Genomic DNA, 72089 nt, shown 5'->3' with positions numbered 1-72089 from the left:
TATATGCATACATGTGCACTTCTACATAAACCCTCATCCATTCAAACCGGCACAATTATTAGTTCTAGAGAGAGAAAATTAACATGATGTGCCTCTGTTTGGGAAATTCTCTTACTACCCTAGAACAAAAACTGGCTAAAAGATAGGTCAATCTTTCTTTGCAATGTTTAATAAGTTGTATACCCGGGTGAATCTATCCTTGCTAATATGGGATTGGAAACTACAATATGGGGTGAACCAAGATTTCTTCAAATTATCATCTCAAAAGTCGGAGGACAAGGTCGATGATGAAGAAAAGGAGGTGACGACTATGGATCCTTGTCACGGTGGAGGACACATCGGTCGTAAAGGTGTCTGCATAAGGTCTAAGACTAGCATGGGCTCCTAAGCGTCATCAGGAGGCTGGCTAGAGCCATGGCATCATCCATGGGTTGTAGCAACCTGCCTGCTTCTACTAGCAATGATGATGTGTCCTCCTCATCCTTAGATGACTCCTCATCCTAAGTAATCCCTGTTTATTCAGTTTGCCATCTAGCTAGTATTGTCCACGCACGAATCCATCACTACTAGAAAAACAATTTGTAGGGGCGTCCGATTTTTTTAGGGCGGCATGAAAGGTGACCTGCTCATACAAAATGAGAGGGGTTACTATAGCATCAGACCCACCCCTGGAAATGAGTGACAAAAAGGCCACGAAGGTCTTCTTCCTCCTCCCAACAGCACACAGTTGGTCGGGGGAGGTGCTGCCTGAAAATTGAAAAATAGAAAAAGGGGGGAAGGTTTTCAACTTGATTTCCTTATGAGGTCTTCACCTACTGATCTAGAGATCCCTGCCCTCCTTTATATACTTCAGGGGTAAGATTACTAGTCGGTTACAAGGAGGAGTTCTAGCAGGATTACATGGTATGAGGTTTTAGTAGGATTATAGAGGAATCCTAGTAGGAATCCGTCTTCTTCCTTCCTTGCAGGTACTGGGGATCTATCCCCGACATACATGAGATGGTAAGGACTAAGGAGGCTACGCGCGAGTTTGAATTCTACGGACTGCGCATGAGCATATTTCGTATATTATACGTTCGAATCACCGTGGATGTGCCCTTCACGTATTGAATTTAAAAAAATTGAGGGCATTGGATTATGTGTTGGCTTTGGATTATGTGTTGTCTTGATGGTGCGGTGGTCGCTTGGGTGGAAATTTTTTTTTACCATTGTCACATTTTTTTACACATTTTTTCAAAAAGTTACCATCATCGGTTCGTGGCTCAAGCCAGCGGTGATAAACCCACATCACCGCCGGTTCATGGTCTGACGGTGACTTAAATCCAACAGTGCCCCAAACCATTGGTGATGTAGGGTTTGGAGCCGGCAGTTATAACCCTCTGTGTGGCATTGGTATCCAATTCTACTCTAGGATATTTAAACATTTAGGACATGTGCGGTCATGCCAAGCAAATTTTAAAATGAGGATCTTGTATGTCAATCCTTTAAGGGTGAATGGAAAACTAATCTACTGATTCACTTCATTTGTATCATATATGGTTTCAACGTTATAATGTTATGCACTAGAGGCATGCAACATCTGATAATTTCCTCATGAGGGATCTTTTTAGTCAGTAAATCAAAGTTTTAGGAGGCAAATAAAAAAATAGTTTTTAAAGCACGCTCAATTTTTGTCATGTATTGAAATCCAACATATTCATGCCAAATAAGATATAAACATGATACATCTCTTTTATTCCATCGAGAAAAGGGGGAGTTTGCTAAATGTGTCACTATATCATTTGCAGTTCTACAGTAGACAAAATTATTAATATTCACTTCATCGTGTTGTAGATGTATCAAAAGTTATGTGATCTGTGCTACTACATGTCTTTATCGCTATGCACTATCTAACCAAAACGTTCCACTCGCATGTTTGCTCATATATTAGAATTTGTAAGTTAGCATATATACATGCTTCGATATTAGTGTCACTTGTTTTAAATGACATTAATTTGCATGTTGATGTTATTCTTGAGAAAGGAACAAAATGTAAAGTGAATCTATGAAAACAAATCAAAGTAGTTACATTGTTCAATGTATTACTACAAGATTAATTTCAGCCATGATGGTGTTTATAATAGGAAAAGAGTAGTACTTGATCTATCGTACTAAACTATCCAATCACATCATAATCTCATATTAAATGAAGCATTACAGAGGTCGATCTTTCTTCAGGTGGAATATTTCTGTTAAAAAATAATTCTTTTGAACCTATAAATCGTAGCAATAGCTAGGTTTGTGAAAACCATGATGTCTTGTTGGTATTAGTAAAAGCTCAGACTACAGCTTGAACAGCTACAAATTTAGAGGGAATCATGTTGCATATGGTGCCGACTACCAAGTGACAAACAATAAAGGTAACCATAATTGCAATTGGTAAAACAAAAAAAATGCTAGAGGCAAGGTGTGTACTCGATTGCCCATGAACAGTGGGATAATTTTATCTCATGAGCTAGCTATACTGCCTTTTCTTTCTACCTGGTAGGAATCTCTAACTTAGCTGGAATCCATGAATGACATGAAGTCAATTAGAAAAAAAATTGCAGAATTCGAGCTAGTTGGATACATCTTCTAATCCACACGGTGGCTGCAGTATTTATCTGCATGCTTCAGACACAGTGGTGATCTTATTATAATCAATCATTCTGTCTCTGGAATCATTCAACGAGATCTACGGCTTGTACAGGCACTGGCAAGGTTGTCTGAAGAATAGAACTAAAGTTCTGATCGATCTGCTGCTTATGCAGGCAAAGCTCCTTTGAAGGAACTCTGTCGGTCTACTTCAAGTCTCACGAATCCCTACATGTATAGGGGCAATGAAGCTGCCGCAGATTGATGAAAGCCGCAAGTAGTCGACAATGCTGTCAAGCTTGTAGACATGTTTTTTCCTCTACTGCAATCTGCATGATCAAGCTATGTATGCAGCAGAAAGCTATAGAATGCAGCTCTGTGCGTGCACGATTCACATCATATTTAGTGCTGATAGTTAGGCCACGGTTATCTAGCATGTTATTTTCAATTGTTTCTGTGTAGATTGTTCAACTGAAATTTATTTAATGTGATTAATAATTTTCATGTTAGCAGTTACATCTTAACAGCACTAAAGATTATATGAAGTTGCTCATTAAACCAGTGTACATCATGATTCTTAATTAGAATTAAGCCATCATGGAATTATCTTGGTGATCATGATATATCCCTGAATTCTCCGTAGCTGACTCATAGCTGCAAGAAAAAAGGAATACATCACTTAATGGATTGTGCTAACTAGAGATGTTTTCGTAAAGCATATATATGTTGATGGATAAACGCTAACTGACATGATATAGATACATATCAGTTAGAATGGGAAAGGACTAGCTAGTGTTGATAGGTTATGGTGTTCAAGGTGGCATAACAATAAAAATAGAATTCTGAGTATCATGGTTGCATACAATGAGTATTTGATAAGAAAATGTACAATCTAGGCCTGGTGATCTGTTACTAGGCTATGTTGGAAATCATGATCACCTATTTAGTGGACATCAACATTATTTGATCCTTCTTTCAGGTGAGTAATGTCTAGAGATTATTATCTATATATGAAATGGTATGAATAAGGGATAGTTCTAGACATCCAAAGTGTGCGTTCGGTACGCGTGCCATTCCGTCATTTTCTAGTTATTGGCGACATAATTATACCACTCGCTTTATTCGCGTGTTTGACGTGTCAAAATATTCGAGAGGTGCTTTATGATCCTTATTTACGGAAAAGTGCGCGTGCACAAAACCCACTACCCTAGTTGCGAGATTGCGCTCTTATAGTCATGTGATGTCAATCCATCTTTCTCCTATATATATCATAACTCTCTTAGTACATATTCATACTTTCAAGCTACAACGGTACTTGCAACATGTAAGGGCTCACAATCTTCTTCCCTTGTCCCATATCGTGCTATTGTCATAAGCTCTTCTTCTGTCTAAGCTCTCGCCTGTTATAACATGTTTTAGATAATTTATTTGGAATGATTTTCAGGTGGACTTTGCCAACATAAAATTTATCCATATATCTTAGTTTGGTCAAAAGCATTCAGCTATGAATCAGTTATCAATTCTTGTATTAGTAAATAAAAATATATTTCATGGGAGCAGTGAGCAGAAGGAATTAGGGATAAATCAGTATGCACATGTGCGTTAGGCTCTGAGTATGTTAACGTTGATAGGCTAGCTATTTCAGAATGTGTAAAAATGAGTTAATACTGTTTTACCAAAGGCCATAACGATGATCAATTATCATCTGCCACAGTATTCAGAGTGTGCAGACACAATCATTTGTTCAATTATATATGTAATTCCTGCTTTTTTATAACTGGTATACAAATTAAATAACCCAACTTGACTGGCAATAATTTAATTAAAGTGTACCAACATACTTAAATTTTCCCCTTTATGACTCACAAAAAAAATCATCTTTAGGTTTTTTATTTGTCAGTTGCAATATTATGATGTTCGATTTTCTCTGGAGAAGCCTTGATAACATCATTTCCTTACTTATATTTGTTGATTAACACGTATCAATGCATTGCACTATTGGATCCAATATTTCAATAGAAATGCAAATGCTCATAATCATCTACCGTCTAGTTTTGTTCTCTGTCCGCTATTCTTTGTAGCACGGTTTACTTTGTATATTAGGAAGACAGTTTATCTTAAAAGTACTTATTCCCTTGACTTCAAGTCTTCAACAACATGCGATTAGATTGTTCTTATGAAATTTACGTATATGTGTATTCAGTGAAAGAAATGACGAAGGGACACGACATTCTTATAGCCGCACTAGGCATGGTGGTTCTGCTCTCCTTCAATGCTGTGGAGGGTGCAGCATACATGAGCCATGCAGCACTTTCTGGCAAAGGTCTAAAAGAAGAACGCAAGCTAGCCACTAGCGGAGTGAGTCCAACAGCTAGCAGTTTGTCAGGACTGGCATCTGGCAACACTAATGGTGTTTACAGCAACACTGAAAGCACGAACACTGATATGGCTGGCACTGGTGCAGCTTATACCCCGACCACCGCCTCTACTACAGATTCCCACCATGACCTCTCAGTGGATCAGTACCGAAGAATCATCCACAACAATCAGATCAAACCGTGATGAAGGACACATTAGCAAATAACTAGAATTGTCTATGAAGGAACCAACTATATTGCAACTTTAATCGTAAGTTGAACTTGTGTGGGGGTGTGCAAATAAACTCTTTTCTTTTGTGGAAAGGTGCGTAACAAAACATATAATACAAGATGTCTACTGTATGTGTGACAGTATTTTCCTTGTACTATACATCCATCTCAAGCATTGGATTCCCAAGGTTTTCCTCATGCTTCTTGTAACATCCCAAAATTAAATAAAATATAAAGTGTTGACTGGGTAAGTGAGCCAAAAATTTGACTTTTAAAACTGCAGTCCGGATAGATGATCGGAGACCGTGGATGCATAGAGCTCGTCAAAATGAATCCATTTGACTACTCACATGCCCTATTTGGATATTAGAAAGGCCCATGGTGAGCCCATCAAATTTGGACCGTGTGATATCTTGTAGGATGTCCCGTTCGGCATCAGGCTCGGCCAATCCTTCCGCCGTCGCCACTTCCAATTCTCGCAACCGGTCGTCCCCTTCCCAGCGCCGCCTCTGCTCCTGGGCTGCAGCTGCTGTCGCTAGGCTGCCTCAATCAGGGATCTACTACCGGCAACAACAGCTGTTCTCAGGTGCCCTTTATTCCTCTTCCTTGTCCTGCACGGGGCTACCTTCGTGTGTTTTGCTGAGCTGCGGGGTGTGGCTGCTTGTAGGCACGGAGCCAAGGAATTAGGGAAGAGGGTTGTGCTGCTGCTGGATGTGGCCTGCTGTTGTAAACTTCCAGGAACGTAGAGGCAGCAAAGAGGAGCGGGAGAGAATTGAAGGGGGAGAAGAGGAGGTCAGAATTTCTCTAATCTCATCCGAGCCCTTCGCTAATTAGTGAGACTATGCTGAGATCCTGACCTCCAATCAGAACCTAGGAGCAGGGAATTTTGTTGGAGATTCAATTTAGCCCGAAGTTCAATTTTAGTTATGTTAGATGAATTAAGCTGATTTCTTCGATGAATTTCTGGAATTAATTGGTGAGGAACCTCAACCTAGTCCAATAACAAAAGTTGTAGTTTTTGTTGTTATCTTTCCAATGGCGCTGGTTTCACTCGAATCTGATTAGCGGTCTACGAGTTATGCGCAAAACCGTGCTGCTGTCTCAGCTGTGATGTTTCGCACAGAAATCTGTTCAGGGGTTTTCGACGTAGGGTCAGAAATCGTCTTGGTCACCCATACGAAAGTTGTTGGAAATTTTGTGTAGATATCCAAGATGTATTTACTTGCTGCATTTGGTTAAGACGATCAAAAGTTATGATCAGATGTATTTACTTGCTGCATTTGGTTAAGACGATCAAAAGTTATGATCAAAACAGTGAGCGACGCAGTAATTTAGTCGAAATTTAATATTTAAGAAGTGGCGATTTAGAGTTTGGGCAAGTGATTTCTTCGATTAAATAGACTTGCGATCACTAGTTCCTAAGTGCGATTTTGCTCCACAGGTTTGGAGAGTTCTAGAGCTAAGCGAGAGGCGTCAAGTTTCGTTAAGGTTAAGACAAGTGCATGACGAACCTTTGTCTTGCTTGTCGACTATTTTCCTGAGCTATTGTTCTTTGATCCAGTGTCTATGAAATTCATGTTCATGATTTTATCTGTTTCATGATTCAAATTTCAAGTTGTCCATTTATATTCAGTTCATGTTCCGATGGATCTGGATGTGTAATTTGGTTCTTATATTCATGTTCCTGTGAGTAAGTGCTGGCCTCACTTGCTCGGCTTTACCAGTAAATGTTAAAGATGTTTCAGGTTGTGTTCGTTTCAAACGGAAACTACTTTTCATGCTTATTCACCCGTTCGCTATTTCTGGATTAATTTATGTTCTTTGCAGTTCTAATTGTACTTGCTAAGTATTTTAATCACCCTTGTGTTTATTTGGTTTTTAGTACCAAGTGACCGCGAGCATGCATGGGAGTGGGAGTAGCATTCATCCAGAGCACACACCTTTTATTCGTGCTTAATTAATTCTATTCACTTATTAGCACTATATAACTAGTTAAATTGGATTCCTTTATCGTTGGTTGATGGTTAGTCGTCCTAGGGCTGATCTCGTCTTTTGATTTGAGGCTGATCTCATCTTTTGATTTGATTTTAGGGAAGGGTTGTGATGCTTACTTATTGCTTATAGCTGTCAATGTGGTTTACCTGTGGCTGGCTTGTTTCGGATGCCCAATTTACGGTGGAAACTCTCTCAAAATTTTCAATAAATTCTATACTTGTATTTTTTTTATGTTTTTTGGGTAGCCTTCAGGTTTTGGAAAAAATCCGGGATGTTACACTTGTAACATGTATATTGGACTAGAACGAATAAACAAACAGGTGTTTATGCTCTACAATAACGGTGAATATATATGTTTTACGTGACATTATTTTGATAAGCCGATCTGATACATTAAGGATTTCTGTAAACTACGTGTATATTGCAATATTTGTATTTCGTGCATCTTTGCACATTCATTATTCATACTACACCATGTCCCATGAGACAATAAGTTGCTGTCTCTTGGTTTAGCTTCGCCACCATCTTACTCTCCCATGGATAGGTTTTCCTGAATGGCACTGTTTTCTTGTGTTGGCTTTTATTTTTCGATTGTTCAGGTTGAATTGCATGCAAAAGTTAGAAAATGAACATGATCAATTAGCGACATTAGATCCCGTATGATGCAAAAGACCAAGAGAGTACTGTTTTTACGGGTGTTATCCACTTTTCCAGTAAAATTTAGTGCATACAGAGGAAGCACATATTTAATTTAGGGTTTGCAAAAGTACTCCGGGTACTTTCTAGGAGGTAAAGGTTCAAAGAAACCACATCCGTCGATTTTTAGAATAGCTAAAACAGTTAAGAAATTAAAATAATTAGGAAAAGACGAAAAGAAAATCCCAGTAATAATCACGCTTAACTTCAGCACTCGTTCCTTACCTTTTTCTCCTCATGCACGGAATGAGGAGGACACCTCACACAAATCCAATGCAGGTCATGAAATTTTCGATCTCCATTAGGCTAAATAGATCTAATTGTCATGTTAAAAAAACCATTACACACGTGTTCACACCATCACTTGCAGCGAGTAATCAAACACCATTGGGATCCATCATGTGCATTAAAAAAACATATTACAACAAATAAACATTGACGTCACAACTAAACTTCCTAAAATGAAAAACATATATAGGACGTGATATATGATAAAAAGTCATCTAGATCAACGATCCACAATCATTTCAGAGTGCCGTAGCAAAATCACACTTAATTTTGCTTCCGCACGCTCTTGTTCGACTCATAATCTACGTACCACCAAATGCAGTTTTAGTTATACAATGTTATGTTACTGCAGTAGATTTATGTATCTTGCATATGTGGGTTCGTATTCGTGATAGCACTACAAGAAATCTTTCAGTCTATGACAAACCAAAAAGTGTTATAAACGTATTTTTTCATCATAAACCGTGATTTATGACGCTCGAGTGATGAAAACCCTCCGTCATTAATCGAGCATCATAAACCGCAACTACTGACGTTCCTTATTTCGGTGTGTCATTGGATCTATGACGCCTATGAAACCATCAACAAAAATGTCATAAATTGGCTCCTACTATTTCGCCACGACAGACAGAACCTGATGTGCCATCCGATGTGGCATGACAATTGTGACAAAATATTTGGTCATAAAATAAATTTGGCGTTGGGTCGAATCCAAATTTATCCCCACAGACCAATGTTGTTCCAATAGCTCAAAATTGATTCCGGTAGCCCATTTGTTGTTAGATCAAGCCCAAAAGTTATGCATATTGTTTGCGGCCCTTTTAGTTCCAAAATTATGAATGAAATACACTTTTGGCCCAATTATATGCGGGCTAAGCCCACTTAAGGCAGACATAAATTTAACTAACTGGCCTAAAAAATAATTGATTTTATTGGAATTCTGATCCGGTTGGCAAAATAATAAACACAACACATATTTATGTATACAAGAAAACAAATTGTTGTTCCCTATAGAAACAAGCACTACTATATTGTTCATCACAGATCATAAACTATTACAAGATAACTATCTCACAAAGAACAAAGATAAACAAAGCTGCATCCAGGTTATAAGCTCAAGAGACAAAGTAGAACATTGGTCTTAAGAGGTTAGGAATTTACGAAGGAGTGCTTCAGTATCTTGTGCTACCTACTCCAAGTTCTCAATCTCGGCTGACTACAATTTGAGAGTTGATTCTGATTCTTCATCTTCTTTAAGGTACATAACTCTTACTGGTGAGAAACAAACCATTGTCGACGTTATACCCCATCCTGTTTGTTGGCGTCAACTTGCTCCTCATCAATATTGCCGCATAAGGATTTGGTAGGGCTTCTTCAGTACTCCGCTGCCACATCATGTTCTTGTTTTGCAGGAAGCACCATTGATTTGAGAACTTCCAGCTAGCAATAGTGGATCTGAAGTCAGATTGTGATCTTGTAATTGATTTAACCTAAGGAAAGAAGGAGCGTCAATAATCATCATGTGTTTAGTTTGTAACCCTGGAGTTGGACTGAACAGGATACAGCCAAACTTCAGTTGATGCATTTGTTTAAGTATAAATTAAGAGCGGACAAATAAACAAGCACAAGAACATGTGGCAAAGGTTGAGATCATTCGCAAACTGAAATAATTTCATCTACTAAGTTCTACAAACCAAATAAATAATTTGACTTGGCACAAAAATAATTATTGAAAAATATGAAAGATAAACAGATCTGGTGGAGCTATAATTTTTCACCAACTCTACCAATAGGGTACAACAGATCCACATTTCCCAATCTAACTACTATAGTGAAAGCCAAAGAGCATGGGGAGGCAATCTGAAAATTTTATCTATTAAGTTCTACAAACCACATAAATAATTTGACTTGGCATAAAAATAATTTGACTCTCACAATAGTGTATGGCAGATCCACATTTCCCAAACCATCTACAATACTGAAAGCCAAAGGGCATGGGAAGCAATCTAATAATCGAATTTAGTAGTATGGGGAGGAGATCGTTGGCCTAATAAACATGGAGAGGAGGTGGTGCCAATGCCACCTCGATGGAGAAGCCTTGGCATGCACCGCTTCATCGATCTTCTTCGCACATACTCGAGCACGGCAACCACTGGTTGTAGCCTCTGGGAAGCCGATGGAGCGATGGCCTCCAACCATCTTGCAGCTTGAAGCCTGTCATCGAGGAAGCCTGTCGCTCATCACCGAGGTAGCCCGCCAAAAGTCGCTTAGGTAGCCTGTTGCCTGTCTAGCTTGACGATGCTGCCAAGACTGCGCTTGATGCTGCTGCCACAGATCTACTAGGGCTATTCAGTGGGAAGAGGAGAGGGGGCTGATTTTGGAATTACCAGGAGGGATGTGGGAGGCTTGGTGTCGGCTAGGCACCCCTGGGCTTGCCAGAAGACTTACGGACCCACTCAAAGGGGACGTAACCGAAAGCTACTCGGATATGAAGACTACTTTGCAGGGCGCGTAGGCTTCATGGTTTCCCCGAAGATTAGTCGGGTACGAAGAGGGTTACTCTACGGAGTTAGAGTAGGACTCTGTAAACGTGTTTAACTAGGACTCCACCTTGTAACCCTGCTCTCCCGACTATATAAGGGTGGGCAGGGATCCCCTCCAAACGACGAAGAACAAGTTCAATACAACCAACACATAGGACGTAGTGTATTACGCGATCTAGTGGCCCGAACCTATCTAAATCGTGCTCCTTGCGTCACCATCAACTCCTTGATTCTTGACAACACCCACCGCACAAAAGACCACCTAGGATACCCCTTAGGCAGGTTGCCAGTCTAAAACACAGATAGCTGGCGCGCCAAGTAGGGGGAGTCACTGAGTTTCTCCACGCGAGTTCGATGGCACCAGTCACCATCAAGCCCATTTTCTCATTTGAGGTGGGTGCAACCTTCGTCTTCGGCTCCTGGCTTTGCATCGCTGATGACGCTGGATCCTTTGAACGCTACATCATCAGTGACTAGGAAAAGAAACGCCTCGATGAGAATTTTCTTCAAGAAACAAAGAATCCCACCAAGAAAATCCAAAATTTCAACGTCTACCACAATGAGATCAACTACAATTTGGACTCGACCTTGACTCGGACTAGTCCGCATAGGTTGACGCCCAAGTTACCCCATAGGTCGACTTCAAGTCAAAGTTCATTCCCGCACGGACTCCGCAACGCAGTCGTAGTCCACCAAGGTTTTCTTACTCGAATCCAATCCCAACTCGAGTCAGTCAAGGACTGCGACTACGATTAGGACTACGTCCAAGAGGTTCCTTTATCAGGCCCAGCTCAAGGCTTGGTAATTACTTCAACTCCATGGGAAGATTCGTTTATTGGCCTGGTATGAAGCCATCTCTCTTGGCTCAAGATTACGAGTCACACCTTGTCGCTCACATAGACAACCTCCCGTATCAAGAGGGCACTCTGCTCACTTCAACCTACAAGGAATGAAGCACCATAGAGATTGCAATGTCAAGCTCTGGAAGCTACTACCCGGATAGGGAAATCTTTGTCATCACATCACAAAACAATGATGCGGGTGCTAGTTTCCAGAGAACTCCTCAACGGGTTACACAACCCGATGATATTTCAGAAGACGAGTCATCGGCTAACACCCCACAAGATGAAACCTCTGAACAAACAAATCAAAGAAGAGCACGCAATGCTGTTCGAGTGGATCGTCACCGACTACTAGCTACAAACATCCCTATTGTGAACCTTGAACGAGCATTCGATGCAGTGCAAGCTTGAGAGCACAACACTCCACTCGCAGCAATTGCCTTAATCAATCTCATATCAACTCTCATACCTCATGACAGAGACAATGAGTTAACAGCACGACTCACATAGTGGGGCAACGGGTTAATTGCACAACTCGCAGAGCAAGCTTACAAACTACTCGACAAAGAATCTCCAATCCCATCTATTCCTCACAACTCGACCCATCAAGACAGCAACAGAGACATCGCGGTCCATGGTGGCCATCGTGAGGCTCAAAGAAAAAGCAACGAAGTAGTCAACCAGCCAAGGCAACATAGCCAGAGGCAAAATAGAGATGAACGAGAGGCCCCAAGATGAAATAGGGACGCTAGAGATGCCAGCTGCACCAATTCCACAAAAAGCCCTCGCCATCACAGAACAGATCGCGAAGCATCAATTTTCAGTGATCTAAGAGAAGTAATCAATAGCAACCGTCACCGTGAACGCGAACTCGAAGTCGATAACTATAACCATTTCCCTACCTTCACCACACGGGTAATGAGGACTAGACTACCCGAGAAATTCAAGCCAACAGGGATCACCAAGTACGATGGCAAGCAAGACCTAGTTCAATGGCTACGGTACTACTCACTAGCAATTCAAGCAGCTGGAGGCAACGAAGATATAGAGGTCATTCACTTCCCCATATACATGGAACCTGCGCCATTAACTCTTGGGAAGATTTGACAAAAGCTTTTACCAACAAGTACGCGGGCTCCATGTCTCGCCCAGGCAATAAAATTGATCTAAGCTAAGTTAAACAGAAAGATGGCGAGACACTCTGTGACTATCTATGCTGTTTCTTCGAAAAGAAGGCTACAATAGTTGACATCTTAGAAACAGATGTCATCGAGTGCTTTCAAAATGGCCTCTATGATCGTCGAACATACCAAGACTTTGGCAGACGTCGTCCAGCCACCGTCAAAGATCTCAAAATCATGGTACAACAATGGGCAAACGAAGAAGATAAAGAACGTGAGAGATTCGGGTCCCATTGAAACCGCGGTCATGACAACAATAACAATAGTCATGAACAAGACAAAAACCGAAACACTGATACTCGAAACAACTACTCGGGTAATCTGAACCGCAAGCGCAAACCCAACAACACTGTCGCTACTATGACCAACTCAGGGAAGGAAGGGTCACGCAAACACGATGACGGGCCCACCTTCACCGAGTTACTCAAGAAACAATGCTCATGACATCCAAACAGCAAACACTCGGTGATAGATTGCTACAACATGCGTCGAGTAATGCAAGAACTACCTGCACCACCTCCTCCCAAAGACTTTGGTCAGAAGAAAAACAAGGGTAAAGGAAAATCAATAAGGATGATGAAGGCGAAGGAGAATTCCAGACCGCCTCTAAAATAGTTAACGTCATTTTTGGCAGAATCCCGAGTACCGCGTCCAAGCAGTCCAACAAACTAGTACTCAGAGAGATTATGGCCATTGAGCCAGCAGCTCCCACGCCACTAAAATGGTCTGAGGTACCCATAACTTTCAGCAGAAAGGATCAATGGAACGGGGGAGGAACTTGAGCAGGAGCAGGAAATTTAAAATTTCAGATCCCGCCTTTGTGTTCGGTAGCGGGAGACGGAACTTTTTGAAAACAGCCATGAGACATGGGTTATGGCACGTTGGACCACTTGGGACTCGGACCCAAATGTCAGTGACCTTTCGTAGATGAGCGGTTCCAGAAGGGAGTTTGGGACAGTCCGTGGCATCATGGCATTGATGAGCACTCCACAGGTTATCCTCCAGTGCTAGGTGAAGTCCTCACTCATGACATTTTCAAGCAATCACAAAGGAAAGCTCATGGCCTAGCAATAGATGATGGGAAGAAAAGTATTGCATTCAAGGCTCAATCATCAATAGAGAACATTAATGATGAAAATGGTAATGATGATGACTCTGATGAAGAAATGGCTCTTTTTGTTAGAAGGCTCAAAAGAATCATGAAGAACAAGAATTATGATAAGAAGGGCCAATCATCAAAGAAGAATCCATTTGAAGATAAGAAGTGTTTTGAGTGTGATGAAATTGGTCATATTGCGATGAATTGCCCAAACAAGAAGAAGAAGAACAAGAAAGGTGATGACAATAAAAAGAGGAAATTTTACAAGAAGAGTAATGGTCAAGCCTACTATGTTGAATGGGATTCCGATGCTTGCTCCAACTCGGATGATGATGATGAGAAGCCTTCAAAGGGAATTGCCGGCATCGCCATCAAGGAAGCACCATGACTCTTCTCTACGCCCTTTTGTCTTATGGCAAAAGGTGACACAAAGGTACCACAAGATGATGAATTTGATAAATAACTTACTTATGATGATCTTGTGAGAATGCTCAATGATACCGATGACTATATGTGCAAAGAAAAAGAAAGGTTGAGGGACTTGAAGATGAAATACCAATCTCCTCAAGTTTCCTATTAGAGGCTAAAGACCTCTCATGAGAATCTAAAAGAAACTCATGAGAAGGTTGAGGAAGCTTAGAACTCTTCTCTTGCACATAAGGTCAAAGGTGAAGTGAGCATGGGTGTTGGATGTGATATTCTAAATGATGAATCTTGTGCACCTAATTCATCTAACCCAGGTTGTAGCTCAAGTGATATATCTTGCATGAGTGGTGGCTTTTCTTTTGATTCTTCTCTCATCATGGAAAATGAAATGTTTAAAAAGGAAGTGAATTTTTTTGTTAAGGATTTGAAAAGGTGCTATGATAGTATAGCTCAATTCAAACACATTTGGACAAGCCAAAAGTTCACTTTGAACAATTAAGGTCTTGGCTATGTTCCTAAGAAAGGGAAGAAAGCTTTTGTCTCTAAGAAGACCATCTTTGTAAAGAGTGAGGGCAAATATTGTGAAAAATTCAAGAGTGTTGGTCATATTGAGAAATATTGTAAGAAGAAGAAGGCCATATCCTCTGACTCTAGATATGTTCTTAAGAAAAATGCTAATAGTAGTATTTGTGCAAAATATGTTGGGTTGCCTACATTTGGTGCTAAAAAGAATGCCATTTGGGTGCCAAAGGTCTTGGTCACTAACATCCAGGGACCCAAACAAGTTTGGGTACCTAAAAGAGCTTAATCTTCTTTTGTAGGTGGACTACAAGGCTCGAGGAAGACATTGGGTAGTTGATAGTGGTTGCTGTCAACGTATGACTGGTGAAGCAAAAATGTTTTCTTCTCTTGATGATTAAGCATCCGGTTATGACAACATTACTTTTGGTAATAATGGCAAGGGTGAAGTGAAAGGATTGGGTAAAATTTCTATCTCAAATGATCACACTCTCACAAATGTGCTAATTTCTATCTCAAATGATCACTTAGTCACAAATGTTCTATTGGTTAGTTCCCTCAAGTTCAATTTATTGTCGATTGCTCAACTTTGTGATCTTGGCTATAAGTGCATTTTTACTAGTGATAAATTTGAAGTTACTAGTATATATGGAAATAATTGCATTTTTCAAGGGTTTTAGGCATGAGAGTTTATATCTTGTGGATTTTTCATCTAGCCATGCCAAGTTGACAACTTGCTTATTCTCTAAATCATCCATGGGTTGGTTATGGCATAGAAGACTTGCTCATGTTGGAATGAAACAACTCAATCGATTATTGAAACATGATCTAGTTGTTGCCTTGAAAGATGTGAAATTTGAGAAAGACAAATTATGTAGTGCTTGTCAAGCTGGAAAAAAGTTGCAAATTCTCATTCATCAAAAAGTGTTATGTCAACCACAACACCTTTGGAATTATTGCACATGGATTTATTTGGTCCAACTACGTATAGAAGTATTGGTGGACATTGCTATTATCTTGTCATTGTGGATAATTATTCAAGACACACCTGCATATTTTTTCTCATGATAAGGCTGATACTTGTGATATATTCAAGAAATTTGTGACAAGGGCTAAAAATGAGTTTGATTTTAAATTGAATAAAGTTATAAGTGACAATGGTAATGAGTTCAATAACACTAGAGTTGAGGAATTTTGTAATGAGAACGGCATCAAGCATGAATTCTCAAGTAACTATACATTGGAGCAAAATGGTCTATTTGAGAGTTAGAATAGGACTTTGACATGGAAAGGTCAATTCTTTTGGAATATAATGTCTCGGATTCTTTTTAGGCTGAAGCAATCAACATCGCTTGTCATGCATCAAATAGGCTATATTATCATAGATTCTTCAACAAGACACCTTATGAGATTCTTATTGGAAGAAAGCCAAATATCTCATTTTTTGGATTTTTGGTTGCAAATGCTATATTCTAAGAAAGGGTACTCGGCTGTCCAAGTTTCAAAGCAAGTGTGATGAAGGATTTCTTCTTGGATATTCATCTTGTAGCAAGGCTTATAGAGTGTACAACAAGTCAAAAGGGTTTGTTGAGGAAGCCTATGATGTTGAATTTGAAGAAACTAATGGCTCTCAAGAAGAGAAAGAAAACTTAAATGATGTAAGAAATGAAGGTTTGAGCAAGGCTATCAAGACTATGTCTATTGGGGATATCAAACCAAGAGAAGAAGATAAGGATGATGGTCCATCTATTTCGATTAGAGTAAACCCATCTACTTCTACCACAAATGATCAAGACCAACAAGTTGGTGAAGTAAGCAATGATGATACTTCTTAAGAAAATGTTCAATTGGTTGGTTGGTGAATACTTCTACTACTCAACCATCTACATCAACTCAAGAGCCGGTTGTTCAACCAAGAATTCATCATAGTATTGCAAAGGATCAACGCATTGATCAAATTATGGGTGACATTAGTAAGGATGCTCAAACTTGATCTCGTGTTGTTTCTTTTTGTCAACACTATTTTTTTGTATCCTCTCTAAGCCTAACCGTGTAGATGAAGCACTTCAAGATCCGGATTGAGTGAATGCTATGCATGAAGAATTAAATAATTTCACCCGGAATCAAGTTTGGGAATTAGTTGAGAGGCCCAAGAATTACAATGTTATTGGTATAAAATGCGTCTTCCAAAATAAGCAAAATAAATATGGTATTGTTGTGAGAAACAAAGCAAGATTGGTTGCACAAGGCTACACTCAAGTTGAAGGTTTGGATTTCAGTGAAGCTTTTGCTCCTGTTGCTAGATTAGAAGCTATAAGAATTTTGTTAGCTTATGAATGCTCACATAATATAAAAGTTTATCAAATGGATGTGAAAAGTACCTTCTTGAATGGTAGAATTAGTGAACTAGTGTATGTTGAACAACCTCCCGGTTTTGAGGATCCTAAGAAGCCAAATCATGTGTATAAGCTCTCTAAAGCTCTCTATGGTTTAAAGCAAGCTCATCATGCTTGATATGAGAGGCTTAGAGACTTTCTCATTTCTAAGGGCTTCAAAATTGGAAAAGTTGACACTACATTGTTCACTACGAAAATGGGCAAAGATATCTTTGTTTGTCAAATTTATGTTGATGATATCATTTTTGGATCTACTAATGAAAGTTTTTGTGAGGAATTTGGTGAGATGATGTCTAAGGAATTTGAAATGTCTATGATTGATGAATTGAGTTTATTTCTTGGTCTTCAAATCAAGCAATTGAGGGAAGGCACATTCATTTGCCAATCTAAATATGTGAAGGATTTATTGAAGAAATTTGGTATCGAAGATGCAAAGCCAATCCAGACACTAATGGCAACAAATGGACCTCTTGATCTTGATATGGGAGGTAAACCGGTAGATTTAAAGCTTTATAGATCCATGATTGGTAGTTTGCTTTATCTTACCGCATCTAGGCCCGATATCATGTTTAGTGTGTGCATGTGTGCAAGGTTTCAAGCTACACCCAAAGAATGCCATTTGACTACCGTTAAGCATGAGTGTGCATGTGAGATATTTGAAGTTTTCTCAAAATATTGATCTTTGGTATCCAAAGGGTGCTCACTTTGAATTAATTGGTTATACGGACTTTGGTTATGCCAGTTGCAAGGTTGATAGGAAGAGCACTTCCGATGGTTGTCAACTTCTTGGAAAGTCACTTGTTTCATGGTCTTCAAAGAAACAAAATTTAGTGGTTCTTTCCACTGTTGAAGCGGAATATATCTCGACGGGTAGTTGTTGTGCTCAATTATTATGGATGAAGCAAACTCTTCTTCATTTGGTGTGGATTTTAAGGAAATACCTCTCTTATGTGATAATGAAAGTGCCGTGAAGATTGATAACAATCCGGTTCAACATTCTAGAACTAAGCATATTGATATTCAACATCATTTTCTTAGAGATCATGTGAGCAAGGGAGATATCAAGATCGATAGAATTAGTACAAATGATCATTGGTGGACATATTCACCAAGCCTTTGGATGAGCAACAGTTTTGCAAGTTGAGGAGTGAGCTTAATGTCATTGACTTCTCGAATGTGGCTTGAAACTTAGTACATGTGTTTGCTTGTGTATATTGCATTCATGAGCATACCTTACTAGTATTTTAGGTTCATTTTTCAGCTATTTTTGATTCTATCCTTTGTCATGCAAAATTTCAATGAATTTTGGTTCAAGACACTCCTACTATAGTTTTGATTGATTTATTGATGCTACTGGAAGTGTAGAGAACAACCATGAGCAATGATCCCAAGTTGAATCTCAAAAATCATCTCAAAGTAACAGTTCTCGGGTCATGCTAGATAGTCAAAGGTAGACCGTCTGCAGTAATTTTTTTGAACACATGACTGTTCTGGATAGAATTTGGGCAGAAATCGTTTGGGAGAAACTTTGTTAAGTGGATCATCTGCAAGTGATAATGTAAAAGTGGACAGAAACATTTCGTGATTGGTGGTTGCCGAAACTCTAATGAAGGACCATCCGCCCCTGAGAGGCAGACCGTCCGCGCTTGTTGGTCAAGCATGGGCCCAGGCCAGCTGACCTTTATTTGTTGCCTCACCCATCCCTTTCCTCTCCACTTGACCAAAAGAGCTCTCAACTCTCTCTATCATCAGCTCAACCATGAAAAGCACCTCCTCTTGGGGGAGAGATTTGGCGTGTTCCCCGGACTCTCCGCATGCTTCTCTATCATGTCCTCTTGGTATTTCATTGAATACCCTCCCTATTTTGTTGGATTTCAAGCAAGAACATGGCTAGGGTTTGATGATGTGATCTAAGATTCATCCATGAATTTATGAAATTGGTTGGTGGAATGGATTACTAGTGTTGAGGAGATGATATATTCAAAATTTGGTTGATCAATTTGGTCTAAAACCCAAGATTCATGGGCTTAATTTTGGGAAGCTACTATTGTTGTTCGCGGCCGCACAGTAAGTGACAGATCATCTGCCCCTCCCTAGCGGATGGTCCACCGGTCATTGGCACCTACAGCCTTGACACTAGCACTTGGAGGTTCACTTATCTATTTGATTCAATCATTGCTTATACACGTGACATGTTTATGACAGGGATGCACTTTGCCGGGTTGTCAAGACTTTTACTCGCAAGCCTAAAGTGGGAAGTTCATCTAAGGGCAAGAAAGGATGATGATGACCCAAATGATGCAGATTACAATCCTAATCCAAATAAATTGGAGGCTAAATCTTCAGTGGTAGGTGATGATAGTGATGAGGAGATGGAAGAAAGTAATGCAGATGATGACGAAATTGATATTGTGAATTACACTGCTCTTAGAAGAAATTGGACAGTTGATGCATATTCAAGAGAAAGAAGTCCCTATGTGTGGCACTACAAGAAACCTGTTAATCTATGATGAATTTTCTGTGACGATTTCAGAGAACGTCACTAACTGTACACAATCTGTGATGATTTTCAATTTCCTGTCATGAATCTGTCATAGTGGATATGAGGCCCGTAATACAGTAATGTTTTTTCAATTTCGTCACGAAGCGGCCCAAAATCTGTGACGTAATAATAAATTCGTCACGAAGTGGTCCAAAATCAGTAACATTATAATAAATTCGTCGTGATTATCAATTCAATTTAGAATTGTCATGACACTAATTTTTGGAAAAAAAATGAGGGTAACCGGAAAAAGAAAAGGAAATAAGTGTCGTAGAATGGATTAGAACCTAAGATCTCATGTGAGAGGCACACATGTTCACCGTTAAGCTACATGTGATGTTATGACTGTTTCTGGTTTGTTAAGAAGTGCTTGTATTTGAGTCCACGTCATCTAACAGCTCTTGGGCCGCTCGGCCACGTCGGGCCACTGCTGCTCTTGGGCCTGCTGCTGTGCTGCTGCTCGGCTTGGGCCGCTGCTACTCTTGGGCCACATCGGCCACTTTAATTTAAATCCAAAAAAAAAGGTGCGGACGCTCCGCCACGTCGGGCCACGACGGCTGCTGCTGCTCATGGGCCACGTCGGCCACTATATTGTTTAAAAACCAAAAAAAAGGTGCGGACCAAAGAGGCTTAAACCTGCGACCTCATGGAAGTGGACAGCTGGCCTAACCACTGAGCTACTTGTTCTCTTGTGTTCAATAGATGAAATTCACTTATATATACTATTTGTCTCATTGGTTAAACTACACACGACTTGGAAAATCGATTGGATCGAGATCTGATATCTACCGACCGTCTCCACCTGCTGCTGCGCCGCCGTGGACTCCGTCCCCATCATCCCGCCATTGCCATCGTCCACCATCCACCAGCAGGGTCGCCACCGTCCACTCCGTCCCCTTCCCGCCGCCCACCATTGGCACGCCATCCGCGGCACCAGTCCCCGCCATTGCTGCCGCCTCATTCCACATGGCCGCTGCCCGCCATTGCCGTCATAGCATGAATGGCCTCGGGAGCACGACAGCGACGGCATCATAGGCTTGCGACCCTGCTGGTTCGAGGCATCCCTTTCCCCCACCTCAACAACGGCCTTGACAAAGGTATCTGTAATTTTTTTGTAAGCTGTGTTGAGTGTTGCTTTTGAATTGGTGTAGATCGACTTGTTCATTTTGGTTGTTGTGCTATGGTTGAACAGATGGATCGATCTTGGGTGCATAAAAAATTATTTTACCCTAACTACATTGCTGGTGTGAAAGAATTTATGAGCTTCATTCATGGAAAATTCAGTGACAATGTTGAAATTCTATGCCCATGTGGTAGATACCTTAATCAAAAATACCTATGTCAGGCTGGAGTGAAGAAGCACATATTGATGAATGGAATGGACAGTACTTATACTCGATGGATTCATCATGGAGAGAACTTGAATGTAGATGTTATTGATGATCCTATTCATGTGCATGATGTAGATGATTGTTCTGTACATGATGTAGAACTGACAGAGGATGACAACTATGGTGTTGATCCTTTAGAAGCGGTTTTAGGAGGCCTACACACTGCAGAAGAACAAACAAGACATGATGGAGAAATTTAGGAAGGTAATGCAGAACCTCAGGAACAAGATTCATTTTTTAAAATGGCCATGAGAGAGGCAAAGCGTCAACTTTATCCTGGTTTTACCAAATTTTCAAGGTTCTCTTTTGTGGTAAGGCTGCTTCATATGAAGTCATTATATAGGATAAGCAATTCTGCTTTTTCTGCAGTAATGAAGCTATTGGCTGAGGCATTCCCGGAATGCAATACACTCCCAAAATCATATAATGATGCAAAGAGTCTTCTAAAAGAATTAGGTCTCGGATATGAATCAATACATGTGTGCTACAATAATTGTGTGCTATTCAGAAAGAAATATGCCAAGTATGACAATTGCCCTGTTTGTGGTCTCTCAAGATGGAAAGACCCAGAAAGGAAGAAGATACCACAGAAAGTGTTGCGGCATTTTCCATTGGCACCTAGGTTAAAAAGGATGTTTGCAACCAAAGAAGCATCAGAAGAAGCACAATGGCACAAGTTAAAAAGGCAGCCTAGTGAGAAGGAAATGAGCCACCCAGTTGACGGCGAGGCATGGCAACATTTCGACCGAGTATATCCAGATTTTGTGAAAGATGCAAGAAACCTTAGACTTGGACTTGCTACTGATGGGTTCAATCCTTTTTCAGAACAGAACTCAAGATACAACATGTGGCCTGTACTTGTTGTGCCATACAACCTTCCACCCTGGGCATGCATGCAGGAGTCAAACTTCATGATGGCTTTGCTTATTCCAGGACCTAAATCACCTGGGAAGGACTTTGATGTATTTTTAGAGCCTCTTATAGAAGATTTACTTGAGCTTTGGAAGGGTGTGCGTACTTATGATGCTAATACTCATCAAACATTTAGCCTTCATGCTGCAGTTCTATGGTGCATCCATGACTACCCAGCTTTGAGTACTCTTTCAGGGCGTACCACAAAAGGCTATTTTGCATGTACTCATTGTGACAACCACCCTCTTTCATACAGACTAAGGAGCAAAATTGGGTATATTGGGCATTTTCGATTCCTTCAAAAGGACATCGTTTGCGGAGAAACAATGAGTTTGCTAGACTTCATGAAAGCAATGACCAACCAAGTCAATTCTCTATAGAAGAGTTTCTGGCTGAATTGGAGAAAGTTAAAGATGTTAGACCTGGGAAGCAACAAGAATGTGGGAAGAGGCAGTGTTCTGACATGGAAGGGGGTCATGTGTGGCGAATTTGGAGCCGGATGGTTAGTTTATGGAAGTTACCATATTGGAAAAATTTGAAGTTGAGACATAATCTTGATGTTATGCATATTGAGAAAAACATATGTGAGGCCCTCATTGGGACAATTCTGAACATAGCTGGGAAGACAAAGGATACAGCTAAAGCCAGACTTGATCTGAAAGATTTGGGAATTAGAGAGGAGCTGCAATTTAGAGAGGATGGTGAGATGCCTCGTGCTCGATATACCTTGTCCACAAAACAAAAGGAGGCCTTTTGTAAATTTTTACATGAGGTGAAGTTTCCAGATGGATTTGCTTCCAATATCTCAAGATGTGTAAATGCTAATGGAACCAAGGTACAAGGGTTAAAAACACATGATTTTCACATTCTTTTGCAAAGAATCTTACCTGCTGCCATGAGAGGATTTTCGGACAAGGACATTTATGAAGCAATAGCGGAGTTAGGGAAGTTTTTAGGGAATTATGCAGCAGAACACTTAACAAGGATGTATTGGCTGAAATGAAGAAAGAGATCCCTATTATTTTGGTGAAGCTTGAGAAAATTTTTCCCCCTGCTTTCTTTGATGTCATGATGCACCTTGCTGTCCATTTACCTGATGAGGCATTACTCCGAGGTCCTGTGCAATATGGTTGGATGTACCCAATTGAAAGGCGGTTGTACACTTTGAAGCGCTATGTGAGGAATAGGGCATGGCCAGAAGGCTCAATTGCCGAGGCATATATTGCTGATGAATGCCTGACATTTTGCTCTAAATACATGGATGATGTTGAAACAAGATTTAATCGGGAACCAAGGAATTTAGGTTTTTCTGATGAAGAGGCATACAGTGTTGATGTTTTTGGGCATGGAGTTCGTTTTACTTCCGCATCTGAACTGAAATATGATGAAAATAACTTTGATCAAATGGTGTGGTATGTGCTTAACAACTGTAGTCAAGTTGAGAAATATGTTAAGTAAGTTGTAATTATTGTCTTATTTTTTTTGCCACCTTTGTGTTGCACATATGGTAACTTCTATTTTTTTTCAGAATGTTTAGAGATGAATTAGAGAGGGAAGGAGTGCCTAACATTGAAAGAATAATTCAACTAAGATTTCAAGCTTGGTTAGGAATCATGTTAGTTTACATCCACATATTTCTCGCTTTTTTTCCTGAAATTCTAATGTGTATGTGTTGCATGTGCCAGATCATTAGGTGGCGGGATACTCATGAAGAAGAGGTGGATGACGATATCTTTTCCTTGGCATGTGGTCCTGATTTCAGAGTCAAGAAATACACCTCATGCATAGTGAATGGTGTGAGGTTTAACACTGTTGATCGTGACAAGAATAAGAAAACACAGAACAGTGGAGTAATGACAGAAGGTACACATAATGGTCAGTTCATTCTTTTTTTTGGAACCTTGAGAGAGATAATTCAGTTAGAATATCATTCTGATGAGAGGACAGTAGTTTTGTTTAAATGTGATTGGTTTAAACTTGATGGGAAGAGGACTGAACTTCAATATGATGGCTTCTTTAAAAGCATCAATGTTGGAAGTCTATGGTATAAGGATGATTCTTTAATCTTGGCCACTCAAGCTAGGAAGGTCTTCTATTTGGCAGACACCAAGTTGGGTAAAAATTGGCAAGTTGTGCAGACATATGACCATAGGCATCTTTACAATGTAAGGGAAACCGAGTCCGCACAATATAATGTTGCTGCATATCAAGAGGACGAATGCTGTGATGAGGATGGAAGGAGAGAATCAGTGATAGACATGTCATATGATATTCCTTTGAATAGAAATGATGAACAAGGCCCTATCTTTGAAGCTGCTGAAATTGCTCGGTTGGTTCAAGAAAGCCACAAAGAAGGGCATCACACTGATGGTGAAGAGGAAGAAGATGACACACTTTTCGAGTATTGTAGCGATGATGAAGGAGGTGCTACAATTGATGTTGATAGTGATGACGAATAACTGCTACCAAAGGGTTGTGCTAGGTTTTTAAATTGACAGTGGTGAGGATTCTTGTCACTTTTTTGCAAGCTTCTGTTCATCTCCATAACTAATTCTATTCTATTGAGTATTTGTTAGTGTTGCACATAACTTTATGCAACACTTCTAAAGAAGCAATGCTGTCCTTAACTTACTGTTTCCGATGAATGTGTATTTTAGATAAGCAGTTAGTCCAAGACAATTATTTTCTTATATTTCTGGATAAATTGGGCATTTTCTGCACTTGATCATTTGTTATTGTTTGACAATTATTTTATATTTCTGGATTATTCTCACTGAATGTCCTTTTGTGTTGTCATTTCTCAGCTCACAGGTTTTATTATTGTTGCCGTGATGTTCATGTCAAAGCTGAGAGATCTGAGAAGCTAGCAAACAATATAGAATCATCGCATCCAGCAATTAGTGTGGCAAAATGGAGAATGACCTAGATACAAAGTTGGAGAAGTTGGAGTATGGTCCAAACATCAATGAGAATAATCAAGAAAGGTAATGATCCTCTGGTTTTATTTAATGTCGATGAAAAGTTACTTGATGTCCTGTATCTCATTCTGATTAATGTCGTCAAATGGCTAGTAGTTCAACAATGTTTATTTTTTTAGGATCTTGAGTGTATCTTTGCCAACAAGTTCCTTTACTGATCATGATTACATCATTGATGTAATGGACACAATAATAATTTGTTACTACCAGCTGTGGAGACGGAATGCGTTTCATAATTTATTATTTTTGCCATGAGTGTGCTTTTCAGAAAAGTGTTTAAATTTTAAGAGAACTATGCAGCTACCCAAACAATCCTCTCTCACTGAATGTCCTTTTGTTTCTCACCTCCTCAACTCACAAGTTTGGTTATTGTTTAAATTTTGCTGGTTGATCACTGACTTGTTTGCATCCTACAGAATGTGGAGCCGTGGAGGATTGGAGGTGAAGCTCTGCGATGCCTTGTCTGCATTGTGCGTCGATGCCGGTAGGGTTAGCAATTTAGGGAGGCGTCATGACGTGGGGCTCAATATTTTTGTTACGGCCAAGTGGTCAAGCTACCTTGATGCGAAAAATGTGTTCAGATTCTGGAGGCTAAATATTTTTATTTTATGCTCATGTCTGGGGCTGATTTGCATGTTCTGACAACAATTTCTTATAATGCTGTGATGATGTTTACTAAAAGCAGTATGTTTTCAACATGTTCTTGCTGAATTCATGAACTTCAGAATCAGCGGATGTTGACAACAATTTCATACGTACTAAAGTCTGAAAGCAGTATGTTTACTAACTTGGCCCAAATGGACTCGTTATTAGTGAAAACTAAATTTTAGATCCCTAACAAATGAATACACGTGATTAGCTCAATGGTTGTGCTCTTTGTTGGGACAGGGCAGGCCACAGTTCGGCTCCGCGATGGAGCAAAAAGATGCAGACCGCAGGGATCGAACCCGCGACCTCAGTCAAGGAAGAGTGCAGGAAGTACCACTGGACCACTACTACACTTGCGTTGAAATGAAGATGGTCTATTTTATATACAAAATTTCTAGTGGACATCTCGCGACCATGTGGCGGCACCGGGTTGGTTGAGTTGCTTCAACCTGGACTATGTGGCGCGCTGAGGTTGCTCCCCGCAGTAGGTTTTTCTTTTTAATCTATACTTAGAACTTGTAACTAGTATTTCTCGGTCATAGTAACTTCAAATTTGTTGGTTTTTTTTTCTAAATTTTTGTAAAATCATGAAATTTCATGTAGTTTCATTTGTTTGCATACTACATTACGAAATTGATATTTTATGTATCGTTTTTATATAGCTCCTTTTCTTCCACCAAATAAAGTAGATAAAACATGTTTTTTGCATAACAATTGGTAACATAACTTAATATTTACTAATTTCATGGTAAATATAATGTTCTATCCAATTTTGACGTGAATACAAGTTCGAACATGTAAAGTGCTACTTAAATCTTAAAGTTTAACTTGAGTTACTATGAACTATGTGAGAGATGTCTCCGTTTGTGAACAATGTTTGCTCCAACTTTGTCAAAATAGTTAATTTTTTACAAGCTTAATTATAAACCAAAAATATGATGCCACATCAATTTGTAGAATTTTTAGAACAAATTTAGATATTATTGTAATTATTACATGCTAACTTGGAGATAAAATTTTGAATTGTCTCTAGAAGACAACATAATTTTTCTCCATCTCCAATACATGGTCTGTAATGGAATTTATGAACCTAAAAAAATTGTTTGTGCAATTTTTGAAATCTTATTGGAGGGACATAGTTCAACTTATAATTACTTTCAATAAAAACATTGAAAGTCAATTAATTGATAGAAAATACCAAATCTACTTAGAAATTATTGAACTCCTACATGATAACTTTATATGTTGCCTACTACATGAGAAAAATGTATTCATCGTATTTAATATAGTTTATGTATAAGTTGGTTCACAAAAGTACCTTTTTTGAATTTTAAAAAAATTGCTTCACATAAGGCGCTGGGCTGAATTCAGTTGGCCACCCCGCCTCCTTCTTCGGCCCAATGGCGCCAGCCCAAATTTTTTCGCAGAGCCAATTAACGCTAGTACCCTCCTCCTCCAAAAATCCCACCACATTTTTTAGGGTATCTCGGTAATCTCCTCCTCCTACCACCCGCGCCCTAAATCTAATCCCACACCTCCACCCACCAGGCTACCACCAGACCTCTCCCAATTTCTCTCTCCCACCGCCGACCGCATCTCCTCGGCCGCCGCCGCCGCGCCCCCATCTCCTCCTCTGCCGACCGCCGACCGCCTCGCCCCATCTCCTCCATTCACCTCCATGGGCGCGGCGGACACGACTCCTAGCTAAACCCTAGCCAAACCCTAGCTGCCACCACATCCGCCACTACGCCGTTGCAAGCCAAGCCCTAGCCGCCACCCAACCATGCCGATGAAGGGTCAGCCCAAGAAAACAAAAGGACTTGGGATGCCAGGTATATGTGCTCATGTCCACATTGGTTGCTTAGTAGTGCTATCTGTGACATGGTGCGGGCATTCCTAATTCTTCTTTCTGCAGTACAACTAGTAATCTCTGAATGCTCATGTCCAAGTTTAAGTTATGGTTATCTATTATTCTGTTAAGAACCTTACTGCACGTGTTTGTTAGTCGCTTCTTGTGTGTAGTAAATGGCTGAAGATTATCCTTAAGTGAGTTGTTCTTATGTGGATAGGCTCTTGTTATAGCACTTAATCTAGTTGGAATTTGGCAGCATTAGCTTTCCCTTTTTCTCTAAGAGTGTTTGCTCAGCAAGTTTTGTTTGTACTGATATTTTAGTGTCAATGCTTATTGTTTCTACTGATCATTTTTAATCTCTTGTTACATTACATATTCCTAGCACCACTCCATCCATATGAAGAGTTGCGCTTCCGACAATGCATGAGGAACAGTGAAAGGCTAGAGCAACTTGGTCTTCTTCCTTACAATCCCATTCATGTAAGCAAAACAACAAATTCTCAAGACAAGAACAAGACAAAATGGAGAAATAGAGAAGATTCTGGATCTGACTATGAACAAGATTTGTTTGATGATGACATTGCTAAGGTGATAATTCTTCCATCTTGTCAGGGCTTATATTGCTATCTTTTTGGTAATGCAATATAATTATCTAGAAATTCTATTCACTAATCTAGGCTTCCATTTCTACCAGGGATCAGATGCACCACCTACTAGAGTCACGTTTCGCTCTCGTAAGAGAGTTTATGCATCAGTTGCCCCAACTACTACAAAGCCAAAGTCAAATAGACGCATTTCCCAGCCTGATGCAAGTCTTGCACCAAGTGACATCCATGTGCCACCTCCACAGGCTAGTCTTGCACCAAGTGACAACCATGTGCCACCTCCATCACACCCTGATGTGAGCCAAGCTGTTGAACCAGCTGCTGCCATTCTGCAAGTTGATGCTCAAGGTTAGTTCTACTACCATGTTTTTCATCCTATTACCTTTGATTTCCTGTTGAATGCACTCTTACTTCCTGCTATTTTTTAGATGATGGAGCTGATGCCATTCTGCAAGCTGATGCTCAAGGCTAGTTCTACTACCATGTTTTTTCATCCTATTACCTTCGATTTTCTGATGAATGCACTCTTACTTCCTACTATTTTTTAGATGATGGAGCTGATGTCATTCTGCCAGGTGATGGTCACAACAATTTGCCCAATGAAGGTGAGCCTTTCTAACTATCATTCAAATGCCTTTGATTGCATGGTGAATGTGTTCTTACTGCCTACCATTTTTAGATGGTTTTGACTTGTATGATGACAACAACACCATGGCTGACACAACTGATGTCATTGCCCAACCTATTGCTGGCAACCCAAGGACCAATGAAGGTGTTTGTTTGTCTACCATGGTTTGCCATATTCGATATTGCATTACAACTTTGGTTGGTGTATGCTAATTGCATTTTCAATGGCCATTTACAACCAGGACAATAGGAGCGAAGGAAGCGAGGAGTTAATATGGGACATGGTCTCCATAGGATGAACCGATCTCATCGGGGCAAGCTGCCAATTGTCATACCTGAAGGAAATATCAGGCCCCTGGTACCTCTTATTGCTGCAAAGTTTGCAAGTGAATGCAACATTGCAGTCAGGAACCATGTGCCTGTGCTCACGCACTGGAAGGAGTACAAGAGACGCTCTGCAGTGATTGATACTTTTTTGGGAATACTTCGTGTAAGTAAATTCTCCAAGGCCTTTCCCCATCTTCCTGTTTTGAACCATGCATGCATACTACCCTGCTACCTAGTACATGAAAATATGCATTATTATAAGCATAAACAGATGTTGTATAGTAATTTTATTGCCATTTACAGATTTGATTTGCTCCTTACATGGTTTGATCCTATACGATCTGGTCATAAATGTCTTGAAAGCTATTCATTTTATCAGATATTAGATTTCTTATATATGTTCTTCTATCTGAATAGGCAAAGTTCAACATTGACACAAATGATGATGTGGTTAAACACGGTTGCCTTGAAATGATGAAGTCTGCAGTTCGCCAACAACGACACAAGCTGAAGCAACAATATTTTGATCCTTTTCCACTGCATTTGGTTCCAAAGACTTCTCCTGTGAAATCAACAAGTAATGAAGAATGGATTGAGGCATGTCAGAAGAACAAAGACAACCGAGGCAACGTTTCCTTACATCAAACAACTGGCTCCCGTAGCTACCCGGTTTTTGTAGAAAATATGGTAAGTTTGCCATGTCGATGTTCTATCATATTTATTAGATATGTACAGTTGTACTCTCCCTCTCTCTTTTGTACTTCTAGCCTATACAGCTTCCTGTTGTACTATCAGCCTATTGGCATCTATACATGAAAGGTCACCCCCCTCCTCTCAGGGTGTGGTGTATTGCCTAAACATTCAATAATGTTAACTGCATATCCATTCTGTCATGCTGCTCTATCATATTTTAGCAAATGATGTTCTTGCTGCAGTTTATTAGTACTTGTTGTAGATCATTAGTTCTTGCTGCATATTATTAGTTCTTGGTAGTAACTGCATAGATCAGTTTGTATAACTGCATATTATTAGTTCTTGCTGTAGATCATTAGTTCTTGCTACAGATTATTTTCCATAATGATATGCGTACATTCTTGCTTGATGTGGCAAGACCATTCACTTATTTTACTAGAAACTGGGCTTGTGAAACATCAGTGTGTCTAAACAAGTTCTTGAACCATTGACTAGTATATAATTGACTTGATTGCTTTGTGGTTATACAAAATGGAGTAAACTAGTCTTACTTGTCTGGTAGCAGCATCTCTTAGTGTGCTGCTATGTAGTTCTAGGTTGGCACAAGGAGGTACATGTGACATCGACTAATTGCACTTAACACATACCCTGCATCTAATCTCCATTAAGAACTGACCCCATACTGCTTGCCTTGTGGGCAGAATAATTTCCACTGCTGAAATCCAATAAATTCCATTGCTGCATATGCATAGTATTAACTCTTGTACTAACCTGTTTGAGGCACATGGGCGTGTGGCCACATGGGCGGATGTTGAGACACGGTGAGTTTTCTTGCTGATTTGATATGGTGACTGCATGGTGAATCTACATCAGGATTGTTCATTTGGTTACCTTCCGTGAGTTGTGGAATTTCTACTAATTGTGTTAAGTTTAGTTCCGTAGCAGTAAGCTCTCCTGTTCTATTTATATCATTGCATGCAAGCTACCAAATTATCTCTGCTAATGATGTTAAATTCAGTTCAGTAGCAGTAAGTACTGATTTTGAAGAATAGATGGCTATCTCAACTTTGGCTATTCATGTTGATGCTATGCTTCTGTACTACCTTTTGTTTTGTGCTCATATTTGATATAGGTATATTCCTATGTTCATCATGGATTTGAGTTGATGCTGGCAGATGTCTTGAACAACTACATTTGTTTGCCATATGCATTATTCATGTTTTACATTGCTGTAGTGCATTATTCATTATACACATCCTGAAGCACATACACTAAATTTTTCAGGGAGATGAGTACGAGGATAAGGAACCTGATGCGTTCGATTTGTTCAAAGCGTGCCACTTCAGCAAGAAAAGGAAAGGCTTTATGCCTTCTGTGCAATCGGTTATTGTAAGTCTGCTCTCTAATGGTGCCATATTTATTTGGATATTTTAAACTGCCCCATGATCCTGAATCATGTTAGCTGCTTGCTTGCTAGACTGAAATGGAAAACCAACTGGCTGCACAACCTAAAGAAGGTGAAGAACCCAAATCTGCGGCTCAAGTTGTAGCTGGTGTGCTTGAGCAGAACAACAAAAAGAGTGTGTTCCTTCGCAATGTGGGAATGCAGATTAAGCGACCAAGGTTGAGTGCACAACTGGAAATGAAGAAGAGGGAAAATGCTGAACTTCAATCAATTGTCAGCAACCAGCACGCACAAATGGAAGAATTGTCAAAGCAACTGCATGAAACTGAGCAGACAAGGATAAGGGACAAAGAGGAGATGAGCAAGAAGCAAGCTGAGTTGGAGGCCAAGCTTCAGCTTATTCTGGGTCAAAATCGACCAAGCTAACTGTTGGTGCTATTGATTTTTGGTTTTTGGTAGCTGCTGTTTATTCTAACCGTTTATGCAAACTGTATGCTGAGTTGTATGCTGTTTTTGGTACCTTCTGTTCATGATAACTGTTTCAGGAAGCAAACTGTATGCTACCTGTTATATTTTGGTTGATGGGTTGATATAATTTGCTATGTATTATGGGCTGAAATGATCATTGTGATATATGGGCTTAGATTGAATTTGTGGGCTAAAAAATGGCCCAATTGAGTGGCCCAGTTCTAAAATGGGCCGTGAATGCCACGTCAGCGTCCACGTCATCTGCCACGTTAGCGTCCACGTCATCTGCCACGTCACTATGAATGCCACATCATCATCCACGTCACATGTCCACATCAACGTCCACGTCATTGCCCACATCATCATCCACATCATCGTCCACATCACACGTCCACGTCACTAGTCACAGCCACGTTGGCTGCCACATGGCAACAATCTGTGACATTCATTTTTTGTCACAAAACATTGGGCCTGGGCTGGGCTACACGGGCCTGAGGGTGGTTTGTGATAGTTTAAAATCGTTATAGATTGTGCTAATCTGTGACGAAAATGAAGGGAGCGAAAAAAACGTCACCTGCGTTAATCTGTGATGCTCAATACATGATGTTATAAAAAATCGTCATAGATGCTGCTTTATGACGATTTTTCAGCAATCTGTGACAGATTTGGTTCGTCATATATTAACAGATTTCTTGTAGTGTGGGGACCTCCCTCCGGGAGTCCCATTGATCACCTATATTAGTCCCTGGATCAATAGGCTAATACAGTTATCATCATAGTTCAGTATTTTAAGCAATAAAAGGTGTATATTTTAATAAAAGAAAGGTTTTTACCTTAGCGCAGCGAAGTGGTGCCCATCCACTAACAAGATGGTCTGAACACCCGGAGATCTATACCTGCATGATGAAAGCAAGGCTGAGTACACTTATGGTTGGTTCTCAGCAAATCCCAAAAATTACTAGGTAATTATATGCACTTTGGGAGGTGGACAAGGAGTAAGGTTGAGGGGTAGAACCTATGCCTAAAGCATCCTACATATGCAAAGTGGATTACAAAATGTAAGTTTTGCAAAGACTCTCTAAAAAGGTTATAATTATGTTATTAAATGAATGTTGTTGTCCTTACCTCCCCTACCAGTCCCAAGGTATTAACTATGGAATCCAGTCCACGACCTTCGTCCGTCATTTCCAAAACACTAATTCCCATCCAAAGAGTTTCAGAGGTAATCATGCGGGCTTTAACTTAGTGAGCTCGTGACCGTGAGTCTTGGCTATTCGAATACATCATACTCTGCGCAGAGGTGTACACTTTCCCCAGACGTCCGATCGGCCCATACCCTCACAAAAAGGCAGTACTAACCTACGAGATCCATGCCCACCCGTGTCCATCTCTGGACAGCATTCCTTAGGTCCATCCACGGATAACACTAGGGTCTAAACAAGGGCCACTATCATCTGCTTCGTGGATCTCATCCCGGGAACATGCGAATAAAATAAATCAAAACAGGCCTCTGGCCCTAAGGGTCTCTGACCCTCTCTCAATCAACCTGTGCTGACTGAACCTAGTAGTCTGCGAAGGTCCTGCTCCAATATATCCATTGCCTACTTTTGCCCATTGGGATGGATGACTAGATTCAGCTAGCAGGGTTTGAACCAAGGCGTCACATAAACAGGCACTCCCGAAGGCTGTACCTTTTTGACACGCATGGTTGTATGGTTCACAAAAAATACTCACCCAATGAGCCAGTCCTTATATGATCGAAGTAAGCTTTGGGATGGAGTATCCTCCACTAAGGCTGTCCCCTTACTCCCAAGTCCAAAACACTCCCTAGGGGTTGTCATTACTATTATTTCATCTTTTAATTCACACTTTCCCAATGAGAAAACCCTTCCTAAGCATCTTGTTTAATGAGGATCCAACAGGTGTTACATTCCCCTTTATGGGAAGTGACTCGACTGTCCTAACATTTCTAATATGGGATGGCTTATGGAAATGTTGTTTCCTAGGGTTATATGGCATGTAGCATTTCAATAGCAAAAAGGGTTAATGTAGAAAGAACGTATTTTTAAAGAAATATTTTTGAAGAAGAAAACAATGCAATCCGTATTAGGTTGGAAATATTATTGACTCTTGCACTCAATAGGATAAACATGAGCTAAGAGTCGGGATTTGCCTTTATTGAAAATCCTTATTGCCTCCTAGGGTGAAAAGGTCCTTGTCTTTGAGTCTTCTAGATCCTAATCTTTTGGAGTAGAGCCTGGTTGTCTACTGGCTAGCAAAAGTGCATAAAATAACAATCAATAAAACAATACACAATCAATTCCTAAGGAATTGGAAAAGGAAATGACGAGGGGCATTTTGGGAATTACCTTGTATTTGGAGGTGAATTCGAGGATATTCGATGGATAGTTCATTAATTATTTAGAAAAAAAATTCTAAATAATCAATGAAATAGATGGGTGGATTTTAAGGATAATCCTAGGAAAATAATGAAAAATTTCCTAGGAGTTTATGGGCAGCACAACAGCTAGGATTGGATGATAATCGAGGTTTTGATCGGGCGGCATAACGGCTAGATGGGGCTATGGATTAAGGCTATGCTTGGGTATTATAACGGTTGGGTTCGCACGACTAGATAGACGGCATTATGGTTAGGTTGGGTCAAGATGTGAGGTTTTAGTTGGGTAGCATCCCGACTAGGTTTCGGAATAGATCCTAGATGTGATTTCGGTGCTGGGTGGTGCAAGTGGATTTCAAGGTTAGGGAATTTGCACGACAAGCTCGACTTGGACCCCGCAGGTGGAGCTGGTCAAGTTTTCTTGTAAGAATACAACTTGAGAGCTTGTACAACGAACGATCTGTCTTAGTACGGCGATAGACGTTGCCGGCAAGATCAAGCAGGTGCGTGGCAGCTGTAGGGGTTGGCGGCAACGATAGGGTAGCGAGGAATAGCCAGCTGGGTGCTGTTATCAATGCAGGTAGTAGTGGCTAGAGGTCGCACAACGCACTCAGCTTTGACCCAAGGCCTTCAGCCTTACGGCGGGTAGAGGTGGGAGTAGGTGGACCAGGTCGGGCGTACATAGGCCGCAAGTGGGGGAGAGGTGGGGTGCGTTCCGGGTCGAGATGAAAGGAGGGCTGAATACGAGGTTGGCGGCCTGGTTAGGGAATAGGGGCTTTGGTTATTTATTTGAAGGACTTTTGAAGGGATTTGTATTCAAATTTGAAATGGTTTTACAATTTAAAAAGAAAAGAAGGTGTGGTCTTGGATGGGATATAAAAATTAGGCTTTTGGAAGGATCCTTCATTTAGGAATGCTTGGCTAAGATGAGGTGGAAATTTTATAGGGCTTTGGATGTAATTAATATTCAGATAGATTTTGAATATTAATCCTAGGATTTAGAAGAAGAAGAATTTGGAAATTCTATCTTCAGGATTTAGAAGGGATGTTATAAGGGAAGCAATCAAGTGCAACACATAAGTGGTTTTAAAGGCATAGTTTAATTTGCAAAATAGGTTTTGAATATTTCAACGAAAAGAGTTTAGTTTGTATTTAAGGAAAAAATTTAAAAAGTATGTATTTTTAAATTCCCAAAAAGTGGGATGTTACACTATGCATATGATCTTGCTCATGACACACAAAATCTCTTCTTCCACACTCAGGTACAAGAAGATGCCTTCTTTGGTCACTTTCTTAGTAAGACAATTCGTAAGCATCAAACCATAGACTTTCAGTACTTGCTTGGGCAACGTGTCATGTGTGGCTTAGTTCGAAAATTTGAGTCTATGGGTCTTCGTCTATTTCTTGAGCATAGATGTGATTGGAATGATACAATTATTAGAAAATTATATGCCACTGTTGAATTTAAAATGGAAGAAGAAATTATTGAATGGATGACTGGGAAACGCAAGTATAGTGCTACTTTTGCTGAATTTGATGCTGCAAATGAGTTAAATTATGCATTTCTTTCTGATGGACAAAGTTACAATATAGTGACTGCGGACATTTTGAGTGGTGATGAAAGGGTAAATTTTATGAGCCTGCTAGACTTTGTATAAGGCGTGTTTTTGGAAAAACAACTGAAGTTAGGCATTATCCTGCGGTCATTAACAAAATTGCTAGAGCTACTATTATGCGTAAGAATGGAAACAAAGACATGGTCAGATTCAAGTATTGTAACTTTATTAATCATGTCATGTTTGGTCATAAAGTCAATGTGGTGGCACTCATGATAGATCAAATGGCAGACAAGAAAGTTGACATTGAGACAAACATTCCTTTTGCACCCTACGTTATGTCACTAATTCTTGAGAAGACAAGATTCTGAGGTGCATGTCATAGCAACCATATTCCTTTCCGTCCATTCAAGAATGATACTATTTTTCTTGAGAGTGTATTGACTCTTTTTCTTGAGGGAGATGATGAGGAGGAAGGTGAGGGTGATGATCATGGTAATGGAGGTGAAAATGCAGGTGATGGTGATGCTTAGGCTATGCCTCATCCACCACCACTGATGCAACCACAGTGGCTACCTCCACCTGGTTTCTTTGATCCCTACTTTGCCACTATGCAGCAGTCTATGAATGAAAATTTTCAGAATTTTGGATAGCATATGGCCACTTGTTTTCAGACTATGCAGCAGAACTTTTAGGGACAACTAGATGCTGATTTTCAAGCTTTTAGGTAGCACATCCACTCCACTATTTATGAGCCTATAATGGAAAGATTGAAAAGTGTGCAAGAAGGTCTTCGCACTGACATAGAGGCTTTGGATACTTGATTCAATGACTTAACCACTTCTGAGTAGCACCAACAGCTTGTGAATAGGCAGTAGAGGCTTGAGAATGATTTTAGAGCTTTCTCCTCCATTTTCTCGAGCTTCACTTATCACTTCTACTCAGTTTATCCAGCTCTTGTGCCTCCTCCTCAATTCTATCCACATCAGCCATATTATACTCCTCCACCGCCACCTCAAGATGACTAGTTTTCCTTCTTTTGGTACTTGATGCCAAAGGGGGAGAAATGTATGGAGGAGTGATTAATGAGATGATTCACCTTTGCTGGGGGACCTCATGATACTTGTTTGTTGCATCATGTTGAACTTTGCATTTGTGTTAGACCTTTGCATTTTGTGGCTAGCATATGCATGAACTTTGGTTGCAATAATTATGCACTCACTTGCGTGGCTTTGCTTGGTACTAGAACTTGTTATTGTAATATGTGGTGAACTGTGTTTATGTTCTTATCTCTTTTATCTTCGTTGCTTGTTCTAGTGCTTGTGGAAATTTGAGGCTTATCATTCATGGTTATTGTTGTTGAATATTCTTGGATATATCTACTCTTGTTGCCTCTGTTTCCATTTTGTAGGGGAGACTCGGCCGAAATTTCCATATCCATGCATATGTGAGAAAAAGGAATTCAAAATTTATATGCACATATGCAGGGGGAGTTTTCTCTACACTTTGAATTTTGATGCCATCTATCCATTTTTATCTCTGAATTTATTGAAATGGGTAAGTGACATCAAGATTCACTCTCAAGTCTACCTTGTGTAAAGTTGGCTTGAAGCTCTTTTATATCACTCCTTTGGATGGTTGTCATCAATTACCAAAAAGGGGGAGATTGAAAGCATCTAGACCCCTAATTCGTGTTTTGGTAATTAATGAAAATGGTTGTGGACTAAAAGTTTCATCAGAGATATGAGTATAGGTTAGTCCCAGAGATGAAATGAGCTTCAAAGGATGCTATGGTGATAGCTTGGGTGAATTCGCTCAAGGCAAAGGTATATGATAGGGCTTTTCTATTTTACCAGTCAAGAGGTGTTTAGTGGATGATAATTGATCGGGTTAATAGGCTAGATAGCTGTACTATTAAGAATGGTCAAGTTCATTTGCTTGACGGTTTTATAGTGCCACTTTGCTCAAACAATTGCATCGCATGCATATAGGTCTATCTTGTTTGAAAAGTGGGAAAAATGATGGTAAAAATGTATTTTTAAAATGGCAAACATGGTGTGTATGGTGGACGATCTCCCTTGTAAAGGTGGACTGTTATTTTGACTTAACCATTTCTGAGTTGGTGTTGATGTGCTGAAACACTAAAGGGTGGACAGCCCGACCTTGAGTGGGTGGACGTTCCGCCTTCTGATTTGGTTTTTAGATAGAACAAAGTCTTGTTCTGTTGGGACGCGAAGTTATAGAGGTGGATGGTCCGACCTTGGTTGGCGGACCGTCCGCCACTTGATCAAAATTTTGGACAGAACCATTCTTGGATTTGTGTTGGTCTTGAATGTAAATGGCGGACGGTTTGACCCTCTGGGGCGGACGGTCTGCCAGCTAACTTCGAGAAATGGACAGAACAAGTTGTGTTCTATTGAGCCACAAAGTTTAAAGGGTGGACGGTCCGCTAGCTATTACAAAAAGTTTGACAGAACTAGTTTGGCGAACGGGTGAAACTGAATGGCGGCTGGTCCTCCAAGTTTTGGCAAATGGTCCACCTCACTAACTTTGAAACTCAGCTTGTTCTAGACAGGTCTAGCAGTACTCTGCATGTTTGGGAATTTGAACCACGGACAGTCCATGCCTGTAAGGGCGCATGGTCTACTTGTGCTGCAACGGTCATTTCTGACACACACTCAATGCTATTCTAGCCATTGGGATGAACGGCAGACGGTCCACGCTCATAGAGGCGGACGGTCCGCCAATCCCCTATTTTTGCGTGTTTTGAACATAAAGGCTAGTATAGGGGGATGGCTCTATAAATACCTCATTCTCAACCGTGGGTAAGGAATCTTGGCACTTTGGAAAGCATTCTTGACATACTTCAGCCTTCTTCCTCCTCTCTCTCACTCACTTTGCTTAGTGGTTGCATTCTTGTGAGATTGAGAGCATCCTAGTGCATTGCATCAAGAGTTTGAGCTTTGTAACACTAGGGAGTCTTCAAGCAAGCGTCATTGTCTTGTTACTCTTGGAGGTTGCCGCCTTCAAGATGGCTTGGAGACTGTGGAGTCATTGAGCCCTTCAAGAAGATTGTGAAGGACCCCCGGCTATTCTCGTGAGAGGTCTTTGTGCTCAACTCACCGGAGCGGTGAAGTGAAACTCCAGTGGAATCGAGGTTTGGAGAGGTTCTTTGATTCAAGCTAGCTCAAGATCAAGTGAAGTCGTGATAGAGGAGCGGTTGGAACATTAAATCCTCCTCAACATCAATTAGGGATGACCGGCAAGTCATCGACACCAAAGGAAAAATTCATCTCTTTTCTTTGGTTATTTTTTTGCTCAATTTCATTTATTGCAATTTACTTTGAGCAATTACATTACTAGAGATTCAATTGTATCTAGTCACCCTAGGTTGCAAACCCTTACCTAGTTCTAGAAAGAGTAGAAATAGAATTTCTCTTCTGTTACTAATTAAATTTATTTAGTACTGTGATTTTAGTTGAAACTGCCTATTCACCCCCCCTCTAGTCGGTATCCTAGATCCTACACCGTTACCAATCTTTAACGGCCTATTCTAAAATGTCTTTTCAGTCTTGATTCCTAGCCTTTGGCAGCATTTGGTCTACCATATTCCACCTAGGCCTTGTCGCATCAGCTAGTTCACATTTTTCAGGCCCCACTAGCATGCGGGAATCATCTAGTGCGAATCCATGCCCTTGACAGACCTTTTCAGCCACACACCACACATGAGTTCGACTAGTCAAGACATCCTACACCGTGCGTCAAACAACGTAAGGACTATCCGACCCTATCGATTTGTGCAACATGCCAACAATTATTCTCTTTCTCCAGATGCAATTGATGCCTATAACTGTCACAAATGAACGGTGTCAACATCTTTCTTACATTAAACTCACCGTCAAAAGGGAACCTATCACTCAATCACACATAATCTCACATGAGTTGTTTTGCAGGAATGTTATGTGTGGTATGCCAAACATTCCAGGGAAATGTACACATGGACACATTGGGCTTATCTCCTGACATGCGTTGTGCACATATGTAACCGATGTGCAAAACTGAAGATTCTGACCTAGATTCGTGGCAGGCTTAGGCCTGAATATTTTTATCTAAGCATCTCACATTTTTCATTGCAACTTTAGCCTACCACACCGAGCTCGCATGCCCGCCGTAGTTCTCAGTGCACAGCGTTCTTCCAAGGCAACGCCTACACTCATCGGTTCCCCATCTTGCATTGCTCGATTTGAGGTACGCAAGGTCATTTTCTTGTCTATCTCATTTACTATATGCATGGTATTGCTATGGTTAGTATTGTAATCGTATGGTGCCTTTATTTTTTATTTGTGTATGTAGTGAAGAATGGCTAGACATGGAAGAGATGGAGCATGGAAGTTGGAGGAGTCGAAGAAGCAGGAGCAGCCTGCTCCCATGGCACCTTAGTAGCATCCGGTTCTGATGGCACTTCTGCTTCAGCCACTGGCATTGGCACCTCAGCAGCACCCTGTCCACATGGTACCTCTGAATTAGCCGCTGGCAACGGCACCTCACGATCAGCTAAACCTCATGGCACCACCTTTTTACCTACGGCCTAGGCCACCACCTCTACTGCTGCCCATTGAAATGCCACCTGCTCGACTAGTCCTCATCGAACCAGGTGAATCACATGAGCTGAAATGGTCTGCATTGGCTTGGTTTCAGTAGTCCAGGGTCAAGCGTGTTTGTCTCCATGGTATGTTTATCTATCCTTTCTACCAGATTGGTCACAACCAATGGACCATTCGTGACCTCGTGTTCCATGCGCATACCATCGCCATTTCACCTGCGTGGGTGTGGGATACTAGGGCAAGGCATCGTGCTTTAGAAGAGTATCTGTGCCAGGATCACCATTTTGCTAAATTCCATGATACCGCAAGGTTGCCATGAGCCCATGATGGTAGTAGTATGTCGGTGCACCACTTGTATCCCTATGTTTGTCGTGCTTCGTTCGTTAGAGTGTGTCATTGTACCGACAATGGATCTATGCCTATGTTTCCATTTGTGTCATTTATACTAAGAATGGTCAGAGTGTGTTGTTTGTACCTATTAGAGTGTGCCATTTGTAATAATAACGGTCATGTTTATCTATGTTCTAAGACACATTGTTGCATTTGTGATTGGTACATTGACGTGGCCCAAGATATCTTTTCTAACAAGTGGGAAATCTTTAGTGAGGAAGGGGGGAAGTCTGTTGCCCTGATTGTTAATAGACAGGATGGTAGCGCAAGCAATAGGCTTTCTCGGTCTCACAACAGTTGTGTAAAGGATCCACAAGGGAAAAACTTTTATGAGGAAGGGGGAAAGTCTGTTGTTCTATTTTTGAGCTGACCAGATGAAAGTGCAAGCAATAGGCCTTCTTGGTCTCAAAACAATTGTGTAAAGATTCAACAAAAGTTTGTTATTTAGTTTTTGAACAGAATGGATGAAAGTGTTACCAATAATAATGCTACTTAATTAAACCCATCTTACTAGCAAAAGAAAACCGCATCGCAATGGGATCTAGATCCAAGATGATAATAGATTGTTGCTACTACTACTACTACTACTATCACTAATTCTTCTCCTTCTTCTACCTCTAATTCTTCTTCTTCAACTACTACTACTACCACTGTTGCTACTACTACTTCTTCTACTAATTCTTCTTCTACCACTAATTCTTTTTCTTCTACAACTAATTCTTCTTCTTCTACACTAATTCTTCTTCTTCTTCTTCTACTACTACCACCACCACTACTACTTCTTCTTCTACTATAGTACCACTAATCGAGGTGCCACTTCTTGGTTGATGGTGTGTCCGAGGCCTTGATGCAGTTGCCCGATGACGAGGTCGTCCCTCCATTGCCGCTACCCATGGAAGATGGCGGACCTCCTTGGCCACCGCCTGTGGACGAGTCCGTCCCTCCATTGCCGCCGCTCGCGGATGATGGTGCCTCTCCATGGCCGCCAGTCAAGGACCATGATGGAGATCCATGGCTGCCGTTCGATGAGGATGGTAGAGATCGACTGCCACCAACCAACAAGGATGGTGGCAGTCCCTTCCTACCTTCTCGGGCTCCATGCATGAGGACGGTGGTGCCCCGGCGAGTGGCGGTACTTCCGTGCCCCTGACCACAGCCACCTCTGCCTGACTTGCGGATGGTGTGACGTCGGAGAGGTACCTGATCAGTGATTTTGATTTGTTCCACCAACATAGGGGATGTGTCCGCCATCGCTCTAGGAGATAACAAATTGCTTGGCTCTAAATTTGTCAGCCCTGGGGTTTTCTGCTCTTCATCACAGCATGTGTCATACACCGTCGCTCTAGGAGATGATGGCCACATGGGGAGAGGAAGAGGCGTACTACCAGACTGAAGTTTTTTTGGTGGTTGCAAGAATGAAGAAGTAGCTTACTCGACGAGGGAAGAGAATGGGATAATAATATAAATTGACGCTGCCCGTATTAACAAATGGCCCTGCAAAGTAATAGAAAATTATAAAGTGGTACTCCAATCTCTCCATGAGTTTCTCCATGACTGCCACATTAATCTCTCCATGCAAATTATATCTTCATCTTAAGAGGTGTGGGTTCATTAGTGATAGAAATACATAATTTTATTCCACGAATTCAAATAAATAATTTCATTTGAAATACATACAAGCCATAGCATTTAAACAAGCGATACAATGTATTGAGATAAAATGTTCCAATGCATACAATAGTTAAACAGTAGTTATATAGGAAATTCTGGTCTGGTAAACAGTAGTTAAACAAGATCATTGGGTGAACACGATGAGATAGATGCAGTTGTTACTTAGGAAGGTCCTTTCTGCAAAACATAAATACAATCGGAACTTCACCAACTGCTTCCACGCCCTCATCATTACTCTGTCTTTGAACTGCAATCTCTGCCTCGTCCATAACTTCCCCCTTCTCTATCTATTATGAGTCCTCCATTGTTCTCCCTCTACCTTCTTCTTTGGATGTCCCTTCAATCTCTCCTCAAACATGGGTCCTTCCTGGGCAAATCTAATGCTAGATCTTTTTGTGTGAGCATCGCTAATAAGATTAGTGATGCATTAGATTTCATCATGTTCAAAGCAGTCTGTTAGAGTTGGAACTACACTCATTCATGTAAGCCACACCCGTTTGACCCTTGGATTTTGACATCCGAACATATCGGTGAATCTGGAGCAGTGACATTCACATCCATCGTGGATTACTGGCTTTTTGATGTCTCATTTCCGGCATTAGCTAGGAAAAGGCATAGGCTGATTGGTTGTTGTCGATCTGGATGCATTGTTGCCGTAGATGATAGATATGAGAGCACCGTGTGCTTGCTGAATCCTTTGTATCATCGTGAGCACATTATCCTTCCTCGACTTCCAGCACGGTGCCGTATGGGTTCTCTTGATGCTTGTATCTTGCACTTGGAAACACTTACTGGAAGTGCTAGGATCATTTGTTAATATGGGCAGAGTCATTTCTTGTGGTAACCAATTTGTGGCCCCTTAAATCTACTCGAGTGCTAGGATCATTGCCCGCCTGCATATGGTATTTAGGAAGCCAATCCGACTAGACTACCATACCTTTCTGGCATAGTTATCTTGAACACATGTGGATCTACTTGGGGCATCATCTTCCAGCACCTCTGAAAAGGAACTGAATTCCTATTTCTGAGAATTCAAGCCTACACACCTCAATGATAGTCCCAGGAAGGCTATCACGTGCGAATCCCTATCTCTGATAGTACAGATACATACAACATAAAAACAAAGAGAGAAATAGAGTACAACAGAGTATAATTAACATAAATATCAAGTACATCTCTTTGGCGCATGCCAGTGCAAGTCCATCAGGACTGAAACAAGAAAGGTAAAACATCTACGTAGCGGAAACATAAGCTATGGAGAACTCCATCTTCACAGGCGAATCAAGTGAAGAACCATCCCTAGTCTTCCCATCCGTCATTGTCAAAGTTGTAGTCGAGCTCTAATCCTGAAAAGCCACCATCTACCCAAGAAGCAGGCAGGCCATGTCAACTCCCAATAGCAGCAAGCCAAGGAAATAAGGGAATAATATTATATGCATGGATAAACCTATATATGGCTGTAGGGGTTTATGCAACAGCAGTAGCAGCAATCAAGAGAGCAGCAAAGCAATACCATCTCCGAGGTCAACACCTCACAACCAGGATGTCATCATAAGTCACTAGATCCATTACCCAAGAATCCAGCACCCAAACACTCCAGGCGATGTGAGAGCTCCCTCCCCTCACATCTCAACAACAAACGCTGGCCTATCTCAAAAAGGGGAGGTAGAAGAATATATAAAGTCTAGTCAGGAGTAACGGTAGTCAACAGCACTGTCCATAACCGGTGGACACGGACTATAGATATAACTTTATACACTCTACAGAGGTTGTACAACTGTACCCACATGAGTGGAACCTGAATGGTAGCTAGTCATCCAAACCCCACCTAACGACCGGAGCCCTAGTAAGTAGATAGCTCTTGCACGTTTCCTCGAGTCTGGAATTGTCCTCATCTGTAGGGCACTATGGCGGAACACCTCGGATTAACTCAACTAAAGCACGGTTAAGTCGCTTAACACGCGAATCTCATGTTTTAATCAAGTTAACTCGACGATCCGTCGGATTTCATCCGATTTAACCAATTATTAGGACCGAGTTAGCATAGCTCACACGAAGGTGAGTGGTTCTAGAGAATACAACAGATCCACAATTAGTTCAACAATTCATTACACACTGGTTTGAAATCAGAGTTTTACAAGGTTCGAAAAAAACAACGGAAGACAAAACATAGCGGAAGCTAGCGCCGGGGTCGAACATCCCTGGTGAGGCCAAACAGGACATCAGTGATCCCACTCCCTACCGTCCGAGGAAGGATCCCACTTGACCGTCCACCCTGGAGGAAACTGGAGCAGCCAAATGCCAACAACAGCAAGCTCGGAAGTTTCCACTTCACCTAAAAAGAGATGCCACAAACAAGGCTGAGCTTCTAAGCTCAACAAGACTTAACCGACCGGTGGGAAAAACTACTCCACCACTCCTAGACATGCAAGGCTCTTTGGCTGAGGGGTTTTGTTTGCCAAAAAGCGACTATGTTAGGTCCTTACTTTCAAAATTTCAGCTCAGATTCTAAGTTTATTAACCGGTCTATATTGGCAACTTATACTAAGCAAGCATAGATCCAAACATTATATATATAAGCTCAACATCAAGACCATGTCATCATCAGATTCCTTCTTTACTCAGTGTAGCATAGCGATCAAGCAGTCTCAAACTGTGAGAGGCAGACAAATCGATTCGAGTTCTTTAACCATGCATGGCGAACCTAACCTCACAACATCCACGCACCACCGAGGGTCGCTTCCTGTGTCGTCCTTCCCCATTAATCCCTTGACCCGTGTCGGGCCCACTTCCCTTGGTGCAAGGTTCCACAGACCCTACCTCTGCCGTTCCGTGACCACACTTGCCACCACATGCGGCTACAGGGGAACTCCGTTCCAGAGACAGTGGATCGAACCGCTCACGTCCAGGTTCAATCAGGTACTATGCTTCCCCATCCCATAATGGGTTTGAGATTAGTACTTTCAAACACTTGATTGCGAACACCACTACTGTCGGGCCTTAAATAGATATAAGTAAACAGACGGGGCGATTAGCCGACCACCAAAAGAAGTCACAAAACCCTGCCCCGTCCATCATCCTTATAGTTATAACCAGAAGGAAAACAACCAACTCCTATAACTCGCGAGTGACAGGAAATCACTCGACTTTTACCAAGTCCTATTAAGCGTTGCAACTACTCGGACCCAACAGACTAGTGTTCAGATCAAAGGAACTAAGTCATGCATCTATGGTTTCAAACAAGTCCTATACGTAAATGCACATACATAAGAAGGAAGGCATGTGCAAGTTTAGAAAGTTGGGTTCATGCTCCGGGGCTCGCCTTCAAGCGGGGTCGAGGCAAACTGGTCCTCGGTGGGTTCTGCTTCAGCTCCTGCGATTGGCGACTCAGCTACTGCTCCGTCTTCTGGCGCCGGATGCAGTTTGTAGGTGTCGTTGGCGAGATGCAGCTCTACACCAATGCAAATATAGGAGTTAGCACTTAGACGGTTATTTCAACAACACTTGCAAGCTTTAGCCTAGGACTTGTAGCAAGCTATAGGAAAGGTGGGGGAGTCCAACTTCAGTTGGGGGAGAACAGGATAAAAGGGTCGGATGGGGATACACTTATGATCTGACCCTTAAACTTAAGGAATAACTGTACCGGGGTCCTCATACTTAACACAGAGAAGTCCCTGATATTTTACACAGATACCCTTGGGTCAAAGAAAAAGATACAGCCGATCCCTCGGGCGAGGTGGATAAGGGTCGGCAAAACAGACAGGGTCAGGCGAGATGGAAAAAGGGGTCGGGCGAACCAGACAGGGTCGGCAGTTTACCTTTAGGCCTACTGGTGAAGTCTTAGGGTCGGGAAGGAACAGACTTGGGCAGAAAGACTAAAGTGCTAAGGCTTGGGTGGCGGCGAGGTTCGACGGTGCTCCAGCGGCGGGGCTTCTCGTGGACAACAAGCAAGCTCTAGCACCGCGCGGAGGAACAGGCAGCTAGTGGGTTGGGGAGAAGTGGGCTTGAGCGGAGAGGGGAACTTCACAAGAGCTCAAGCCGCAGTGCTCAAGTGCGAGCAGAGTATGGGGCAGTGAAACAACGATGGCGAAGGAAACTCCGGTGGGGGCTCTGGTACTCCCTTTTATAGTTGCGTGGAAGAGAGAGAGAGTTGAGTAGCATGAAGATCAGAAAGAAAAGGATGGAGTGTGCTGCCTTGGCGGCGATTGAGCGGCGATGGGTGGCGGAGCAGAGCTTCGGAGATAGGGTCTTTGGTCATTGGGCACTGGAGATAAGGCCGGCGCAGGCATGGTTTTGCCGGGATGTAGAGTTCGCGGAGGCGAGTAGGGTCTGGTCGCGTCAAGTGGCGGATTGTGGGTGGCGACTTGACTAGCGTGACAGGAAGGAAGGCACTGCAAGCGAAGTCGCAGCAGGTGAGGTGACAGGGCGAGCGGCGGCACGAGCGAGCGCAAAACAATGGCTTGCCGGGGCACATCACTGGCGAGGCGGAAAAAGGAGCTGTCCCTGCCGTAGCCATGGTTGGCAGGGACGGTATCGTCGTGGAGCGCGCTCGTGGGCAGCACGACTGTGGGGAGGTGGAAAAGCCGGAAGACATCGGGGCTTGCAGCCGAGGATCCGGGCGAGGTGATGGGTGCGGGATGTGAGGCGATCCGGCGTGGCAGCGGCAAAACTTCTGCCACGGCGGCGACAGGGTGCCTTGGCGCGGCCGGCGAGGGTGCGAGCGAGACGAGGCGAGGCAGAAAGGGTTGCAGGGGCTTCCACTGCGATTGGGAGGAAGGCGCGCTGATCTATCCTGTCGCAGCCGGTGACTGGGCGAGGCGGCGCGCGTCGGAGAGATCGAGCCACGTGGTGGGGAAGCTCGGAAGCGGGGCGCACGCTGCTTTGGCGCGTTTGTCTTGAGAGAATCGGGGAATCTGGTTGTGGGTCCACCATTCAGTCTCTGGTTCTCCACAGCTCCAAGATTTTGAAGGAACACTGTCTTTGGGACTTAGAGAGAACCGGCGATTTTTGGGTAGGGTTTCAGGGGTCGGCTGATGGAGACGGCAAATTAGGAAACTTGTCTTAGGATTATCTCGGCTGATGAACCTGAGTCGTTATAGCCTACTCCCCTTAAAAAGAACCTCATCCCGAGATTCGGGTGTAAGGGCAACCAGTGGGGCTGTGGGGTCCTTACCTTCTTGGTTGAAAACAAAACCTCGAAAGTGCTTGTTCAGATACTCCTCTGTTTCCCAGGTTGCTTCTTCCTCCGTGTGGTTGCTCCATAGTATCTTGTACATCTTCACAATTTGTCGTCGGGTGTGTCTTTCTTTACGGTCGAGGACCTTGGCCGGGTACTCATTGTAAGTCAGGTCGGGCTCGATTTGAAGTCGCTCCTGTTCCAAGACCTGAGTTGGAACTTGGACACATTTCTTCAGTTGGGATACATGGAAAACATCATGAATGGCCAAAAGCTGTTCTGGTAGCTGGATCCGGTAAGCAACGGGTCCACAAATTTCCACGATCTCATAAGGACCAACGTATCGGGGGGTCAATTTCCCTTTTACTCCAAACCGTTGCACTCCTTTGGTCGGGGAGACGTGAAGATATACGTAATCACCAAGGTCAAACTGCAGGGGTCTCCTTCTCCTGTCGGAGTAGCTCTTCTGTCGAGATTGGGCGGCCTTGAGATTTGCTTGAATTATCTTAACTTGCTCTTCTGCTTCTACTACTAAATCAGGACCATAGGTCTGTCTCTCTCCAACTCTTGACCAACTCAATGGCGTTCGACATCTCCGACCATATAGGGCTTAAAATAGTGTCATCTTCAAGCTAGTCTGGTAGCTATTGTTATAGGAAAACTCTGCCAAGGGTAAGCACTTATCCCAATTCTTGTCATAATGGATGACACAAGCTCGTAGCATATCTTCAAGGATCTGATTTACTCTTTCAGTCTGACCATCGGTTTGAGGATGATAGGTAGAGCTACGAATGAGCTTGGTGCCAAGTGATGCTTGTAGCTGTTCCCAAAAACGCGCTACAAACTGAACACCTCGATCGGATATGATCGTCCTGGGCACACCATGCAGAGAAACAATACGGTCAAGATACATCTCTGCATATTTCTTGGGCGGGTAGGTAGTGTGAACAGGAAGAAAGTGGGCAGACTTGGTAAGGCGATCCACGATAACCCAAATGGAGTCATATCGCTGAGGCGTAAGGGGCAGTCCAACAACGAAATCCATGCTGATGTCTTCCCATTTCCAGGATGGAATAGATAGTGGTTGCAGGGTACCCGCTACCTTCAAATGGCTGGCCTTGACACGTTGACAGGTGTCACATTCCGAGACATAGCGTGCAATTTCTGGCTTCATTCCATTCCACCAAAAAGTTTGACAGAGATCATGATACATCTTATTACTACCAGGATGGATCGGGAACTTGGAGAGATGGGCTTCATCTAGGATTTGCTTCTTAAGAGTGGGGTTGGATGGTACAACTAGTCGGTTTCCATAGTACACTCTTCCATTCTCATCCTGTCGGAATTGCTTGTACCCTTCATCCTTCCATGAAATCTTCCTTTTGATTCGCCTTATTTCCTCATCCTCTAACTGTGCTGACCCAATTTGGTCCTCCAAAATAGACTGAAGGGAGATATGGCCGAGGGTTCCATGGGAAACAACCTCCAAACTAAATTTTTCCACCTCCTTACACAAGGTCTCTGTGAAGTTGGTTGCCAACAAGCAACTGCAATGGGTCTTGCGGCTAAGAGCATCTGCCACCACGTTGGCTTTGCCTGGGTGATAATGTACTTCCAGATCATAATCCTTTATTAACTCCAACCATCTTCTTTGGCGCATGTTGAGGTCGGCTTGGGTGAAGATGTACTTTAGGCTCTTGTGATCGGTGTAGATGTTGCAGTGGGTGCCCATCAGATAGTGTCTCCATATCTTTAAGGCATGAATCACTGCTGCCAACTCAAGATCATGGGTTGGATAGTTCAGTTCATGTGGTCGCAACGCCCGCGAGGCATAGGCAATGACTCGGGTGTCTTGCATAAGAACACACCCAAGTGTAGTGCTAGAGGCGTCGCAGTATACGTCAAACGGTCTGGAAGGGTCGGGTTGAGCTAGAACCGGGGCTGAAGTCAGCAGGTGTTTCAAGGTGTGGAAGGCTTCTTCACACTTGTTGCTCCACACAAACTTGACTTCCTTCTTCAGCAGCTCAGTCATCGGCTTAGCTATCTTGGAGAAATCCGGGATGAAACGCCGATAGTAGCCTGCTAGTCCAAGGAAACTTCGGATCTGGTGAACTGAAGTGGGTGGCTTCCAGTCCATGACCTCCAATACCTTGCTGGGGTCAACCGCTATGCTATTCCGAGAGATGGTGTGTCCCAAGAACTTGACACTCTCCAACCAGACTTCACACTTTGAGAACTTGGCATAAAGTTGATGGTCTCTCAACCGTTGAAGAACCACATGAAGATGCTTGGCATGTTCTTCTTCGTTCTTCGAGTATACCAGGATATCATCAATGAACACCACCACAAACTTATCTAGCTCGGGCATGAACACTGAATTCATGAGGTACATAAAATAAGCGGGTGCATTGGTGAGTCCAAAAGATATAACCAGGTACTCGTAGAGTCCATATCTTGTGGAGAAAGCAGTTTTGGGAACGTCACAGGGTCTGATCTTGATTTGGTGATAACCGGAACACAGATCAATCTTGGAGAACACTCTGGCTCCAGCTAATTGGTCAAACAGAACATCAATGCGGGGAAGTGGATACTTGTTCTTGATAGTCACCGCATTGAGGGGTCGGTAGTCTACACACATGCGCAGACTTTCATCCTTCTTCTTCACAAATAGGGTTGGGCAACCCCAGGGTGAAGTACTAGGTCGGATAAAGCCTTTCTCTAACAGATCATGCAATTGGGTTTTCAGCTCGGCCAGCTCGGCGGGTGGCATCCGATAGGGTCTCTTCGATATCGGGGCGGTGCCTGGCTATAGTTCAATGGCGAACTCGATATCTCTATCTGGCGGCATGCCAGGCAAGTCATCTGGAAACACATCGGGGTACTCGCAGACAACAGGAAGATCTTCTATCCGGGCTTCTGTTACAGGGTACGCATAGGGACTTGCGTATTCAGGGTGGGTCAAGTATAGGGTAGAGTTGCCATGCAAGGGTGAGTTGATGTGGAGAGCTCGGGTAGCTACGTCTAGAACCACCTGGTGTTGGGTCATCCAATCCATCCCCAAGATGATATCTATTCCTTCTAGGTCAAGGATGATGAGATTCTCTCTAAAAGGAATCTGGCCTAACTAGATAGGCACAAGGTTAACTATCTTGTCCAAAGCTATTTTCCCTCCCGGGGTGGAGATCACATCTGACCCTTTGGTGTAACCAACGCTCAGCTTACATCTCTCACCAGTCTTATTCCTCATGAAGCTATGGGATGCTCCTGAGTCAAACAAAACAGCAACAGTTTGATTTTAGACAAGGAAGGTACCCATCATTACTAGCGCACCTTCGGGGAGCTCGGTTAGGCTGGTGTAGTTGAGCCGACCCTGGCGAACCTGCACCTTGGGCCTTCTTCCCCTGTTGGCTGTGGGGTTTTGGCCGGGCCGCTGATTCTTGTTTCTCAGGCAGTCTTAGCAAAGTGCCCTTCATTGCTGCAGGCAAAATAGCGGTTACCATTCACAGGGTGCGGCGGCGGCGATAAGGTCGGCCGGGGTGCTTGCGGGTGGAAACCGGGGAAACGAGGTGCTGCTGGTGGTGGAGGGCGAGCAATCCATCGTCCCGATTGCTGTGGCCTGTGGGGCACCTGAGGGGGAACTATTCTGAATCTTTGAGTGGGCGAGCTCGGTAATGCCACTGAGGCCTTCCGCTTCTGGTCGACCTTGAGGGCCTGCATGCAGTCTTCTTGGGAGATGGCCAGATTCACCAACTCATTATAGGTATCCACCTTGATAGGGTTCAACCTCTCCTTGAGCTCCAGGCTTAAACCTCTATGGAACCTATCCTTCTTCTTCTCGTCGGTATCCGCGTGATAGCCTGCGTAGTGGCACAGGTCGTTGAAAGCTTGTGCGTAGTGTAGAACGTTGCGGCTTCCCTGGGTAAGAGCCAAGAACTCGTTGAGTTTACATTCTACCAGACCTTTTGAAAGCGGTATTGAACTCATTCCAGCTGACAACATGGTCGGCCGGCAACATGGCGTGATAGTGGTCCCACCAAAGCCGGGTAGAACCACGCAGTTGTTGAGCTTCGAACCGGGCCTTGTTCTGGTCGGGGCACGGGGCGGTGAGGAGTTCGAATTTTGATTCGATCATGTGAACCCATGCGTCGGCGTCGAGAGGGTCCTCTGTCTTGTGGAAGGTCAGGGGCTGCGTGCTCAAAAAGTCTTCATAACGAGCAACCGGAGGTTGCTGATGAGCCCTCCCTCCATGGGGCTACTGTTGTTGCCCTTGGACAATGTGCCTTAGCAGCTCCGTTTGAGCCGCCAAGATGGCTTCCAGCAAAGGTGGGGGCAGAGGTGGCGAAAAGTCCTACCTCTGCTCACTGCCACTGGGCACAGAGCCAGATCGGGTGCGGTGCGCCATCTGCAAGAGTCAACGTTCCACTAATTCCATAATCTCAGAAGTATCCCAATAATGCAGAAACGTATATGTTAAATCCTTAAATGCGACTCTTGCCGATAGTGCAGCACAACAACATCTCTCATTAAGGAGGTGTACACCTCTTCTTGCCATCCGAGTTAGCAACTAGCTCGGTCCTGCACACAACCTCGGGCGAGCCAAAACCGTATCCCATGGGTTCCACTATATCCGACCTTAAGTGCTCGGGTCAGCGAAACAAAACCGTGCAACAAGGGGTCGGGCGAGGCGGAGACCTGCCGCGAGCGGTCAGGCGCATCCGACCTTGCGACCCGGGGTCGGCCATACTTTGGACAGACCCAAAGGAACGGAAACCTGCGTGCGGTCACAACACAAAAACTCGCACACTTCAGCATCCAAGGCAGGTCCCAAAAGGAACCGATTTTACCCAAGATCATTATAGGGCTGGTTCTTTAACACAGGAGGAGCACTCAACTCAAGGCTAACCTATTACATCGCTATCCAAAATTTAGGTTGCCGAGGAGTACAACAAAGATTAGCTCCCTACAGTCTTCAACCTAAAGGTTATCTAGGTTGCCCACTGAGGGAACACTATGCGTCGGAGAAGGGGCGTCGCCATCTTCAATGTCCATACTGGATGCTCCAACTACCTCCGCAGGGTCTTCTTGCTCGTCCAGCTACATTTCCAAGGCATGGATAGCATCGAGCTCGGCATGGTGCTCGTCCAAGTGTGCATTAGCAACTGTGAGCTCCATCTCAGCCTCCATCTTTTCTTCGGCAAGCTGAATCATGTCATGCTCCATATCCGTCACTTCTTCTTCAAGCTCAAAAATCCTGGCCTGCATGTCATTGACCTGTATGCTCCTCTGGATGAGCTGATATGACCGCTCCACCAAGTCTCTCTTGGAGGCATTGAAATGCTTCTGGGTGTCTACGGCTATCCGAGCCAAGACAGCCATAGCCCGACCTTGAAGCTCAATCAGCCGGTACAAAGCTGACATGCACCTGGTTGTGGTAGAGAGGGTGACCAACGAGTGGGAGGTTGCCAACACCTCCATGTTGTTGATGCGGTCAAGCCAAGCCGTGTCTAGCCGATCCCTGGCGGGAAACAAACCGATCGGGTCCAAAAGGACCTCAAGCGGGTGTAGCCGGCAAAATTGGGTGAGAGCCTGCAGGGCAGTTGACTCCCAGGTGTCCTCAAGGGCATGACCGTAGGTTGAGGCCTCGAGCTGGGGCCACTTGGGCTGTACAGGGGGTGGAGGTACAACCACTTGCACATTGCACCGCTGCACTCCATGCTCCTGGTACTCCCATCCTGCGTAAAGAGGCGGTGACTGGTACCCAAACCATCTCAAGGTATCCCACAAAATAGCAGGAAAACCCTCAAAGTGTAGGCACGTGGAGTGGGAAGTGCCATCAGCGCCGCGAAACACATGTCCGGGAGCAGCCATCTAGAACCAAGAACCAAAACAAGCGTGAGATAGAAACCCCAAGGAGAACAGATCGGGCAGGAAGAACACTTAGAGTTTTGACCAGAGCGCAAGTTGAGAAGGTAACTAGAAATCCTTAGGGCGAAGAAAAGCTTTTACCAAGACAAGGTTGTTGTAGGAAGGTGGTTTCACAGTTTTAGTTCATGACGCATGCACGACCTGCCTCGTCCTCTCAACCAAAACAACTGCCAAAAGCTTTGGTCTTACGCGGTCAGTGCCGGTGGCAAGGCAACCAGTACGTCGCTCCCTATAGTAGCTAGTCGGTTTCTAGCATCATTTCCCTAGCGAACGCACTTAGTGTACCTGCAGAAAACACGACCACATGAACCTTTCATGCCAGCACTCACGAAAGCGTTCCCAAGCATTACCGTTCACTATAGAAACGGTACCCATGCGTTTAACGCTGCATGGACAGCACAACAACCGTGGAAATAGGTCCCCTTTGAATGGAACCATATAACCCTTCGCATACTCGACATGCGGAATCTGCGCACGTATAATAGACGTGGGCGAACAACCGTGATGATAGGCTTGTTGGAATCGAACTATACCACCCTTCGCATGAATTAACATAGGAACCTGTGCACGTATGATAAACGTGGGCAAAACAACCGTGATGATAGGGTCCTTTGAATAGAACTCCCTATCAACCCTCGCATACTCGTGATGCGGAACTCGGCACACGTATGATACACGTGGCAAAGTGCTGGAGGTTAGCAAAATAACCAATAAGTAATAGCCACCTAAAATAACCCCAAAATCCCCTAGGGCCTCTCGTACTAAGGTCATCCTTAATGATCGTACGAGATTTTTCAACGTTTTTCTTGCAAATTTTATTCAAAAAGAACGTGTTTTTAAGACCCATTGTGTTCTCTGTCCTGCTAAACCAGCTCTGATACCAGCTGTGGCGGAACACCTCGAATTAACTCAACTAAAGCACGGTTAAGTCGCTTAACACGCGAATCTCATGCTTTAATCAAGTTAACTCGACGATCCGTCGGATTTCATCCGATTTAACCACTTATCAGGACTGAGTTAGCATAGCTCACACGAAGGTGGGTGGTTCTAAAGAATACAACAGATCCACAATTAGTTCAATAATTCATTACACACTGGTTTGAAATCAAAGTTTTACAAGGTTCGAAAAAAACAACGGAAGACAAAACATAGCGGAAGCTAGCCCTGGGGTCGGACGTCCCTGGTGAGGCCAAACAGGACATCAGTGATCCCATTCCCCGCCGTCCGAGAAAGGATCCCACTTGACCGTCCACCCCGAAGGAAACTGGAGTGGCCAAGTGCCAACAGCAGCAAGCTCGGAAGTTTCCACTTCACCTAAAAAGAGATGCCACAAACAAGGCTGAGCTTCTAAGCTCAACAAGACTTAACCGACCGGTGGGAAAAACTACTCCACCACTTCTAGACATGCAATGCTCTTTGGCTGAGGGGTTTTGTTTGCCAAAAAGCAACTATGTTAGGTCCTTACTTTCAAAATTTTAGCTCAGATTCTAAGTTTATTAACCGGTCTATATTGGCAACTTATACTAAGCAAGCATAGATCCAAACATTATGTATATAAGCTCAACATCAAGACCATGTCATCATTAGATTCCTTCTTTACTCAGTGTAGCATAGCGATCAAGCAGTCTCAAACTGTGAGAGGCAGACGAATCGATTCGAGTTCTTTAACCATGCATGGCGAACCTAACCTCACGATATCCGCGCACCACCGAGGGTCGCTTCCTGTGTCGGCCTTCCCCATTAATCCCCTAACCCATGTCGGGCCCACTTCCCTTGATGCAAGGTTCCACAGACCCAGCCTCTGTCGTTCCGTGACCACACTTGCCACCACATGCGGCTGCAGGGGAACTCTGTTCCAGAGACAGTGGATCGAACCACTCACATCTAGGTTCAATCAGGTACTAGGCTTCCCCATCCCATAATGGGTATGAGATTAGTACTTTCCAATACTTGATCGCGAACACCACCACTGTCGGGCCTTAAACAGATTTAAGTAAACGGACGGGGCGATCAGCCGGCCACCAAAAGGATTCACCAAACCCTGCCCCGTCCATCGTCCTTATAGTTGTGACCAGAAGGAAAACAACCAACTCCTATAACTCGCGAGTGACAGGAAATCACTCGACTTTTACCGAGTCCTATTAAGCGTTGCAACTACTCGGACCAAACAGACTAGTGTTCAGATCAAAGGAACTAAGTCATGCATCTATGGTTTCAAACAAGTCCTATACGTAAATGCACATACATAAGAAGGAAGGCATGTGCAAGTTTAGAAAGTTGGGTTCATGCTTCGGGGCTCGCCTTCAAGCGGGGTGGAGGCAAACTGGTCCTCGGTGGGTTCTGCTTCAGCTCCTGCGATCGGCGACTCAGCTACTGCTCCGTCTTCTGGCGCCGGATGCAGTTCGTAGGTGCCATCGGCGAGATGTAGCTCTACACGAATGCAAATGTAGGAGTTAGCACTTAGACGGTTATTTCAACAACACTTGCAAGCTTTAGCCCAGGACTTGTAGCAAGCTACAGGAAAGGTGGGGGAGTCCAACTTCAGTTGGGGGAGAACATGATAAAAGGGTTGGATGGGGATACACTTATGATCTGACCCTTAAACTTAAGGAATAACTATACTGGGGTCCTCAGACTTAACACAGAGAAGTCCCCAATATTTTACACAGATACCCGCGGGTCAAAGAAAAAGATACAGCCGAGCCGTCGGGCGAGGTGGATAAGGGTCGGCGAAACAGATAGGGTCGGGCAAGACGGAAAAATGGGTCGGGTGAACCAGACAGGGTCGGCAGTTTACCTTTAGGCCTACTGGTGATGTCTTGGGGTCGAGAAGGAACAGACTTGGGTGGAAAGACTAAAGCGCTAAGGCTTGGGTGGCGGCGAGGTTCGACGGTGCTCCGGCGGCGGGGCTTCTCGTGGACAACAAGCAAGCTCTAGTGGAGAGGGGAACTTCTCAAGAGCTCAAGCGGCAATGGTCAAGTGCGAGTAGAGTATGGGGTGGCGAAACAACGATGGTGAAGGAAACTCCGGTGGGGGCTCTGGTACTCCCTTTTATAGCTGCGCGGAAGAGAGAGAGAGTTGAGTAGCACGAAGATCGGGAAGAAAAGGATTGAGTGCGCTGCCCTGGCGGCGATTGAGAGGCAATGGGCGGCGGAGCAGAGCTTCGGAGACAGGGTCTTTGGTCATTGGGCACTGGAGATAAGGCCGACGCAGGCGCGGTTTTGCCGGGATGTAGAGTTGGCGGAGGCGAGCAGGGTCTGGTCGCGTCAAGCGGCAGATTGTGGGTGGCGACTTGACTGGCGTGATAGGAAGGAAGGCACTGCAAGCGAGGTCGCAGAAGGCGAGGTGACAAGGCGAGTGGCAGCACAAGCGAGCGCAAAACAGCGGCTTGCTGGGGCACATCACTGGCGAGGCGGAAAAAGGAGCTGTCCCTGCCAGAGCCATGGTCATGGAGTGTGCTCGTGGACGGCGCGACTGTGGGGAGGCGAAAAAGCCGGAAGACATCAGGGCTTGCAGCCGGGGATCCGGGCAAGGTGATGGGTGCGGGATGCGAGGCGGTCCAGCGCAGCAGCGGCAAAACTTCTGCCACGGCGGCGACAGGGCACCTTGGCGCGGCCGGCAAGGGTGCGAGCGAGACGAGGCGAGGCAGAAAGGGTTGCAGGGGCTTCCCCTGCGATTGGGAGGAAGGCACGCTGATCTATCCTATCGCAGCTGGCGACTGGGCGAGGCGGCGCGCGTTGGAGAGATCGAGCCACGCGGTGGGGAAGCTCTGAAGCGGGACGCACGCTGCTCTGGCGCGTTTGTCTCGAGAGAACCAAGGAATCTGGTTGTGGGTCCACCATTCAGTCTCTGGTTCTCCACAGCTCCAAGATTTTTAAGGAACACTGTCTTTGGGACTTAGAGAGAACCAGCGGTTTTTGGGTTGGGTTTCAGGGGTCGGCTGATGGAGACGACAGATTAGGAAACCTGTCTTAGGATTATCTCGGCTGATGAACCTGAGTCGTTACCGACACGCCGTCACTAGAGAGGACCTCAAAGTTGTGAAACCTACCCATGCCGGGGTGCAGTCTTGTCAGAGCAGGCCATAGCCTCGAACTCCTTACATGACCCTCCTGTCCACCTACAGGAAGAGCGCTATCCACTACTAGTCTCGAACCGAGCCCCACCCATACGTGAGCAAATGGTATGTATGTAAATAGATGCTGTGACTTTTGGTAAATTGACTCGGTCCTTAAGTGGCTGAGAGCGAGTACTCTACCAACAAGTACGTGCCAAAACACCAACCCACTCCTCAATAACAAGCAAGGTACCCGCCATAGGTACGGGGTATGGAGAGAGTCCAGAATGCTCTCTATCGGCATGGCACTCCTTAGTACCTACCCTAGCTCGCTTCCGCCAAGTACCCATCAAGGAATCATACTCACCCAAAACTCACGCGAGAGTAGTCAAGGAATCCCATCACCAAACCATGGCAAAAGCCCATCCATAACTCAAAAGCATGTATATGGATAAATAAATGGTGGACTAGCTAGGGGTCTATAGCTAGTCCACAAAAGTAGGTAAGCAAGGAAACAGGATTAAACAATTATCAACGCATGGCTAAAATATTGGCTATGCAATCCAACATCATCAAGTAAGTAATGTAAGTAAAGCGCTAGCAACTAAGCATGCATAGAATCTATATGATTGGGAGTGACATGACACCTTATATTTGTTTGTCGAAGTCCTTGCCATTGAAGTCGAGGTTAAAGGGTCTTCTTGATCGTCGCAGCTCAGGTCTACAACATACACGAGATGCAACACAAATATAAATAACAAGCAATACATCTAATGCACAAATACCAAGAAGAGCAAGATAGAAGATCCAAATAACTCCAAACTAGCTACAAACAGCACAAGTTTTATTTTAGAAAATTAATGAAATAGGTTTCATAATTTTCTAAGCTAGAATGAATTAGTTATGAATTAATAAGGAAGTAAAGCAGATTAATCAATTTAAATTTAGAGATTAAGGTGGGGACATGTGTTAGCTCTAGGTTGTGTCGTGGGTCTCGCGGCTGGGATCTTCTGTGTCCACGCAAGCATGTGGGTTGCGGTGTGGTGGGCTTGCGAGCAGCTGGGCGCGTGCGCTTGCAAAGTGTTCGGACAAATGCCCAAAAAGGAAGCGGTGGCACATAGAGCAAAAGGGGTGACAAGGCAGTAGCTCGACAATTGGTGGCAGCAAGGTGACGGCGGCAAGCTTTGCAAGGCAACAGTGAAGTTAAGGTGTGCAGCGGTGGCTCAAGGCTTAGTTTTTCCAGCCTCGCCCAAACAATGGACGGCGACGGCTTTAAGGTGGCAGCTTGGCAAACGGCAGCAGCAAGGTGTGGTAGCAAAGCACATGCAGGTGATGGGTGCATGGCCACAACAAGCAAATGATCGTGGCCATGGTGCAAGCCGGTAGCTTGGCAGCAGTGAAGCAGTGGCACAAGGAAAGGTGGCATGGCTCGAAGGCCGGCTCACAAGCGACGGCGGAGCTGCGGCATAGCATCATGGCTCCTCGGCACGAAGGCTGGAACACATAGAGACAGCAAGGTGGGGGCCTCGCTCACCTAGGGCTCAACGGGGTGTTGAAGCATTTCGTCGAACACGTTGAAGGTGAGGTGGACCAAGGTAGCAGCTTGCGGTTCTGCTTGAGGTAGTCGACCAGCTGCTCGTGGTTCGACTTCATCGGCGACATCCTGACGTAGCGGTGGCTTGATGGAGAGGAAGCAGCAGCTCACCATCGAGCACGATGTGGCCAACGCAGCATCATCAGTGTGCAGTTTACTGTTGGCACATTCCATCAAACAGGTTGTGGACAGGGTGGAAGGCAAGGAAGAGAGGAGAAATTGGAGCTGCTGCTCTATCTTGCTTCGTGGAAAGGAAACAGATGGGAGCTCAGCACAGTGGTGTGCATAGCTAGTGGTGCTTGTTCTTGTGAGGCAGGAAACGGAGAAAGGGGGCGGCGTGCTCGAGCTACTGTGGAGAGAGAGAGAGAGAGAGAGAGAGAGAGAGAGAGAGCAAGGTTGCTCCTTGCAGCTTGCTTGTTTGCTCGGTGGGGGGAAGAACAGAGCAGGAGGAGAGGAGTACAGCGGCAATGGGCGGGGCATGATGGCCAGAGAGGCACAGAGGGGCACAGTGCACGGGTGGCGGTGGCACTAGCGGCGAGCGGGCCAGGCGAAGCAGAGTGGCAGGGCGAGCACGGGCGGCGGAGGCGCATGGCACAGGTGCGGCCAAGGGCTGAGCGCGGTGGCAGTGCAGGAGAGCTGGGCCAGGGGCGCGTGGAGGGGTGCAGCCAGGCACGCGTAGAGGCGAGCGTGGCCAGGAGCGCGCGGCGCAGAGGCGGCAAACGCGCGGGTCAGGGCGAGGTGTGGCGAAGGCAGTGGCTCAAGTGGAGGCGCGCGGTGCGGCGCCGGAGGGGGCCAAGGTGGCGAGCGGCGGGCGAGCGGGCCAAGGCAGCGAGTCGCAGATGGATCGGTGCAGAGGCTCGCGCGGTACATCTCTGCTTGCGATGGTGATGGATGAACAGAGAAAAAGAGGAAGGGGGTGTTTGGATACACACCACTAAACTTTAGCACCTGTCACATTGGATGTTCGGATACTCATTAAGAGGTCTAAATATAAGCTAATTACAAACTAATTGCATAGATGGAGTCTAATTCGCGAGATGAATCTATTGATCCTAATTAGTCCATCATTTGACAATATGGTGCTACAATAACCATTTGCTAATGATGAATTAATTAGCTTTAATAGATTCGTCCCGCGAATTAGACTCCATATGTGCAATTAGTTTTATAATTAGCTTATGTTTAGTCCTCCTAATTAGTATCCGAACATCCAATGTGACCCTACTAAAGTTTAGGATCTCGTATCCAAACACCCTGAAGAAGGTGCGGTGGCGCTTGGGAGAAAGATAGGAGAGAGGGTGAGGGATTAGAGGGGTATCTAAAGAAGGAGGTTAGGGTTAGGGTTAGGATTAGGTGGGCTTTAAGGTTAAGGCCAACACCACTTAAGCCCACAAAATAAATTGATTGCAATTTATTCCGTAGACTTGGAACAGAGGAATTAGACTATTTTTTTGGCAACGAATTAAATAGCGAGGTATTCATTCGAGGAGCTGGAAAATATCGTCATAATTCAAATTGAGCTCTCGGGAATTTAGTCTAGATGAATTAGTTTATTTTCGAAATTGAATCACCCAGCAAAGGAGCAATTCGAAGGGTCGGAAACAAACTTCTAAACCATTTAAGGAATGCCAGAGCATTTTAAAAACGAGCAGGCCAGGAAAGTTAGTGGGTCAAGTTAGGGTTAGCAGGTTAACGGGTTGATTGAGTTGGTAGGCTAAGTTAGAGCTTGGAGAGATTGTTAGCGGACTTCCGAGCAGTTTGGCTAGTGGACAGCTCGGGTGCAAAGTCAGTCAAACAGATTTTTATTTAAGTTAGCTTTAGTTTGTATTTTGAATTAGATCCAAAATACAAACTCTGACATGAGATCCAAATAAAATTAAATGAAATTTCAAATCACTCGTGCAAGCATGTGTTTAAATTTGAATGCACAATTTTTAATTACTAGCTCTTGAATTTAGAGAAAAGAATTGAGGGTTGACCTTAAGTTTGACCAAGTATTTATATGATTCACATAATAAAACAAAAAATATTTAAATTTTTGCAAAAGCTGACACAATTAATATGACTCAAATTTGAGGGATATTAAAACCTCCTCAAGTCGTTGGACTCCGGTTATCGTGGATTCTTGGCATGAGCAACTCTTCTTTACTCCAAGGTCAAGACCAATTGTTCTTTATTGTTCAGGAGAAGAGGATGCATAGCACCTGGTCCTGGGACATCAACGAGAGAGATGTTGAGGTGGTCAAATTTACTCTGCATTCATTCGTCAGTGACATTTGGCAGCCTATTCCCTAGGAGACAGCTCCAGAGTTCCAGAATAAGATCATCCTATTTGGACCTAGCAAGTGCATTATTGTACAATAGCATACCATTTGTGGCTTGCCTAACCTGAAGGAAAATCACATTTACTTCCTAGGAACTAATCAGCATGGTGAAGAGTTGCAATACTGGCTTTACCAGCAGGGACTAAGAAATGTGGCAGGCGTCAACAATGATCCTGCGATCCGCATTACGCAGATTCCTGGGAACTACATTTGGTCATGAGGAACATGGTTGTTGCCTAGCTATGAGTGGATTAGTGAAGTTCAATCTTGTAACACCCGTGCCGCCCGTTGTATTATCAGACAACGCATTTGTATATATACTACCAATAGCTATATAGTTAGTGTTCATCAATTATGCAGTGTATCTGAATTATGAATGGTAAATATGCTAGAATCCGATGGCATGTCATAGCCATTCATCACTACAAAGTTCATAACCACCATTCTTACTTATCCTAAATTGCTAGATAATACCATCAGCTACCAAAATCAAAGCACGATGCCACCTCTCAACCACCTACCTCAGCAACAACAACAAACATCACAGCAACAACAAGTTTCATAAGATAGCATGTCATAGCCATTCATCATTACAAAGTTCATAATCATCATTAATAGCTATCATCATTTGGCAGATTGTATCACAGCTAACAAAATACAAGCATGATCCCACCTCTCAACCATCTATCTAGCAATAACACCAAACATCACATATACCTTTTAATCGTCCCTGAATGACCTTATATATTTGGCCTATAGCAGCAATTCCTTGACCCTCCTCACCACATTGGTGGCTTGTTCCAGGTGTCCTTTCACCTTCTGCAACTCAGCGACAGTCGCTTCAAGCTCCATGTTAGCCTTTGCGCATTCTTCCTTCCACATCTTTGCATCATTCTTAGCTTTTAGATTGATGTTACTATTTCCCATTCCTAGCTCCTTCCTCACTAGGTCAATGGTTGTGTCCTCAAAGTATCACTTCATCATGTGTACCTCTTCCTTAGCAATTAAGCATTCTTCTTCCCAGGACCTTACTTCCTCTTCAGTTTTTTGCTTCCTCTTCATCAGTTTCACCAGAATAACTTTAGTCCTAGCATCCCATTCTCGATCAACCCACTTAAACGCCACGCATTTCTCCCCTTCACGCTGCAGACACCAATTACGTTCATACAATTCACCATTTACAACACTAACATCAAGAGTACAAGCAAGGTTTATTAGAATTGAAACAAGTTATCGTTTACCTTGCAACAAGATGCACACCGGCACCCAGGGTTATCAAATGTCCCATCATACCTCACATGGAGAGCAAACCTGTGCTCGCACTTGTTTTCAAGATCCACAACGATAACATCAGGAGCCAACGATCTGGTGCTATCAATGACCCCAAGCACCTGTGGATGCTATTAAAATACAAGAACCTATCAAATTATAAAGTATCTACACTTCATAAACTATAGCCTATCAATTTTCTATCACCAATCAAAATGCAAATCTAAGGATACGACAAAACCAGAATCTAGTATCTTCAATCTAGATACCGAAATCCAGAAATCCTCTTCCCTAGGATGATAGGGGAAAGTAGTGGCACAAACCAGGGGACTGACCTCACCTTACCTCCTCCTTCTCCCGTCGTCTCCAGGATGCGCCATTCCCACCATGTGCCGTTGCAGATCTCTGCACCAACGCTAGCTCTAGTCTTTGCAACAACCAACATGAGCATGGTGCCAGTGAGTCTCTTGTAGTAGTATACGCCATGTCGAGAAATGAGAAGTATATAGCTGATGCTTGGGCCTGCAACTGGCATGTCGACAACACTTATTAGAAGCACAATATATCAAATGTATCTTTTATGAGAAGCATACAGTTCATGTCCTAGTGGTAGTTCTTTATCAACACTTTCAAGAGGTCATAGGTTCGAGCCTTTCTATGAACACTCTTTCCTTTTTATTTTCCTTCCCTTTTTTTCATCTCAGACTAACATAACGTACCAAAACTTTTGCCACCAACTCACCTAAAACTTACATGTGGGACCCGATTGCAGTAAAGACTTCCCATTCGATCGATAATAGGTTCAACACAAGGGAGGAGCATGTTTTCCTTTTTATTTTATTGCCCTATTTATCAGCTTAAACTTACATGTGGGATCCTGGTTCATTTATGACATTTTCGCGGATCTTATATCATCACAAAACCACCATGAAATAGCGAGTGACGTTTTCTTTTTGGCTTGGGTGGCAACTTTTATGACGTTCCATAATTTTGCCACTAAATTTGCTCGGATGTGAAACTTTATGACGTTTTCAGCCAGAAACATCATAGATCTATGACGAGAACATATGTGTCATAAAATTTTCATCACAGATCAGAAGATTTCTTGTAGTGTAGGAACAAGTTGCAGATATATTTGTAATTTGTGTATCCGGTTGTAGCACCCCTGATCTTTCCCATAATCTGGAGGCTACTAAAAACTTCTAAAACACATTCTAAAATTTACTAAAAATTTTGATCGGAGTCTCCCTATAAGTTGGACATCAAAAACAAGGAAAACATATAATATCCACAAGAATACTATATAGATAAGAAATAATAATCATAGCTCATCATGACTAATGAATCAAAAGACAAAATCAACCACAAAACCGTCTCACCCTCCACCAAATTAAAGGAACCAAATTTAACTAGTTGTAATTTTAATGTATAAATGGAATTAACTAAACATATGTAAGATTAAATGTGTGTGTGATGGAGAACCGCTCCCACTTCACATGCATGTTGTGATCAATTGGTACTTAAAAACTAAATAAACACAGATGAGTTAAAACACTCAACAAGTATAAATAGAAAGGAAAAGAACAAATAATAACCTAGAAAGAAATAGTGAACGAGTGAATATACATAAAATAGTAGTTTCCGTATGAAATGAACACAACCTTGAATATCCTTAGCATTTACCGATAAAACCGAGGTGACAGGAACATGAATAAAGAACCAAATTGCACACCAGGATTCACCATAACATGAACTGAATGTAAATGAAAAATCCTGAAACATGAATAATGGAACATATGCATTATCATGAAACACGGATAGCATAAGCGCATGGAATTATGAATATCAAGAAGAGGAAAAAGTAAATATGCCAACATACCATGCACTTAGTGTTAATCTTGACAATGAACCCGGCATCTCATGCTCGGCTCTAGAACTTCCCAAACCTGTGGAGCAGAACAAAACTTAGGAACTAGTCCATATCGATTACAAGTCCACATACTTGAAGAAATCGCTTGCCCAAACCCTAAATCACTGCTTCTCATATTCTCTAGAATTTCGACCGTAACGTACACTACGTGGCTTACTGTTTTAATCATAACATTTGATGCCGCTTAACCAAATGTGGCAAATAAATATATCATGAATATCTATAGAAAATTCCCAACAACTTTTATTCAGTTGGCCAGGATGAATTATGGCTCTAACTTCATGGAAAACACACGAACAGATTCCTGCGTGAAACATCCCAAATGGCACAGCAGCACTATTTCCAAAACCGCCGATTCGATTGATACAAAACCAGCGCTAATAAAAAGATATTGACGGAACCTACAACTTTTGTTATTAGGCCACATTGAGAATCCTCACCAATTCATTCCAGAAATTCCTCAAAGAAATCAGCCTGATTGATTTGACATAATTAAGATCGAACTACCAATGAATTGAATCTCTACCCAAATTCCTTGCATCAAAGTACTGAATGGAGGTTAGCCTCTCGGTACTAGCTCAACAAGTTGAAGGGGTCCAGCTGAAATTAGAGAAACGCTCACCTTGCTCTCGTGTTTCCCTTTCTGTACTTCGCTCTCTACCCAGCTTCTCGTCATTTCCACACAAGCAGCAACTGCTCTGCTCCAACAGCAGCAAAATATGTACAGCCCAAGGGCAGAATGCGCGTATTAAACGGACTAAGGATGAAGGGCGAAGCAGCAATAACTAGTTCTTTCCTTACCGTCAGGTCATACCAGCAACACATCAAGGATGGAGAACGGCTGCACCGCCAATAGCAGCGACCAAGGATGACGCCAACTAATGAATGGTGGACGCCATAGATGGCAGGGCAGGGCGAGGAGAGATACTAGAGCAGGGGCGGAACGGGGAACACATGCAGGCTGGCGACATGCTGAATAGGAGTGAGTCCACCCGTCCCAACTCGTTCTTTAATTTTATTTTTCCAAATTGAAACCCTAAGCAACATCTGACGGTCCGAACTTATCTGCATTGCCACTGACTCATCCGGTGGCCAAACGGGACATAAACATACTAATTGTCAAACAGAATCATTCCAGAGCTCTGCGCATCCACGGTCTCTGATCGTTCATACGAGCTACTCTTGAAAAACATCAACTTTTTACCCCACACTAATTTGCTTGGTCAACATACTTCATTTTACCTAATTTGGGATGTTATACCGGTGCACTACTAACGTTTAAATCTGAATCCTAGAATACATGTTGGCATAAAAAACAAATTACTGATTCAAACTGACTTTATATTAGTTGGATATGTCGTAATATTTAGATTGTTTTAGTATTGAGCTTCAAAATTAACTTATGTTGTAGACTTTTTTTTTATGAAACTTATGTTGTAGACTTCACATGCACTCCCTAAATTTTGTCTCAATCTCCAACACTGATACAATTAGCTGGTTATATATAGAGAGTAGACAATTTCCTGTGGTGGCAGTGCCTTGCATGCTGCTACCCCGTGTATATAAGCAGGAAGCCATGTCCCCCGTTCTGAACAACCATTCGATAAATTCTGTTCAATAAATTCCTAAAGAGTACTTTCCTGTGGAGACATTGTGTAATGGAGTCGCCACGCAAGTTCTTTCCCGCCGTCGTCCTCCTGCTTCTCCTCGTCGCGTCCACAGGTACTTTCTAAAAGAAGGGTGCCGTAGGTCCAATGCGCATATTGGCACGCACATGCTCTTGATCTTATTCGAATTATGTAGCAAAAACTGCACATTGAACACCCTAGTGCACTAGTTTTAATTTGCATGTCACATGTAACCCTTTGTTTTGTGCTTCTCTGCGTGTAGGTATGGCGCCGGTGCAGGCGAGGGAATGTGAGAAGGATAGCGCTCAATTCGTTGGGCTATGCATGAAGGAAGACAACTGCTCCAACGTGTGCCGTGGTGAAGGGTTCACCTCTGCCCGGTGCAGCACGTTCCGCCGTCGCTGCGTCTGCATTAAGGAGTGCTAGATCAAGTGGACGCGTGCACCTTGTCATCATGTCATCCATGGTGCCTGCATCATGCATGTATCCATGTGTGGCACACCTTCAAAGCCTTCAGTTTATTGAAAGACTTATTTTTTTCCTTCATTCAAACAATAAAACCGGCAGATATTTACTTGTTTTCCTTTATTAGTGAGTAGTAAGGTCCAAGCACCAAACTACGGCGTTCATTTTACAAGTTCATAAATTTCTTGTCAACATGACTCACTAGATTTTCATTGTAACACCGATGCTTTCCTATTTGTAATATATTTAATTTTACAAATACGGAGTTGCTACATTAGTGTTCCTCTCTTACATAATGTTATTCGGGGGACTGTGGAAGCTAGCTTGTAGGAATGTAAAAGAAGAATCAAAAGCTGATTTGTTTGGATGCTTGAGCTTCTAAAAGCCTGATGCACGAGCTGGTAAAAGCTAAGAAAAGCACCTAGCTTGTCGGATGATCAGATGTATTTAAGATCCGGAGAAAATGGTACTCTCTTTTTATACACAGAGACTTGGAGCATATTGATCATCAAAAGTTGAACCATTTTCTTGTATTCTGCCGAGAGTTTTTGCTCTGCCGAGAGTTTTCTGCAGGTAATTAACATGTTCTGTACATTATGTGCTCCATAACTTGCTCCCTATTGGTAGTTTCTGATTGAATTTTGCGGGTTTTTACCTAGATCAAAGTAATGGCGCTGGATACCTAACCTATTGACGAGATGTTTGTCTCTCACAGTCTCGCTGCGTCCTCCAATAACAGTTCAACGCCTGAGATGGTGACAGGACCACATCATGGTGGTCTATGTGTTGAAGGATCGATTCGATCCCTTTGTCACTGTAAGCGTTTGCATCGGTAGGTGCCTGGGCTACTGCATGGTGAAGGACGATGATGAGGGAGCAGCCATCAGCCACACCTTCTTTGTCTTACTTCCATCTTCCAAGGATGTCGACAAACTGCATGGTCACACCAGATGTTTCTACGAGGAGTTCGTGGTTTTCACGTGGGTGAAAAAACTCTGAATCCACCAGGATTACACTAATAATGAGTTAATCGTCCATATAAGGCAACTGTATTGATCACTTATTTTAATTAAATTTTTATATATGTAATTAATTGTATTGAACTGGTTTTAATTTATATATTATATTTTCTTGGGATATTTGGTATTTTATTAGCTTGGATTTCAAGTTTGTTTTTTATTTCTTTAATTCAGAAAGGTGAAATTAACTCCATATGTGTGCCGGCTCTGATCACAACTGGCACATATAACTTCTTATACATGCCAGCTCTAATAAGAACTGCAGACCTCTATATAAATATTAGGGAGGAGGGGTCAGATAACCTAACATTATCTCCTCCGCCTCCCCCTCCCCTCACATATTCGCCCCTCCTCCTCTTCCCCATCTCGAGCCATGACTGCCGCCGGCCCCATCTCCCTCCTCCTTCACCTTCCTCTCACCCATGCGGGACCAGCTGAGAAAGTGGCAACCGCAACCGTGCCGGTAGAGACCGCAGTAGCGGCCATTGCTGCTTCCATGGCCCGAGCAGTGATGGTGGCCATGATGAGAGACGTGATCCTATGCTTCTTGGCGGAGGCTGCTTCATGCGTCTCCACCATATCAACCGCCTCCACCATGGAGGCGCGGAAGGTGCTTGCGTCCTCCGCACCAGCTGCACCCACGACAACTATGGCGAAGCTTACAATGCTTGAGTCGTGTGCTAGATCCTCACCACAGTGGTGTCCACGGCTACGGTGAAGGCCCGAGCTTGAGCGGTGGCCTTGGCTTCGACGATGACCTTGGTTGCCGTGGTAGCACGGTGGGGGTTGGGCTAGCTTCGTGGCAATGATTTAAGCACTGTCACCCAACTCCAACAATGTAAGCGCCAGAGTCATGAATGAATTGTCCTTTTGCCCGGTTGGACTTTTTCGTTCCACATTGGTATGTTATGTTAGTTATTAGGATGAACTGCTAAGTTAGGTTTTGTTAGTTTAATCAATAGTTTCCGTTGATGCTTATGTTGACAATGAACTGGTTGTTTATGTTGTCAAGTTATCGTGTTGTTGGATCTGTGTGTTGTTTTACATATATTTATGTTCATATTTGCGTGGTTGAAGTGTTTATGTTGATGTTGATGTGTCGACATGTCCAAATGATGATGAGTTGAAGAGTAATATATTATTGTTATGAACATCTAGCACATACACATGCATATTTCTTTAAATATATGCATATGTTGCAATTCATTTATAACAATGCACATTATCACTGCTAGCATCATTACGAAGGCAAGATGGAAATGTACATCGGCATGTTGAGAATAGGAGAGGCTGCAGCATGTTGCTCTGAAAAAGCAATGGAAAGAGCTCGATCTTCCGAAGAGCCGAGATCTTGTAAAGGAAAATTAGCTAGCTCAGCAGGATTGGACCCATTGAATCAGTTCAGTGAAGGAAGCGAGTCTAAATTTAAAGGCTTGGAAAAGCCTTGCTGATAGGCCTCTCCATCCAGAGTCGCACTGGCGGGCTAAAGACATGGAACGCAGTGCCCCACCTAAGAAACAGTTTTATTCGTATCAAACACAAATCATTGCTGCTCCACCTACGGCTCCCCAAGTGCAACAATAGAGAGCTATTCATGAATCTAATGGATAGTATAAATCCAATCATTATTGTCAATTATTTTTTGTGCCTTGATAGTATTCTAACCGATGTCAAACTACACGGTAGTTATAGGTTAATAACTGTGGAAGCTCATCTGTAAGCTCATCTCCTCCTATCATCCTCCGAGCGACTAAACCGAGTGGGTAGGATGAATGCAAGAACGACTGGCTGGATCTGAGAGGAGGGGTGAACTGTAACTGCACCTGGATGCTTCGAATGCCTCTCTGTATCTCCAAACTCACCCTTTCTCTAACCCGTGGGCCTAGTGAATTAGATGTGGTGCGTGGTGCATGAAGCCATAGCAGCCAGACGGAAGATGGAGGAGCCGTGTCGCAGCGCAAATTTTCGGCCGGACTAAAATAAGTTTTACCTTTTTGTGAACGCATAAAAGGAGCCGCGTCCGGCGAGACCATACCCGCCAGTGGCTCCCTCCTCCTTCCCCTTCCCCGCCTCCCTGCCGCATCTTTCCACCACCGCTGTCCATTGACACCCCTCGCCCGAACCCCGCCCACTAGACATCCACCGTCGCCCCAGCCGCGGCATCACCGTCGCCTTGCCCTCACCACCCCCGCACCTGACACCACCGCCGAGCCGTCCTGCCACCCAAAACTTTCTTCTAAGGCCGCCGGATTCCGGTGAACCCCGAAACCAAATCCCGAACACTAACCTCATCGCTTCGTCGGAGCTATTTCCGGGGTCGGAGAAGACGAGCTCTTACGTATGGAAGCGTATGCTTCCAGGATTCGGGTGTGAGGAGCTTCCCCGATATTCGATGTTGGATAGCTTTTCCCATTTTGATATTGTATATACCGGCAGATAAAACAGGTTTGCACATAAGCACCTATGGAAATGAAGATTTGGCCCGCCAACATATTTTTGACGCAATGTCTAGGAACGCCACGCAGCCGACGCACGAAGCCACGCCGGCTGTTCTTGGACCGGATGCGCGGCCCGATGCAACGTCGACCTGATGGCCCACGCCGGGAGCATGCAGCTAGGGCCTCGCGCAGGAGGGAATTTTCATAGTCTCCCTTAACCCATCATCTCTCCTTTCTTACGCACTTCTCTCTCCCCGACACTAGTTACATTGGTCGGATGCATTCCGAGCCGGGCGCACACTACCCTTCTTGGGCCAAGTTCCCTTGCGAAGCCCGGCAGCAACTGAGAATTTTTTTATTTTTATATTTTTTTTTCGATTTTGCACAAATATATAGTCAAATCAAAAATTTGCAAAAATGGGCTTATACCGCTGGCTGAAACAGAGGTATAGGGCCTGGCGCCTCAACGGTCACCTAGCGGATAAGCTCCGCACGGCACCCGAGGAAGCTCCGCCGTTTCAACTGGCGGTAAGGCCCTTACCGCCAGTAGAAACGGGGAGGCTTGCCCACCATATAAGCTGTGCCCACGCCCCTCCCCTCCCCCGCACCAGACCATGCCAAAGAGACACGCCAGAGAGAGAGAGCGCGCTTAGAGAAAGAGAGGAAAGGAAAGAGGGAAGAAAAAAAAGAAGGAGAGGAGAGGAGGAGGGAAGAAAGGAGAGGAGGAGGGAAGAAGGGGGAAGGAAATTCTTCCGTCGTTCCTAGGTAAATTTTTTTAATCTCGTAGTTTAGATAGTATAGTGTAGTGACTAGATCTAGATTTAGAAATATTAGTGGATTTGAGATTTAGAAATAGCTAGTGAATCTGAGATTTAGAAACATTTAGCTGAAATTAGATATAATAAAATGTAGCTTAGTACAATAGATTTAGGTTAGACAGTAAAATAGATTTAGCTTCGGTGGTATAGTAGAATTAGCTTAGGTGGTATAGTAGATTTACCTTAGGTAGTACAATAGCTTTATTTTAGATCACAGTAAATTTAAAAAATCTTAGTGGATCTGAGATTAGAAATATCTAGTGCATCTGAGATTTATTTGTCGTGTATATTAGTTCTTGTAGAAGCTTATAATAAATTTAGTTAGTAAACTTAGTTTAGTGTTACATAGTTGTTTGTTTATTGAATTGAAGTCGTTATTGTAGTTAATTGATATATATTGCTGAGATTAATTTGGACTACCCGTTTCATGTATGTTGGCAGGCATGTCGGATAGTTTATATTTTCAAGTGTTCTATGGGCCGGGGGGAGGTTAGATATGATCCAGAAGGGGTAGATTTGAGTGGATTTCCCTGTTTCACCAAATGTGTTCCAAGAGCAAGAGAGAGAACTTGGGGGGCATTTGCAAGTAGCTTTGTAGGGACCTTGGTGTTGATAGAGATCAAGTAGATGTGTATGTGAGGGTTGTAGTCAAAAGATGGCCCGACATAAATTTTTGGAAGTTGCTTCCGCTGGAAGGAATTTCGAGCTACCGGACTTACATAAATGGTTGCACAAGAAAAAGTTTACCAATCATATGGTATGTTCAACTGTTCATGAAGGGTGGATCTAGCAGTCATATTGAAGAAGAAGTAGGAGGTGATGAAGTTGAAGCAGAAGAAGATGTGCAGAGTACTGAGGGTGGAAACGAAGAACTTGATTACGATGAATAAGAAGGGGGAGATGCAGAGAATGATGTTGCCTCCCTCGCACCAAATGGGGAGGCTGATGAGGGGGAAGAAATTCCTGAGTTAGTAGAGCAGCTGGAGATGGAAGGAGAGGAGGCCAATGGTGCCGTGGATGGTGACTCGTCCGATGAGGAAGATGCTTATCCTGTACCGCAAAATTGGTCAAATTATGACCATTCCGCCCTACAAGTCAATATTGGGGAAAATATTCCTTAGGATTATAGGGAGAATGAGGTATGCCTGGGGGCTTTGTACCAAAGTGGGGATGAAGTGAAAGTGCCTATTAAG

General features: G+C 43.3%; 1 protein-coding gene, 1 long non-coding RNA gene and 1 pseudogene across 3 annotated transcripts; all 3 read left to right on the top strand.

The window, feature by feature from the left end:
* Nucleotides 1-5626: 5626 nt before the first annotated feature.
* Nucleotides 5627-6929, top strand: LOC105914821. 2 transcript variants are annotated; one of them, XR_001164512.2, is made up of 3 exons: nucleotides 5628-5787; nucleotides 5869-5993; nucleotides 6643-6929. It is a non-coding gene; the product is annotated as an uncharacterized LOC105914821 (long non-coding RNA). The 2 variants fall into 2 exon arrangements; XR_002678490.1 differs by lacking the exon at nucleotides 6643-6929 and having other exon boundaries at nucleotides 5627-5787; nucleotides 5869-6230.
* Nucleotides 6930-24941: 18012 nt separating this feature from the next.
* LOC101755492 lies at nucleotides 24942-31592 on the top strand (annotated as a pseudogene).
* Nucleotides 31593-66138: 34546 nt separating this feature from the next.
* LOC101767921 (defensin Tk-AMP-D1.1) lies at nucleotides 66139-66841 on the top strand. Its single transcript, XM_004975106.1, has 2 exons — nucleotides 66139-66250; nucleotides 66419-66841. The coding sequence occupies exons 1-2, from the start codon at nucleotides 66187-66189 to the stop codon at nucleotides 66580-66582; spliced, it is 228 nt and encodes a 75-aa protein (XP_004975163.1). The 5' UTR covers nucleotides 66139-66186; the 3' UTR covers nucleotides 66583-66841.
* The last annotated feature ends 5248 nt before the right edge of the window (nucleotides 66842-72089 follow it).

Source organism: Setaria italica, chromosome VII (genome assembly GCF_000263155.2).
Source record: "Setaria italica strain Yugu1 chromosome VII, Setaria_italica_v2.0, whole genome shotgun sequence".
Taxonomy (NCBI): Eukaryota; Viridiplantae; Streptophyta; class Magnoliopsida; order Poales; family Poaceae; genus Setaria; species Setaria italica.
This window is presented reverse-complemented; position numbering and strand designations above follow the sequence as displayed.

What these genes read in the sequence shown, in the direction of transcription:
- LOC101767921 (XM_004975106.1), top strand. Translation starts at nt 66,187, where the DNA reads ATGGAGTCGCCACGCAAGTTCTTTCCCGCCGTCGTCCTCCTGCTTCTC. An exon ending in TCTCCTCGTCGCGTCCACAG is followed by an intron (nt 66,251 to 66,418) that starts GTACTTTCTAAA and finishes CTCTGCGTGTAG; the next exon opens with GTATGGCGCCGGTGCAGGCG.